Source organism: Elaeis guineensis, chromosome 16 (assembly GCF_000442705.2).
Source record: "Elaeis guineensis isolate ETL-2024a chromosome 16, EG11, whole genome shotgun sequence".
Classification (NCBI taxonomy): Eukaryota; Viridiplantae; Streptophyta; class Magnoliopsida; order Arecales; family Arecaceae; genus Elaeis; species Elaeis guineensis.
The window spans coordinates 33,871,028-33,932,721 of record NC_026008.2 but is presented as its reverse complement, the minus strand read 5'-3'; the positions used below and the strand labels follow the sequence as shown (position 1 = coordinate 33,932,721).

At 36.6% G+C, this 61,694-nt stretch overlaps 2 protein-coding genes across 2 annotated transcripts; one reads left to right on the top strand and one right to left on the bottom strand.

Moving 5' to 3' along the window:
• Positions 1-15,081: 15,081 nt before the first annotated feature.
• LOC105059453 (formyltetrahydrofolate deformylase 1, mitochondrial) lies at positions 15,082-34,832 on the top strand. Its single transcript, XM_073250001.1, is given in 10 exon segments — positions 15,082-15,277; positions 15,280-15,425; positions 15,518-15,630; positions 19,075-19,225; positions 19,616-19,689; positions 19,770-19,929; positions 21,073-21,171; positions 21,256-21,342; positions 34,291-34,442; positions 34,617-34,832. Coding segments are annotated over 9 exon segments (1,095 nt in total). The 5' UTR covers positions 15,082-15,159; the 3' UTR covers positions 34,438-34,442; positions 34,617-34,832.
• Positions 34,833-45,047: 10,215 nt separating this feature from the next.
• Positions 45,048-46,487, bottom strand: LOC105059452 (protein EXORDIUM-like 3). Its single transcript, XM_010942745.4, has one exon. It carries the CDS (start codon positions 46,421-46,423, stop codon positions 45,338-45,340), a length of 1,086 nt encoding a protein of 361 aa, XP_010941047.1. The 5' UTR covers positions 46,424-46,487; the 3' UTR covers positions 45,048-45,337.
• Between the last annotated feature and the right edge of the window lie 15,207 nt (positions 46,488-61,694).

The following is a 61,694-nucleotide window of genomic DNA, read 5'->3' as shown; positions in this document are numbered from 1 at the left end:
ACATTCTTGAAAAGCATCGTAGAACAAGATGTCGGCCGAACTTTCATTGTCGACAAGAATGCGACAGAGTCATAATTTGCTATATTCAAGGAAACTATGACCGCATCGTTAGAGGGAATTGGACTCCCTTAGTGTCTTCTTCGGTAAAGATTATGGGCTCGTCAGTCTTTTGTCGCTTGGGGGATACAGCCGGTATGTTGGCCGTTTCCTGTCGGGATCCTCCCGAGATGGTATTGGCGGAATCCGCCGGAGGCTGATCGTCCGGCCATCCATGCTGGCGACCATAGCCGAGAATGCGGGGCCTGGAAAACCAAAGGGAGACCGGGATCCGGGATATGGTTGCGGAGGCCGTGGGTAGCTGTGCGGATGCTTCGCGAGAAGGCATCAGGCGAGGATCTCGTGGGGGAAAGAAGGAGTGGGTGCTGGAGGAGACGATCGGAGACGGCTCCGTTGAGCGCTCCTTTAAGAACAAGGGTACCGTGAAGACACAAAACCCCTTCCTCTAGCGCCAATCCTGTTGGTGCAAAAATCCGCTTGCGTCGGAGAAGCTGGAGTCGAGGGAGTCGCGGTCGCCACCGGGACCTGCAAAGGAAGTCTAAACCGAAGGTGGGGTTGCTCCGGCAAGACCCTCCGACGCTCAAGTCAGTTCTCTGCCTCAACAAGAATGGAGTGTTCGAACGGAGAATTTAGCAGAGTTTTTAGGTAAAAACAAGAGCTTATAGAATAACGTATCTGGGGTTTCCCTTTTATAGACGGAGGGGGCAACAGATTGATAGTGACGCCTGTAACCGTCTGGTAGTGGGCCGCCCAGAGTCAGGAGGAATTTATTGCGGAGGGTAATGGAGCGGGATCGTGGCTATCGCCGTGGCTCGCCACGTGGAATCAGTTACGGGGACTGGAGCGGCGTCCGCTGTCGTGACTCGTTAGGGAGTGGGGGACTCACACAGAATCCGCCGCAGGGAGTAGAGCAGAGCCACGGCCGTTAATACGGCCTGTCAGGGAGTAATGGGGCTACGCAGGGTCCGCCACAGAGAGTGGAGCAGTGGTGTCCGTTACTGTGGCTTGTCAGGGGATCCAGACTTGTTGGCCAAAGTTCGGTTGGAGTTGGTAGCGTGGCCCGGCGCCCGTAGGAGTTTGGACGAGGTCTTCTTGCAGTTGGAGGTCGTAGGCAGAATTCGACTTCCGTAGGAGTCCGGGCGGAGACTTCCTGCAATTGAAATTAAAAAGGAAGCCCGGCTCCCGTAGGAGTTCGGGCGAAGTCTTCCTTGCTGCAGAAATCGCGGACGGAGCCCGACTCCCGTAGGAGTCCGGGCGAAGTCTTTCTTGCTGCAGAAATTGTGGATGGAGCCCGGCTCCCGTAGGAGTTCGGGCGAAGTCCTCCTTGCTGTCGAAGTCATGGACGGAGCCCGGCTCCCGTAGGAGTCCGGGCGAAGTCCTCCTTGCTGCAGAAATTATGGACGGAGCCCGACTCCCGTAGGAGTCCGGGCGAAATCCTCCTTGCTGTCGAAGTCGTGGACGGAGCCCGGCTCCCGTAGGAGTCCGGGCGAAGTCCTCCTTGCTGTAGAAGTCGTGGACGGAGCCCGGCTCCCGTAGGGGCCCGGGCGGAGTCCTCCTTGCTGTAGAAGTCGCGAATGGAGCCCGGCTCCCATAGGAGTCTGGGCGGAGTCCTCCTTGCTGTAGAAGTCGTGGACGGAGCCCGGCTCCCGTAGGGGCCCGGGCGGAGTCCTCCTTGCTGTAGAAGTCACGGACGGAGCCCGGCTTCCATAGGAGTCCGGGCGGAGTCTTCCTTGTTGTAGAAGTCGCGGACGAAGCCCGGCTCCCATAGGAGTCCGGGCGGAGTCTTCCTTATTGTAGAAGTCGTGGACGGAGCCCGACTCCCGTAGGAGTTCGGGCGGAGTCTTCCTGCTGTAGAAGTCGTGGACGGAGCCCGGCTCCCGTAGGAGTCCGGGCGGAGTCTTCCTTGTTGTAGAAGTCGTGGACGGAGCCCGGGCGGAGCGACGGGAGCTCACCAACAGTTGTTGAAAGTCGGAAGAGACTCGCGAGGGTCGACCCTGCCAAGAACTTCGATCGAGGATATTTTATGCCCAACACATGTCATTGAGTATTTGAATACGTCGTTTTTGAGATTACAAAGGACTAATATTAACGCATAGCACGAAAATAAGTACGCACGTGAACATATAGGCATGCATACAGAACAAAATGGCTATAGCTACCTTATAATCTAAGGCTAATACATATACGGGGGCAGGGGTGTACTCGGATTAGATAAAAAAAAACATCGATCCAAATTTGATTTATTTATTTGGTAGGTTAAAAATTTAGATCCAATTTTGACCTATATATTAAACAAGTAATCCGATTTGATTTGTATTATCCATTTATTAAGAGTTAAGTTAAATAGATTTTTAATTGATTAAATAGAATGAATTAAATGGACCAGAAATAAATTAAACAGATTTTAAATAGGTTAAATAGATTATCTGACTTAATCCAATCTAACTATTAAATGGATTAAATAGATCAGATATAAGAAACTTAAATTTGATCTAAATATTAGATGGATTAAATAGATCTATCTATTTACAATCTAAATTTATTTAATCTAAATTTAAATATACTAATAATGGGCTGAATATAAATTGAATTGGCTGGTCGGATTATGTTCTGCCAATCTTAGATACATGCCTGTCATGCTCCAAATCCATTGTCCAAGCTGGCCCATGTGACACCATAGTGTATTTCATAGAATATGGCCCAGGTCACGTGCCTAGCTTGCAGTGCGGTTTTCAGCCGAGATATTCCAAGATAGAACAAATCTATTGCTCGCAACATCAATATTTTATTTCAAGAGCTTGATACATGATGCTGTTCAATATTTGAATCTGGCATAATATACTATTAGGATTTTTTTAGTTCATAAAATTTTTTTTTTTAAAATTTTTTTTTTTAAAAATATATTATTTTAAAATATAATTTTAATATATTTGATTGATCATCGAGAAGTACTTATTTCATAATAGTTTATATTTAGTTGAGCATCTTCTTTCTTGAGGTAACTATTTGAAATACCATTATACTCTTAATAAATATAAGGTCATATATTTTTTGCTCTCCAATTCTATATATTAATATAATATTTATATTAATATAAATATAATATTAACATAATATTAATATATATGTATTCATATAATATTAATATAATAAATTTATTAACATAGATGTTAAATAATATTAATATAAGTAATATATTAATATTAATAAAAATATCATATTAGTATAAATATTATATTATTTATAATTATTATTAGTATACTATTAATATAATATTATATTAATATTTATAAGGACAATATTAGAAGGATATTTTGGAAAGAAAAAAAAGGCCATCAATTTCTATCCTATGGAAAGTCTCCGAATCTACCTCTTCCATGGATTGGTACTTCCCATCTCATCTTTTAGAGGGTAAATAACTTATCGAAGAATCTCTATTTTATTGCATAAGTATTTTTCAGATCTATTTAGACAGAAAAATAATTTATTCATATTTTTTTATGCACTAAAAAATGATTCTGGAATCTACTATTTATGTTTTTTTGCATTACTACTTGCTTGGATAAGTTGCTAAATTCTATTCATATTTTTCATAATACACTTTATTATATAAATATATCCATTATATATCATTTATATTATATTATATATAATCTAATATAACATAATATATAATATAATATAAATAATATATTTTATTTTATTATAATATTATATATTATATTATTATTTAATATATTATCTTATAATAATAGATTAATTGTAGTAAAATAGTAATATATTATATTAAAAAATTAATATGATGTATTATATCATAATATGATATAGCAATATAGTATTATATTATCTCAATAATTTATTATTCTAATATTATAATAACTTAATATGTGTACTGTAATATACTATACTATATTATATCATATAGTATATATTATAATATATTATATAATATTATCATATATTATATTATAATAATAAGTTATCTTATAATAGATTAATTATAATGAATAATATAATCACTATAGAATGCAGACTATTAGTGACGGCTATTTGCCTTCGCTAATAGTCCATCTGCCGTTGCTAATAACATCGCCGTCGTTAATTCCGTCGTACAGCTAATCTGAAAAAATCTTATCGCTAAATATCTTTATTAATGACGGCAAATACTGTCATCACTAATATAACTATTAGCGATGGCATTAGCGATATAATAACTTCGTTGTTAATTATTTTAAAATTTTAAATTAAATTTTTTAAAAAATATTAACGATGGTATTTTCATGGCTAATACCGTCACTAATAATTATTAGCGATAAAAAATATCATCACTAATACCGTCTCTAATTTTTTTAATTATTAAATTAAATAAAAAAATTTAAAAAATATTAGAGATGGCAGTATTGTCGCTAATGCTGTCGCTAATAAGTGTTAGTGATGGTATTTTTCGTCGCTAATACTGTCACTAATAATTAATTTTATTTTTAAAAAAATTAATAATTTTTTTTTTAAAATTTATTTTAATTAATTATAATAAATAATGGTTCCTAATACCTATTATAATTAAAATCCAAAGATAATATGACAACAGAAATTAAAAATTAATTATATTATATTAAAAATATAAATTATATAATTTTTTTACAATTAGTATAAAAAATATAATAAATAAAAAAAAATCAGATCCTATCCTCATCATTATCCGCATCCTCCTCCTCCCGCTCCTCTCTAATAGCTGGTGGATGAGAGTCAGATGTCCCAGCATCCTATAATGAAAAAAATAAAATAATATTAATAAGTTTCGATATACTCTTTCGATTCTCGAATAGATTATTCCTACATATTCTATTCGATGATACGGAGCTATAGACACATTTGATCCATCGATTGGATGGCTAGTTTAAAATTTAGCCCCTAGATCTTCTCAAACTCAAACTTAAATATATAAAGCTGCTAAATATGAAAACTTAAAACAAGTAAAAAGACTTTGTAATATAATTACCTAATGTGATGGCTGGACGACAAGCCCAGCCGATCACGTAGCTACGAGTCCTGGAGAAACTTCACGACCGTATTGCAGATGGCATCCAAGAGGCTCTGAGGTCGCTGGCTTAGAAGCCTCTGTATGATCTTCTCCATGCGTGCATCACTCTAGGTCTGGGACGTCGAGGCCTATGAGGACATCGAAAAATATCGAGCCGGTGGAGGATCGAAGCTGTGGCCGAATCCTATAATTTGGCTCCTACTCACCCCTCCGATGGCGCTGAGCTGTCGCTCAAGATCAAGGAGGGATTGAAAAGATGAGTTATCACCATACCTCTCAACAACGTACTTCAACACATCTGTACAATTTAGAAATATATTAGTTCTAATATAAAAATTAGATCTTATAACAACTTAATTAGTAAATAAGATTTGAAGTTCTTACTGCGATCTATCATGACATAGAATCTAAATAGTCACCAATCCTCATAGACTGGTGTGTGGCTTTTCACAATTGTAGCTAGTTTGGTGGACGATCTAACTATCATGTCTATAATAAATAAATAATAAAATTAAATTAATTAAAGCATGTATATAAGAGTTTTTATAGCTCTAGTGAAGAGTTTTGGTATAAATTTTTTATTAGTCTATCGGTCACAACATGTGTGCCGATTGAGCTATCCGTGTGCCTGATTGGATCCTACTGGGCGACTCGATTCTATTGGGCTCTCTACTACCTACTGAAATACTCTTCGCTGCTCCACTGATCGTAGAGGATATGTCATATGTCCGTTCACATCCCGTGATCCGTGAAGGACCTCTAGTCCGATGGTAATTAGGAATCGATGGGTTGGATGATGGACTGTCTGAGGCTGTAGAGGTTATCTCGGAATCTCTATGTAGCCACCTCCTCGAAGGTTCGATGGTCAGCCTCCTCATCTTGGAAAGTCTTGAATCGTTAGTACTCCTGCAAGATAGAAGCAATTGTATATTAATATGTAATTAAAATACCAACGTACCAAAAATTAAAAATTAAACTAGTTTTGACTTACCAGAAACATCTTCCAGACTACATCACGAGCTCCCGATGGCCAACTCGAGAACTCATTCACTGGTCCTGGCATCAATTGGTGTATGATCTTGATAATGACACGAGATGTAGAAGGCTTTCTGAATGTGCTGCAAAATTGATTTTGAAGAATAAATATTACCTCTAAAATTATTAAATTTTAAACATATTAATTGAACATGTAGTACTTACAAGTGGTGCAGAATATAGATGATCTCTCTATCCTCTGATCGAGTTGGAGATGCCGCATGTCGGATGGATTCTCGACTACAACACTATATCTGAGTACCGACGATCGCTACTGCATGCGACTGTGGGGTCACTGGTGACCCTCTATTCTCCAAATTTAAGCGCTAAACATCTAATACAAAGAATATTATATTAATTAACTAATAACAAAATAACATAAATAAAAATATATAAATTACGTGTTAGAACTTACCACTCGATGAGAGAGGTGCAGAACAATGCGAGCTGGCTGCGTGATCGCTCTCTCCGCGAGAACTCTGTCCTCGACTGATGTGGCTCCGACCTCTGAAAGACATTATGTATGCTCTCTGAAAATAAAAATAAATAGATTCATCAAATTAATTATACAATTATTGATGGCAATGCAAAATTTAAAATGATGCAAGACAAGTAACTAAAATGATCCAAGAATTATATACTTAGCACTGCTCATTGACCTCTTTAGATGTTTGGTATCCTTCAGAATCTTCTTCCAATTCTTCCTCTTCTTCTTCCTCTTCTTCCACTTCTTCTTCTTTTTCCTCTTCTTCTCCTTCTTAGGGAAGATTGTCCTTTAAAATAATCTCAGTTGGATCTATCTCTTCATGTTGGCCATCTTCACGTAGAAGAATTCTTGGAGCATCTAATTTCACATCATCGAATGATTGATGAACTCCTACTGTCTCATCCTCTTGAAAGCATTCTGATAATTGGGATTCTTCTTCTTCAAGCGCATAATGAACGACTCGAAATTTAATTTTATATACAGTCCATCAATCTTTTCTTTCTCTTTTTCTTAATAGAAAAGGAGTATAATACACTTGAGCAGCTTGTGCAGCTAGCTAGTACAAATGGCTCGTTGATATATGCTTTTGATCCATGTTTGATTTTAATAAGCCCATGCTATGGATTAACCTTCATACCATTATCAGTATCGAACTATTGGTACTTAAATAAAATGATACTATTACCTCCAATGTCGCTCATCTTAATCACTTCTTCGAGGATTCTACAGTAGTCATTCTTTGCCTTATCTTCTCACCAACTACCTATATACATACCACTGTTCATTGTGCTTTTATAATTTTTAGATTGCTGAGTGTGAAATTTGAAACCATTTATGTTACAGTCATTATAGCATGTCACGTATTTTTTAGGCTCATAACCTAATGGTCTCAGCTTCGTTGGTATGGACTTGCTCTTTTGAATGACCTGCATATTATACAAAAATAAATTAAAAAAATTAAAATATATAAAATGGCAATAGATGCTTATCAATTAACGGAACTAATATTTAAAGTTTTTCGAGCACTGTGTTGATATTTCTTCATCACTTATGCTTGGATTTTCTCCTTTCAGCATCTCATCATATTGCCATAAGTATACTGAAATAAGTGATTAAAAAGTTGAGATTGTGATAGATACTTACAAAACATATGGGTCGACCTCCGTGCAGTTTAGCAAAATATATGTCTCTTTATCAAAGTTCAATATTGAAGAAAATTCGATGAACCTTGTGCCCAAATTTTCGAGTGGGATAGACAAATATTGAGATCTCTTGCTCTAATCCCTCAGTACCACCATCATCATTTCGGCCCACTTGAGTCAGTTTAGTCTGTACACTGGGATTAAAGTAGTGTCCGTTAAAATTTGAAATCTCTTCTATTATATAAACCTCCACAATAGAACCTTCGACTCGGACTTTATTTTTTACTTTTTTCTTGAGCCTGTGCATGTATCTTTCAAAAGGATACATCTACCTGTACTGCACTGAACCCTCCATCCTAGCTTCATATGCCAGATGAATCATGAGATGCTCTATGGAGTCAAAGAAACTGAGAAAAAATATCTTCTCCAACTTGCATATGGTCTTTATACTATTAGCCTCAAGACTGGAGATGTGATCGGTGGATAGTTTGATAGCATAAGTATTTTTGAATAGAAGGTTAAGCTCGGTCAAAGAACTCCATATAGAGTTGGAAAGAAGATCACGCCAAGCCAATGGGAGTAATCATTGCATAAATACATAGTAGTCATGGCTCTTTAGCCCATAAAATCTGCAATCTTTGACATTGATGCACTGAGTTAGATTACTTGCATAACCATCTGAAAATTTAAGGCTCTTACATCATTCACAAATATCCTTCGGTTGCTCTCTTGTTAAGGTATAACATGCTTTCAGCTTCAAAAATTTTTTAGATGACACTTCAACCAGCTCTAATAGAGGATGCTTGCATATATTCTTCATATCTGCTTGAGCCTTAGGATTATCTTTCGTCTTGCCCTTAACATCCATAACAGTGTAGAAAATATTATCGAATATATTCTTCTCGATATACATGACGTCAAGATTATGATGGATCAAATTGATGGACCAATAGGATAATTACCAGAAGATGTTTCGCTTCACTCAGTTATGAGTTGTATCGAACCCCCGAGGCCTCTGCTTGTCAAATTCAATGCCAAATGGGACTTTGTCTAATTGGGATACCCTCTGAAACACTTCCATACCACTGAGATACTAGGGTGCATGGTCTTTCTCTATCTTATTCCTCTTGAAACTATCTCGCTGTTTTCAAAAAAAATGATGCTCGGGGAGGAATTGATGATGACAATCGAACTAGTAGGGCTTACGACCATGCTCAAGCTGAAATGATTTTACATTCTCCATGCAATAGGGATATGCTAGCTTCCCATGAGTGCTCCATCCTGACAGTATCCCATAAGTAGAAAAATCGCTAATGGTCCACATCAACACAGCCTTCGTTACAAAATTCTACTTCTTCGATACATCAAAAGTATGAATGCCATCAGACCATAATAATTTTTGCTTATCAACAAGAGGCCTTAGATATACATCAATGCTTCTACTAGGATGTCATGGTCCAGAAATAACTAATGTAAGAAAGATGTTATGTTCTTTTATGCATATCCCAGATGACAGTTGTATGGAATGATAAAGACTAACCAATATGAATAAGGGACTGCTGCATGACTGAACGGTGTAAAACCATCCGTAGATAGATCCAACTGGACATTGCATGATTCTTGAGCAAATAAAGGGTGGCAAGCATCAAATTGCTTCCACACCTCACCGTCCGACGAATGACACATCATATCAAAGTGCTTGCGTGGTCCTTCTTTGTGCCATCTCATCTAGCCGGCAGTACCCTTGGACAAGTGGAGCCTTTGAAGTCTAGGAATGAGGGGAAGATATCGAAAAATCTTGTATGATATATTTTTCTGATTTCTACCTTCTTACCTCGGCTTAAATTAGCTTATACTGCATACGCCGCATGAGCTCTTCTGTTGGTTCTCCTTATAAAAAAGTATACAACTATTATAGCATGCATCTATCTTTTCATATTCCATGTCCAAGCCTTTCATCATTTTCTTCAAAGCATAGAAGCTCCCAACAAGCTTCTCATTTTTCGGTAGCATTTTCTTTATTATTACTACCATCCTATCATAATAATTAACTATCATATTAAACTTGACTTTCAAGTTCAATAACTCTAACACAGCTGATAGTATAGTATATGTTTCACATCCCAACCATAGTGGTTCATTAGCATCTTTCAGCATACGGTAGAAATCATCGCTGCCAGTTTCTGGATTGTCCTCCACATCCTAGTTAAATTTAAAACTAACCGCATCCATAACTATGTCCACCATTCTATTTGTGTTCATGTCCTGCTCGATTCTAACCTTTGCAACTTTTTCTTATATCTCTCCATACAGGTATCAATGCTTATAGTTGGGCATAAATCCACTCTTACACAAATGAATAGTAATTGTATCTCTATCAAATATTTTTCTATTGCCATATTTGTTACAAAGGCAACGACCCCATTCTTGATGTAAGAGTGCCGCATTCCCAAAAATAAAAATTACAGAAGTACTCTACACCCTCTCTGTATTCAGCAGAAATCTCTCTGTCGACTATTCGATGGTCCATCCAACTACGGTCCATAGCAGACTATCTAAGAATTCTATATATACATAAATACAAGATAATTATTAAATATTATTTTATCATTCAAAATGGCTTATATAGAAAATGTATCCTATCATCAACTAATAGATAAAGATAGGTCCTATTTCATTCAAAAAATATATTAATTCTATAGGTCTATTATAGTAATCAAATGATATGCAATAAGGATCAAAATAAATTTTGATAGTATTTTTTTTAGTTCTTCCGTGTAGAGAGAATAAAAAAAAATACTGTCTGAAATTTCTTTCGAACCTTCAGCATACCATTTGATTATTATAATGACCTATAGAATTGTTTACATTTTTCAAACTGTTCATAGTGGGCAATCAATTGATGAATATATATAATTTTTCCATCTGTACAAAAATAAATAAACATACAGATATATTAAAATATATATATCAATCAACTGAGGAGTCTATCGCTCCATGCAATATAAATTTTATTAAAATTAACATATAATTAATGCTGTTCGACACCTTCCATCGGTCTGAGAGCACTGAGCATGCAAGGGCTAGATGTCTTAGATGCCAGTTGTGATCTGAGGCTCAGACACATAGATCATGTCCAGACCCCGTATTTGCAATGCTGCTCGATACTTTCTCTCGATCTGAGCACTCTGCATGTCCAGACCCAAGTCCCATGCATCTAATTAATTAATTAATTAATTAATTATCTAATTAATTAATTAAATCAATATTTAATTAACTTTTTGTGAACTAATGTCGTCACTAATAGTAGACTATATTAGCCATCGCTAATGCCGTCGCTGATACTCAAGTGCTGATGTGGGGACGGATCGCGGGGCAGGGGAGGCAGGGTAGGATCGAGGTGGGTGGCTTGGGGCCGCAGCTTAGGGGTGCGGGGTCGGGGCAAGGCCGTGGGGGGTTGCGGGGCTGTGGCGGGGTTGCGTGGGGCGGTGGGGCAGGGGCGGGGCGGCGGGGTAGGATCGCGTGGCAGGGGCGGCGGGGTAGTTATCGAGGTGGCTGGTTTGGGGCCGTAGGGCAGGGGCAGGGGCCGTGGGGGGCTACGGGGCTGTGGCGAGGTTGCGAGGGGTGGCGGGGCTGGGGTAGGGCCATGGGGGGTAGTGGGACCGGGGCGGGGTGGTGGGGCCGTGGGTTGGGGGCGATAAGGCAGGGGCCGTGGGGCCGGCAAGGTCGGCTTAGGGTCGGGCTGGCACGAGGATGGGGCCGGTAGGGTCACAATAGCCGTGGGACACCAGAGAGGGGGGTTGGGGTAGTGAGGATGTCGAAGAGGGGCGTTGGGGGGCGGGAACGGGAGAGAATGAGCGGGGAGGAAGAAATATTTTGATTTTATAAAAGATCATTAACGACGGCAAACTTGCCGTTACTAATACCATCGATGTCGGTATTAGCGACGAAAATTTTCATCTCTAAAAATAAAAAATCATCGCTAATATTTTTATCATATTTTTAAAATAATTTTTTCAAAATTATAGGCAACGGTATGACTTCCGTCACTGATACCGTCGCTAATACCATCGCTAATAACTTAGCTATCGCTAACGCTGTCGCTAACGCTGTCGCTAATAATACTTTTTATTAGCGACAGGATCAGCCATCGTTAACAAAATTTTTCATCCCTAATACTTGTATTAGCGATGGCAATATTGCTGTCGCTAAAAGCTATCGCTAATAACCTCTCCACACTTCACAAACATCTGAATATGGTATAGTTTTGAAATTTAAAATCTATCTTCATCATTCATTATTTAAATAATTATCATTAGAATATCATCACAAAAAACTACTTCGATCCGACAGCCCTAGCTATATCGATCAATAAAATTCTATTTCGATAGTCATGAACGATCGCATGATGATCTGATAGATAGAGACCATCAATGGATCTGAAAATTTATAACGATAATTTTGATGATATTTATAGCATACTATCAAAATTTTATTTCAATCGGACATTCTTATCACAATCAATTCAGTATGAAATAGTTTCGATCGTTAAATAAAAAATGAGTTATCAAAAGGCCAAATGGTGCCCTATTAAGATAATTTTTTAGATAAATGATCTTTGTTACTATTTTAATCATTTGTATGGTGATGATCGTAAAATCTCAACCATACATATATGAACCATCTACGTTAAGCAGATCTTACAAAAGCATAAGTATAATTACTTAAGAATTTTAAGAATGAGTATCAAGAGATATATAGTTTGGATCCTTCATATATGTGCATTTTGAATTTTACAATTACCATCGTACAAATGATCAAAATAGTAGCAAAAATTATTTATCTAAAAAATTATCTTATAATCGGATGTTGTTTGGCCTTTTGATCACTCATTTTTTATTTAACAGTTCAAATTATTTTATGCTAAATTGACAATGATAATGATGTTCAATTGAAATAAAATTTTGATAGTATACTACAAATATTATCGAAATTATTGTTGCAAGTTTTTGGACTTATCGATTGTTTCTATCTATCAGATCATCATGCGATCATTTATGACTGTCGAAATTAGATTTTATTGATCGACGTAGCTGGGGTTATCAGATCGAGATGATTTTCTGTGACGATACTCTAACGATAATTATTTAGATAATAAATATTCAAGATGAATTTTAAATTTTAAAATTATATCATATTCAAAAAAAAAAGAAAAAAATATATTGTGCATTGAGCACTGCCATCACTAATATTCTTCCTGCCGTCGCTAATAATTTTAATAATAATTTTTTTTTAATTTTTTATGATGACGAATACCATTGCTAATAGTGCCATAGCTAATGATTATTAGAGACAGCAGTTGATGTCGCTAATACTCTTTTTCTCGTTGCTAATAATTTTAACAAATAATTTTTTTTATTTTTTACAATGGCGAATGTAATCGCTAATGATTATTAGAGATAGCAATTATCGTCGCTAATACTTTTTTCACTATCTTTAATAATTTTAATAAATAATTTTTTTTATAGTGATTGTTGTCTCTAATAGTGCCATCCCTGATACGCTAATACTATTTACGCCATCAATAAAACCAATATTAGCGATGGTGAAAATGTCGTCTCTAATAGTCATCGATAAAATAATTATTAGTGATGCAATCATTGCCGTCGGTAATACCATTGTTAATAGACATATCTATTTGCGATAGTAAAAATACTGTTACTAATGGCCATCGCTCATACCTTAAATTTTTGCAGTGAATATTATATTAGAATAATAGTATTATATTTTATATTATATATTAATAATATATTATATTATCATAATAAAATAATATATTATAAGGTAACCTCCCATAATGCCATGTATTTAGGTTTGGTTTATTTATTTATTTATTTATTTTCCCTGTAGTTTCCTTCCAAGTCGCTTCAGTGTGTTGCATGGGTGGTGATGGAGCTCCTTCGATCGATGGGTGTGGGAGAAGAGGAGTACGAGCCCTGGTTGGTCGATCAATTTCTGAAGCTTTTTTTTTTTTCATTTGGTCTTTTCTTTCTTCGAATCTCTTCCGAGTTGTTTCATTTCTTTCCTAATTTCTTTGAAAGCTTCGAGCAGTTGGAGCATATGTATTCCAAATCCTCTTTTCATCCTCATGTTAAGTGGCAGCGAAGAATTCATGCTAAACATTAATCACATGGGTGGAGAGGAGGATTACCTCTCCAGTTCGCATAATTAGGTCACCTATCGAGACAGTTCAAATTAATTTTAAATTTATAAAATAAGATTCAAAAAAAATATAAAGATATATTTATTAATATGGATATAAATATCATATTAATTATAATATGATATTAATATAAATATCATATTAATAGTAATAAAAATACTATATTAGTATATATATTAATATAATATTAAAATATAATAAATATTAATTTCAGTCTGAAAAATATTTTTGTCCTCAACTTTCAGCCTAAAATCAGTGCTCCGATCTTAGATATCTGACCTCGAAGATAGACATTTCATCACTGGGTTAGACCTGATAATCAAGTTTATTTCTATATTTTTATTTTTTATTTTAATTTTTTTCATATTTTTTTTATTTTCATTGATTTTTTCTATATTTTCTTTGTTTGTCCTATAATTTTGTGTTGGGTATTTTCTTTCTATTTTTTCATTCTAAATATCATACCTACTGTGTTTCAAACATCATAAATTATTAATTTTTAGATAATTTTATTATTTCAATTCGTTTTGATCTAAATTATTACTTTGAATATTTTGATTTATTTTTTTATTTTTAATTAAATTATAAATTAAATTATTATATTTATAATTTATTTTATATTAAAATTTATTATTATGATGGTTATTTTTTTTATATTTATAAAATTAATAGGTCGGAACATGATCCGGCCACTTAGTTATCTTTTAAAAGAGGAAACTTTTTATATTCTCTTTCTTTTTAAAACTTCAACCAACATTTTTCTTCACTTTTTAAAGATTATCAACTTTTCTCCTCTACTTTCTGCGAACCAGACAAATCCTAAATGGTTCAATAACCTAACACGGGCTGAGAAGTGAGAACAAGAAAATAGCAGAAGAATTAAAACACATTCAAACACAATTTTCATGATCTAACAACAGTGATATTTTAAATTTCCATGTGTCATGGACCGGGAAAAAACATAACACGCGAACGCCGGCGCCCAAAAAAAAGGAACAGTGGCAATGGATATATATTATAAGGAGGAAAAGAATACGCTTCCCGCGCGCTCTCCCCCTTGCAACCACCCACCGGCCACCGGAGGCTGTCGTCACTCTCCATGCGAGCACAAGCATCCAATAAATAGTGGTGGGCATTTGAGGGCTTTGCCACCAAAGGGAGTTGGGATGAGATAATGACAGTGATGGTAGAGCCCGACAAGCCCCCTTCGCTACCTCACGTCCTCCCCCCCTCCACCCCCCTCCCTCTCTCTCTCTCTCACGGACACAAGAAAAAAAGAATAGAGCCAGACCTTACCCCATGACTCTCCTCCGACGACCCACCACCTACTCCTCCTCCTCCTCCATCCTCCAAATCACCGGAGCCTTCTTCCGGGCCTTCCATTCCTCCACCACCGCCGTTGCCGGCGGCAGTCATGGAATTCATGTCTTTCAATGCCCTGTAAGTATGATTTCCCAATCCACTGCCGCTGGTTCGGTCTTTCTTGCCGACAATTTCTGAGTGTGTTTGGGATGGGTGGTGGTGGTGGCCAGGATACGGTGGGCATCGTCGCCAAGCTCTCGGAGTGCATCGCCTCGCATGGTGGGAACATCCACAGCGTCGATGTCTTCGTTCCCGAAAACAAGCGCGCCTTCTACTCCCGAAGGTTGGATATCTTTGCTTCCTTCATTCTTCCATATGATTTAATTCTCTCCACAACTAATGCATCCACTCAAAAATTCTGTTGATTGTAACCAATAATGCAACATGTATCTGATTTATTGCTTGTCTAGCACATCTCTCTTTATTTTAAAGATTGGGTAACTGGGGAAATTTGTCCAGATGAGTACATTAATTCTAAATTATAAATCCACTTGTTTGTATTGTGCCATGTCATCCCTCGAATTCATTCATATAAGGGATGCCATATCTTGTAGGGATTATTTGTCCTTGGCACCTCAAAATCACCACGTTCAAAGTGGTTGGAATGATTCTAAGAAACCTTGAAGCCAATATAAGAGAGGAAGAAAGGAGTGAGAAGGAACAGGGGCAGAGGAAAAGCGGAAAAAAATTTCTGACGGTGTTTTTGGTGAAAGCGGTAGAGAATATACGAAGATGGAAAGAAACATATACAATTAGACAAGCAAAGAGGGTGGTTAGTGTTTGTGAGATAAGAGAGGGGAAAAATAACCTGTATTCAGTGATAGCTTTTTTCTTATTCTTCCATCTTAGCTGCAACCAATAAGTAAATGCACAAAAGAAAAAAAAACATTGAACTAGATAGTGGAAAAGTACTGAACTAGATGGTCGATTCTTCAAGGACCCACTAAATCATAATAATATAACTACTCAAAGTAATTCTTCAACAACTCAACAGGATGACTCTTGGTTGGCCTTGCAAAGTCTCTTAACCCCTTGCATTTAGGAAGGTGTGCAAATTGATGTGGTACCACTGAACACATAAGGATACTCCACCATTCGATACATATGTCAGAATAGCTAAAGTAAGATGTCATGTTGATTCTACCTTGGTGGGAAAGAACTAGACTGTTGTGTGGATGTCCAGCTTGCACTAGAAAAATCATTGTTCATGCATTGTTGGTTGACCTCATTGATTGATTACCAATCAGAGAATGTGCAAGTATGCCGTTGCACCAAGTAATGTCAATAATCACCTTACTTGATCTTCATTGTATGTATACTCACGATTTCTTCAATTTTTGTGCTGGAGTCTTTGCAAATTTAAGTAGTTGGATCGCCATTTGTTGTAGATGATTGTGAATCATGTGGTTCTTCTGGATAAGATGTTAAGGTAATGTCAAAGTTGGGAGAAGTAACTAGGTTGGCCTGTAAGTGCTTGGAACCTTGAATTCTCTGCATGTTATGGGGCATGTTATTTCTTTATACCTTGAATTCCCTATGTTCATACATGCAGAAATGATTATAAGAAGGAAAAAAATCCTACAAAAATAGAGGGAGAAAAAGGAGGGGTAAAGAGGAGAGGAGGGACTGTGGGGAGAGAGTTCAGCTTGTAGCAAAGAAAGAAATATGGCGAAAAGTAGAGTGTTAAAAGAAAAAAGGAACCAGAATTAGAGAAGGGGAAAGGGGTTGCCTAGATGTTGAGGAGAAAAGAAAGGTGGGTGGGCGGGGGTGGTGGTGGGGACAGTTGAAAGCTGGGAAAGAAAGCTTACTTGTAGACAAGTATTTTATGGACCAAGATTTGTGGTACCAGTTTGTACCAATTGTATTATATTAGTACTGAATCGATAATACAGTACGAGGGGTATATCGACACTTGGTATGCTGAATTGGCCCTTATATTGAGTGTACTGACACTGTAATAAGATGGTACTACTATGGGGTTTAGTATCGACAATCTAATACCAGACTATAAGCTTTAGTTAAGCTTCTTAACAAATTCAACAAGAGAAAGATCGGGCTTGGTCAGTCTACAAATTGAGACATAGAGGATATTAAATCCATATTCTTCTACAAGTATAAAAATTTTGAAAGCAAAAATTATATCAAATTGAACACAATAAGATGTGTCAATTCTTTGCTTTCATATATGATCTTAAGAGGGAGGATCTTATAAAGACTCTCCAACATAAAAAAACCAAATAGTCAACTACTTTATTGAGACTTGCTCCTCTAAGAAAAACGATGTTGATGCTTATTAGTTCTTTATGATTATCATTCATCAATTCTAAGGATGATTTTCATCCTATTGTGTGACAGATGCAATTGTTTAGTCACATAAAAATGATAGAGTCCCTAGCCCAAATGGCCTACTAGCTTGTATATTTCAAATTAATAATAATAAAAAAAAAACCTTTACAAAGCATTTTGCAACTTCTTGGCTTGTAGATTTTGTGGCAAAAACCTGCAACCCCACTTATATTTTCCTGGGAATCAATGTTTATACACTGACAGGCCTACGTAAATTTCATTTTCTTTCTAAAAGAAAAACATGTTGATTTTGAGACATGATGCCTAGAATCTTTTTTTGACAGTAAGGAGCCTTTAGAGCCATGGAAGTTCAAAAGGAGATCATGATTCTGCAGGAAACTATACGTGTGGAGAACAATCAGAATCTCCAAGAGTAGGTTGGAATTTCGGTTTTATTATCCAGCCTTAAGAATGTGCTTTACTGGCCTCTGTTTTAGATTGCTATTCCAGTATTAAAAATCATATAAGCCCCTTCCAATAGTAGATCCTTAACTTTGATTGATGCAGTTAGGAGCCAAGAAAATTAGAGCGCCTAATGATGAAGGTTGGAACAAAAGCCTGGAGGATTATTATTCATTGGGGAGCATCATAGCTACCACACAGGCACATACTACTATGTGATGATGATTACCTACTGATGATATGCAGTTTGATTTGAACACTGTCTTAACAGTAAGGACATGGATCTGAAGTAATAGGTAACTGTCATCAAGCCAAGGCAACTATCCCTCTAACGGTGGGTGAAAATACCTAAGGACTATCTATGTCCCAACAAATTGGACTGGGAAGTCCTCAATTCAGCTGAGGAGGCACATAATTACTGATCCTAAAGAGATGACGGGAGCTGGTGTCAGATGTTTACCTCTCGTTGGGCAAGCTGCTGATCTGATTCTTAACCCTAACAGCTTCTGGTGTCTGATGACTAGGGCAAAATTTGCTGAACTATTTGTAACAACAGTAAATTTTAAATATCAAAAGAAAAGTAGGGCCATTAGTGAGTGATTAATATACTTGATAATTATATCTGCCTTAACATGGTGACATATTTGCTGGGAGTTGGTGTCTGATGATTGCCTCTGATTTGCAAGCTACTGATCTGATTCTTAACCCTAACGCTCTTGGAGTCTTATGGCTAAAGCAAAATATGCTGAACTACTTATGATAACAGTAAATTTTAAATATCAAAAGAAAAGTAGGGCCACTAGTGGGTGGTTCATATACTTGATATGCGCCTTATCATGGCAAAGTATTTAGCTTGAGGGTCATGGCCTCGTGGCTGGATGCTCATGACATTCATAGGTGGCTGGATTTGAACTGCATCTTAAACATATTTTGCTTGGTTAAAGTAAATCTAAGACTTCCTACTGATGCAACTTGGCAGTGAATTCATATTTGATCCTGCACGTTGGCCGAGGGTTGTGATGGACAATGACTTCTCGAATTTGTCAAAGTTTTTCAATGCTAAAATATCTATTGTACGAGTTCCAGATCTAGACCCAAAACATAAGATTGCAGTTCTTGCTTCCAAGCAGGTGTGATTTTTTTCTATTTTTGATTCTTCTAGAAGCAATTTTCTTTCTAGTTTTGAGTATATGACTGAAAAATTAACTTGTGGTCTAATTTTTCTCGACCAGATAAAATTGTAGTAGTATCATATTCAAGGTAAATACTGAACAGAAATCTTGAGAGCATTATATAACTATTTCTTGCTTATTTGTTTTGCTATGCATCAATAATTAAGAATTTAATAGGACTATAGTTTAAATTTTAACAGACTCTCTTCCTAAAAAGTGGTTCAGACCTTCTATGGAGCCTTCTGTACATGGAGCTATGCTGCATGTTTGACCTCATTTTGATTGGAAAAAACTGGAGGATGATGAGAATGGTGATGATGTCTGATGGCTTGTAAATGACTGTTGTAGGAACATTGTTTGGCGGACTTACTACATGAATGGCAGGATGGTAGACTGCCAGTGGATATCAAATGTGTCATAAGGTGAAATATATTGTTGAATTCCTTTTTCATGATACATCTGTTCTGTAATTAATTTTCAAATCCATAATGCATTGTAGCAGCAATCATGAGAGAGCTCCCAATACTCATGTTATTCGGTTTCTTGAAAGACACGGGATTCCTTATCATTGCTTGCCCACTTCTCCAGGAAATAAAAGAGAAAATGAGATCTTGGACTTGGTTAAAGATACTGATTTTCTTGTACTCGCTAGATATATGCAGGTAATTTAGATATGAGCTCACCTATTTTTTAATTTTTCAGAATTTGCTGTTGAAAAGTCCTCAGGATATTGCTTATGCTTTAACTTTTAGATTTTGAGGCTAAATTTATATGATTTTTTTTTCTTTTTCATGTGAGACTAACTGTAAGTATAAGATTCTTATGGTCTTCAAAAGTCTGAAGAGTGGGGATAAGGAGAAAGAAATAGAGATTTAATGCCCTCAAATGTGCAGGAGCTGATTTCACTGGTATTAGCCCAGCTTGCATATATTTTAGGAAAATGAAGTGTTAAGACTCCAACTTCACTAGATGATTCCACCGACATATTTTTCCATGTACATTTCATGTCTCTATGTAATGTACCCAATGAAGATCATAGTCAAGCATCCAAGCACCCCTTAGTTTAGAACGAATTGTGCTATGCATAATAAAAAGTTAAGAAACTAATGGTTACAAATTAATACAAATGATCCAATCAGGGAGAAAGAAGAAATTCCTTCAACCTGCTTAACTTAGACGTCCTAAAAGATCAAAAAGAAAGAGAAAATTATGAAAGTCGGGTTCTAGGTCCCCCTTTCATTAGTTTAATGACAAAAAACTGTTTACTATCTTTGTGTATACTAGTGAGGTCAATCCTTGCAAAATCTGAGATGGATACTCTTCTAGTTGGAAGAGATCACAGCTTTTCCAAAATAGTCATGACTAGTGGAAATAATTATGAAAAGCTATTTCATCTAATTCTTCCTAGATTATGAGCTATGATCGGTCAATACCTATCCTAAACAGGTAATTTACTTTGATCAGCCAATTTGGAGGTCCAAATGTTGCTGTATGGTCTGATTGTCGTGTCATCAAAACCTCTAGGCTCGGCTTTGTAGATCTCAAACATCATCCAATTTCCAAAAGAAAGCACTTCAATTGAATGTCATGCTGGAAATATATGGTCTCCGGAAGTTTGATATGAAACGCAGCTTCTAATGTGACGGATCTTGCTCCCAGCGAATCAAATGATCCTTCTGGATCAACAAATCTTTGTTATTCATCAAAACATTTCTTGAAGCATCCTTTTGTTTGTTGTAGCTATACTAGAATACCTGTTGTCTCATGAAGTCAAAAACTGTTTGTGTGATATAAGAATATGGCAGATATTGTCTGGTAGATTTTTGGATAGCTATGGGAAGGATATAATCAACATTCATCATGGTCTTCTTCCATCTTTCAAGGGTGGGAATCCTTCCAAACAGGTATTCAATTTATGGCTTTCTTGTTTAGTTGCTTGCATCATCTGTAATTGTATGTCTCATTTATGGCTATTTCATGATTATCAGGCTTATGATGCTGGGGTGAAATTGATTGGTGCAACGAGTCATTTTATAACTGAAGAACTTGATGCAGGTCCAATTATTGAACAAATGGTGAAGTCCTTTTGCATAATAATAAGTCATACTACTTCATTCTCTTTAACTAATTTTTAACCTTATCTAATTGTACTATATTGCAAGTTTTTTGAAAGAAATGTTGCGATATTAGTACAGCTGCATTTTGAAACACTTCCCTTTGCATGCTAAGCATATTGATCTCAGTTATTAAGCATCCATCTCAGCTTTCAGCCTGCCAGCTAATTTGCCTCCCAATGGAGTTGCCAGGTCTAAACATATCACAAGCATTATGCATTTAGCCTGGTGGTTTATTTTTTAACCTTAGTTAAACAAGCTTTAGTCTTTTTGTTGCACCTCTTTTCTATTGAGTGAAGGTTCTGTGTTTGAACCTTAGAAGGTCTTTGCACAAGTTGTTTGGCAGTAATTCTTCCATCATTTAGATGAGATAATTGATGGCACTACCACCATGATCACACACCAAGAGTCTTGTTGGGGGGTCTTGAAGGTGGTGATGGAGCCTTAGTTGGATAAGGTCTTGAAAAGTCATCAATCTGGAGGTAGAATGCTGTGTGATTCTATGGCAATAGCTATTTTAATAAGATACACATCAATTGGCCATTTTGGATGGAAGATATTCCATTAAAAGCCAAGACTATGTTAACTTTCCAATATATGTTTAATTTGTTTGTTAACATATGACAAGTTGCTCCACCCACATCAGTTAAAGTCAAAAGATAGAATATTTATAATGTTTTTGCTCACCAGCAACTAGATCTATTTCAGTATCAACACTTTTTTTTTTTGTCTAGATGGTAAGATTTTATTTGGCAGATTAATTACAGGATTTTAGCTTGGTTCTAAAATGGATCAAAGTAGTACCAACTGAGACATGATACTCAATCTGCTTGGTCCCTCTTACGATATCTAAATTTGAAAAAAAAAAAATGAAGAAAAGTTAAACATGGGTTGGAAATTGTAATCAAGAAATAGCCTAACTTCAAAATACTCTTTGTCCTAATGCAACTCATTATTGCTCTACTTCATGCTTTACCCATGATCATTATTTAGCATCTAGGAATCTCTGTGATGGTAAGATCAAGTGTAAGTCTAACTTTTAAATCTAAGATATTAAGTGCAAGTTTGAAAATTTAGTCAATAGATATCCTGAAACCAAACATATTCTTTGTAACAAAGCTATGCATTATTACTGTTTGTCACCTTAACTATAATCTTATAAATTGCTAACAATCAAGTTCAAACTTTTTCTTGATTTCATTTTCTAAATTACCTTTTTGTACCAGCTGAATCGTGAGTATGATATGGTGGAGTAAAGCCAAGATCTTATAGTGGAAAAAATAGATAGAGAATGAGTAAACTTGTTTATATTGTTGAAATGATTTGAGAATTTGTTTATATGGTTATTAATTCCTCAATAGAGAAAAATGATGAGACCTCGCTTTTGACTAAAAAGTGGAAAAACATTCATAATCATTAATTAAGTCTTTCGGCCTAAATCCTTATGCCAAGATGGATAATCCTTAGAAGTCAATGGTTACAAGTAAAATGTCAATTCTAGGTTAGTGCAGAGACCAATTCCTTTTAGCAGGAGTCGGATAGTGAGGTATCACTCGCTTCATTCTCATTGGCTATTTTAAGTTCCTCAGCTTGAAGAGGTCCAATATAACATAGGCTTATTGAGTGCATGTGCTCTTTGGTGCTATAATGGTAGGTGACTCCTAAAATCTCATCACCTGGGCCAAGTATACCTCCTTTGGTACTTGCAATTTTATACCATAAGATTGGATATGCTACCAATAGTAGAGTGATTTTCTTTCTCCTATCCTAATGATTGCCCATGTTATGCCCCCGACCCAGAATATAAATTAAAATAAAATTCGGGGGACGTGAACAGCCGCCGCATACCTATAAGTACTGTCTCTATAGACATGCAAGACTTCCAACCTAACAAAATTTCAATATAATATCCAAAATAGCATATTCCAGGCAGTGGTAATAACAGAACAACTAACCATTTTCTTTCTCAATTTTAACTTTAACTTTATAGTAATCCATTTCAATTCTACACAACATCATTAAGCACAACTGTCCCAAAAATAAACATCTTTATAAACCAGCTTCGTCTCTATACATAAATCCCAAAACGCCAAAGTTTGATCCCCAAAAATAGTCTTTGAATCTGAAAACCACAGGTAAAAGTTTATGAGCTTTACAGCTTAGTAAGTAACAAATACACCTATAAAATAGATCTAAATTATAATGATATATAATTCAAATATATCATAAGAATGCAATATCAATCTGATTAAGATCAAAATTATGAAATTAAAGATATCCGAGATACAGTCTCACGTCAGCTTTGCTATAATATGAAAATTAGTAAATAGTACAAAAGTTCAATATATATATATCCAGTTTCATAATGCTATACTTAAGCATGGGTACCCACTTTTTTTTGTCTTTAGTCTTTACGGTGGTACTATGATACCCCCCATAACAAAGGATCTCAGAAGGGTCCACACTTATGCCCCATGGTGGACATCTCAAATCCATGCTTATGCCCCGTAGTAGGCATCTCAAGTCTATGTTTACGCCTCGTGGTAGGCATCTCAAGGTGGGTATCTCAAGTCCACGCTTACATCCCGTGGTGCGTATCTCAAGTCTGGACATTATATACGGTAGGTTGAGAGTTAGATGATACATATATCAATAACTATATATAAGTCAAAAAATTTTTCTTTTTTCGATACATCTTTTATATGGCTTCAATATAACTTGATACAGTTATGATACATGTATTCCAACGAGCTATAATCATAATTTGTCAAGCCTGATTTGATCATAGTATGCAAAGTCATTCAGTTCAACTCATCATCTCAATTCATTAATCAATGTTTCATAGTATATATATACTTCAGACATAATTAAAACAGAAATCAATTAAAGTGACTCACATCATGTCAAGTAAGTGATACATAGTAATTTCATGCACAATTGGATTTGATTGCATATACAATAGTCGGTACCATTTTAGATGAATAAAATGATTGTCACTTGATTCAGATGGATCATGATAAAACGTAAGTATCACTTATCATAATTTGTATCATGTCATAGAGATGATATATGACACTATCATGCATAATCAGATCTGAATGTCTCTATAATAATTGGTATTATTTTAACTGAATATGATAATGCTCATTTGATTCAGGTCGATCATAACAACATATCCGGGATATTTACAATAATTCGAATTGTATCAAAAGATGACATAATGATCTACTTAATTTGGATCAATTAATCATAAAATATAACTGTTACTTACCTCAAGATGCCAACAACCAAATAATTAACCACTCTATCACAATTTCTGGGTACTTGATAATCCATGATTATAACTAAGTTAACAACACATAACAACATTTTGAATTACTTTATAATAACATTCTCAACCTTTTTAAAGCTTCTAATCCTCAGAATTGCTCCATTTTAGGGAAAAGAAAGAAAGAGAAAAAGAGAGGATACAACAACCTCTCCTTCATCTTTTTCTTTCATAGTAGCCCACTTTCATTAATTATTTACCCTACCTAGACTTATCCAAAATTTCTCAAATGTCATTCTCAAGTTGACTCATAAGTCAAGATCCTCCTATTAAAATTTCAGCTTAAATTATCTAGCCAATAGAAAGATAAAATTCACGGATTACAACAAAGCAGAACTAATCCGCCCACAAAACAAGACATCCCTTTTTCCAAAATTTCTCTATTACAATACTTTTTAATTTCTGTTTTCGTTATCCAACTACTCATTCCATCATCTACTAACTAATTTATAATAGGAATCAACTACATACTACATCTACTCATTAACTTCTAATTGAAAGTAGTCCAAACAAATACAAAGGATGGTCAATCTTACCTGCTAACGAGCTGACCCACAGCAGCACAAGAAGAAGAAGAGAAGGGAAGGGAAGGAAGAAGAGGGAAGAAGAGAGAGATTTTCCATCCTTTTTTTTTTCTTTGCTATTTCTTTTTTCTTTTTTTGCTTTTCCTCTTTTCCCACCTACTCACGCATATATCCATGCAGACACACACGGAAAGAGGGAGGAAGGGATAGAGGGTCTCTCCTCTAGTCTTCTTCTCCTTTGTCCACCCAAACAACACACACGCACGCAGCAGGGAAGAGAAGGAAGCGAGCAAGAGAGAGAGAGCATGCGAGAGAAAGGGAGAGCAAGAGGAAGGGTGCACGGGAGGGAGAGAGCATGCGCGAGAGGGAGAGACGAGAGAGTGAGAAAGAGATAGAATGCGCGAGAGAGTGCGGGAGAAAGAAGGGGAGGGTTCCACAGTCTTCCATCTCCTTCTTTTCTTTTTTCTTCCTCCGATGGGGAGCATGTGGATGCCCCCACAAGAATCCATAGGTCCACATGGCACGAGAAAGAAAGGGCCTCTCAGGCCGGATCTCACATTCCTCTTCTCTTAAATAAGTTTCATTCTCGAAATTTGTATGTTCATATTGGAAACATATCTTCAATTTATCATTGTTAAATCCATATTACTGATCACAAGCTCTATCGACAAATTCTTTTAACATTGTTCACATATTAGTCTATGGCTAAAATCTTAATGATAAGGATATTTTTAAGATCTCTAATCTTCAAGTTTATTATAATCCATACAAATTTTCGAATATACATATAGATAATTGGTTTTATCAATGTTCACATCAATACTTAAAGAATAAGAATTATTAAAGACTCGAGAATTAATATCGAGAATCATTGAAGATTTATATAGAGTCTTGCTGTTACCTAGCCTCAAGCATTTTTCAAATTTCTTGCAATTAGGATGCTAGACAGCAATCACTTTAATTGTCAACCTTGATATTCTTAATTCTTTTAGCACTTATGCCACTATAGTTTTTCTCCCTTAGCTATCCTAATTTCAATTCTAATGCTTCGTTCCAATCTCAGATTTTCTAAAGCCTACTGATTCTTTCCTTCCTTTTTCTTTAACAACTTGTATCAACATTTATTTTACTGAATTAGAACACCTCCCTCTATTGACATGCTTGCAACCTTGACTAGAATCATATCTTCTATTTTCATAACACTACTAAAATCAACATATACTTAACCCCTTCCAGAAATAAAGATTTGGTTCTTATTCATTACATACTTCCTTCATAATCCACTAATTATTACTTTTCAAATTCCTAAACAAGTAATAATATTAGATCTAATCAACTTTTAAGTTTTGTCACCATATATCTTAACGCTAGACCTTCAGTCCTTTTACTTGTATTACTAGTTGTAATCAAAGTTTTAAACACTTATTATTCAATCTATATACCTTTAAAGGAAATTCTTGTAAGATGATTTCATTCTTTTATAACTACCTGCATATTTATACTATGACTTGTGCAAAGAATTGTATATATAGTAGAATTTAACTTAAGTTGTATATACAGTAGAATTTAACTTAAGCTTAGTATGTCATTTCTAGTTCATTCCAAATCTTAGATTCCTTTCTAAGTCCCTTAAGAACATTTAATCAACTACCAATAATATAATTAAAATACATCAAGATATTTAGCTAATTCTAAAAATTTTCTAACAATATAATACTACAGAATCCTCCAATATAAAGCAGAATTTGAATAAATTCAGACAGGGATATCAAGTATAGCAAAAATTCATCTTGTGTAGTAGTAAATCATACCTTTCTTTACTCTTTCCTCTTTCCTCCCTATATCAATTCTCTCCAGATGATGATTCCGAATTAGGAGGGAGCCTTTGTCTCAGTCTGTTTACCTGATGTTGAAGAGCAGAACATTCATTGATATGTCTTTGATTTGTATCTTTCAGTCTATTGTAATCCCATCTCAACTGCTATAGTTCCATGCTTATACCAATATGCTTAACTCTTACCCTTTGAAAAGAATATTTATAATATTTTTTATCTAAAAAGTTAATGTCTCGTACTTTGAAGTGGAATCGATGCTTTAGGGTTTTAAAAGCATATGTTGCTGCCTGCTCTACAGATTTTAATTGCTTCACACCAAAAGGATCTATAATTTTTATTGCTTCCTGAGGTTGATCTCCCCTACTAACCATGATATCAATAAAGGATTTAACAAACCATCCTTCATTCATTTCTACCCCATATATTGGATCTGGTAGTCTTAAGTTCCTTGTTACCTCAGTTAATATTATCTTCAGGGATATATCAATTATCTCCATTATCTATAATTAATATCACAAAATTAATCGTTTATATGAAATAATTCTTATCAAAATGAAATCTACTAAATAATAATCATACAATTGACTATTTTTTTTTAAGATTGTTTTTATATAATCACACACAAAAAAATCTTCATCGGACCCGTGAGTTACCAAACGCCACTTACTATCTTATTCTAGTCCATTCCAATTTCTGAATACCTAAGTTGCACATATTCGGATTACTACAGATATTTGAATTCATCTGATCCTTTTTATTGCAACCCTAAATAATACTCTCAGGTATCTAAATCCTGCTGTGCTCTTTAATTTTAGTTCTCTATTCGTCAAGATTGTAGTACCTAAGTCTTTTTTCCCTCTCATAAATGTTATCCAAATTCTAGTCGATCAACCTTAACATTCTATATAATAAGAAATAACAATACTCATATTTTATTTTTCAAGAAAATTATTAACCACATAAATGTACACTCCTGGCTCATGTTGCTAGGCAAAATGTCAATGATTCATAACTTTCAAAATTACTTAAATGATAATTAACAGACCACCTATAATAAGATGATAAACTCTGATAAGAAGAAAACTTCTCAATGCTACAAGTATTACTATTACACTGCCAACATTCGTAACACTACTAATATCATCTTCAATACATTATTAAAATATCATCAAAAATTTATTTCAAAATTTCAAATAGATCAAAATACAAGATCCACAACTATGCCTAGAATGACAAAGATAAATTTTTACATCTTATTATCTAATAACTATCCCACTGACATTCAGTGCATGCCTTGATTCTAATACTTTTCAATTCATTAAACCTATACTCTGATATCACTTTAACTGTCACACCTCCGACCTAGAATATAAATTAAAGGGTAAATTACAAAAACCCCCCTTGAGGTTTGCATTTATTACATTCACACCCATTATTTTTCAAAACCTACACTTACACCTCTAAAATATAACGGTGTTATTGAAACCATTTTAAAAGTATAAAATGACTAAATTGCCATCTCTAATAAATCAATAAAAAAATTTATCTGAATCCCATTCATCGTCTTCTCCCCCTTTCTCCATTTCCATCCTTCACTGCCGTCGCCGCCGCCCTCTATTTCCATCCCTACCACCACCCTCTGCCAACTCCTCTCAGCCTCCCTCCCTTCCATGACTATCCAATTGTGGAGGAGGACATAAAGAGGGAAGAGGTGGAGAGGAAGGAGCCGCAGTAGCGGCAAGAGCCGCGGTAGTGTTGGCAGATAGGGTAGGCTAGGAGGAGGATGTATGCGAGTGACTCATGGCAGGGGTCTCCGATCTGGAAGGTGGGAAGGCCATAGCACAGACACAGAAAAAATTTCCTAGGAAAAAATAGAAGAAAAACCTAGGGAAAGCATCGAAAAAATCAACAAAAACAGAGGAAATACCAAAAAAATTAAAAGGTAAGACCTTGTCCCACATAGATTCATTTTTTTCACTTCTTTCCATTGAAGGAGAGCACCTTAGAGAGATTGGAGGGGTTTCTTAGATTTTGGTTAGGTTTTTTTCTCAAGCGGATTTTTGGCAAGTTGTGGTGATGTGAGCGACAGAGGGCAGCAATAAGGACGTTAAAGATAGTGGCACCAAGTGGGGCCTTACGATGGCCGACGAAGGTGGCGAGGGGGTGGCGAAGGGGGTTCTGCTCTTTGTTCTCGATGATCGGGATGTTCAAATGGATGAAGAAGGTGTAAAGGGGGTTCTGGTATGCGACACCGGTGGAGCTAGGATGGTCCTTGCTAACATTGATGCTAATAGCGAGGAGCTCGTCGCCGACGCCCACCTCCTTCCCACCTTTCGAGTCGGCAAAAAGGCCGACGACGCCATCACAGCATTTATGTTATCCGAGATGAGTCTGACAGTGAGCATCATGTTCGAGGGGATGAAGGTAGGGGTGTAGCCGTCGCTGGTGGTGGCAGCATTCTCGTCGCAGGGGTTGAACGCTGTGATACCAGAGATCCTACAAACGGATGGACCGATGCAGTGGGGCCCATGGGGCTGTCGGTGGAGTCACGGTGGGTGGATTTCAGCATCATTTTCGGGACCTCCATGTTATGTTCCCATGTCAGCGGCCTTGCCTTCCCTACCGCCATCCACTCTGCCCTTGTGACCACCATATACTCCACCTACCTCGATGACGATGGCTTCCTCGATGTTGCCATCAGCAAGGCTACCACCCCCTTCAATTACGGTGCCGGCTAGGGTTATTCATTCGGTTTTAATTGACCAGATCCGATCCGAAAATCGAATAACAGAAAAAATAAAAATCAAAAATCGATCCAAATAAGAGAGGAACCGAACCAAAATTGAATCGAGAATTTTGGTTCGATTCGGTTCGATTATTTGATTTTTTTATAAATTTTTTATTTTTAATTATCCATTTTTGATACAATATATTCAAATAATTATTGTGGATTCATTATTAGTTTGTTACATTATATTTAATTAAATTCAGGATCTATTGAATTTATTGATTGGTAATTTCTTACATTAAAAATCAACAATTGATAAATAATGATACATTGATAATTGATAAATGATAAATCAATAATAAACAAAATGTAACATATCAAAAACTACATTTATAATACAAACAAGCAATCAAGTATTACAGCAAATTATAATAATAGATCAAATCTAAATATCCAATCATTCATCTATGTAACTAACAAGTTCTCAACATAGTAAACGATATAAATTTAAATTATGACTTCGATTTTTAGTTCGATTTTTGGATTTTTCAATTTTTAACCGAATCGAAAATTGAAATTCTTGAAAATAAAAATCGAAAACCGAATCGAACTATATTTGGTTCGATTTATTGGTTTGGTTCGGACCGATTTTTGATCTAAAACCGAATTATGAACAGCCCTAGCATCGACCATCTCGACCCCCCACGCACCATGGAGCCCTCTACTGTCAAGCTCCTCAAGGATTTTTCTTTGATGGTTTGGATGATGACGAGACTCCACCTCCCCCGATCTTGCCTGCCCCACCAAGCATGGCAACTCGTTGTCCACGGACATCTCCGATCGGGATTATTTTTTATCTTTTATTTGAGGTTATTTTGATCATTTCAAAAAATTATATTAACTTAATAGATGGGTCCAAGTTAACATTAACGGATTGTCTAACGGCATGGGCTAGATTGTAGGGTTGACTAAAACTTTAGGGATGTAACTGTAGATTTTAGAAACTACTGGATATACCCGTAATTTCGATCTCTTCTCAGGCAGATTTTTGTAATTTACCCTAAATTAAAATACAATTTGGAGGATGTGAACAGCCACCGCATACCTATAAAGTACTATCCCTATAGGCATGCAAGGCTTTCAACCTGACAAAATTTCAACATAATATCCAAAATAGCATATTCTAGGCAGTGATAATAACAAAACAACTAATTATTTTCTATCTCAATTTAAATTTTAACTTTACAATAATCCATATCAGTTTTACACAATATTATTAAGCACAACTGTTCCAAAAATAAACATCGTAAAGATCGGCCTCACTTCTATACACAAATCCCAAAATGCTAAGGTCTGATCCCCAAAAATAGTTCCTGAATCTGAAAATCACAAGTGAAAGTTTATGAGCTTCAAGGCTTAGTAAGTAACAGATACACCTATAAAATAGATCTAAATTATAATGATATGTAATTCAAATATATCATAAGAATGTAATATCAATCTGATCAAGATCAAAGTTATGAAATTAAAGATATCCGAGATACAGTCTCATGTTAGCTCTGCTATAATATGAAAATCAGTAAATAGTGCAAAAGTTCAATACATATATATATATCCAGTTTCATAATGTTATATTTAAGCATGGGTACCCACTTCTTTTTGTGCTTAGCTTTTACTGTAGTGCGATGATATCCTCTGTAGCAAGAGATCTCAGAAGGATCCATGCTTATGCCCCATGGTGGGCATCTCAAATCCCCGCTTATACCCCATGGTAGGCATCTTAAGTCCATGCTTACGCCCCGTGGTAGGTATCTCGAGTCCACGCTTACGCTCCATGGTGGGCATCTCAAGTTCGGACATTATACACAGTAGACTGAGAGTCAGATGATACATATATCAATAACTATATATAGATAAAAAATTTCTTCTTTTTTCGATACATCTTTTATATGGCTTCAATATAACTTGACACAGCTATAATACATGGATTCCAATAGGTTATAATCATAATTTGTGAAGCCTAATCTGATCATAGCATGTAAAGTCATTCAGTTTAACTCATTCGTCTCAATTCATTAATCAATGTTTTATAGTATATATACACTCCAGGCATAATTAAATTGAAAATTAATTAAAGTGACTCACATCATGTCAAGGAGGTGATACATAATAATTTCATGCATAATCGGATCGATTGCATATATAATAGTCTGTACCATTCCAGATGAATAAAATAATTGTCACTTGATTTAGATGGATCATGATAAAACGTAAGTATCATTATCATAATTTGTATCATGTCCTAGAGGTGATATATAACAATGTCGTGCATAATCAGATCTGAATGTTTATATAATAATTGGTATTATTTTAACTGAATATGATAATGGTCATTTGATTCAGGTCAATCATGACAACATGTCAGGGATACTTACAATAATTCGAATTGTATCAAGAGATGACATAAAGATTCACTTAATTCGGATCAATTAATCATAAAATGTAACTGTTACTTACCTCAAGATGTCAACAGTCAAACAATTAACCATTCTATCATAATTTCTGGGTACCTGATAATCCACGATCATACTAACTTAACAACACATAACAATGTTTTGAATTATTTTCTAACAACATTCTTAACCTTCTTAAAGCTTCTAATCCTTAGAATTGCTCTATTTTGGGGAAAAGAAAGAAAGAGAAGAGAGAGAATACAACAATCTCTTTTTCATCCTTTTCTTTCATAGTAGCCCACCTCCACTAATTATTTATCCTACCTAGATTTATCCAAAATTTCTCAAATATTGTCCTCAAGATGACTCATAAGTCAACATCCTCCTATTACAATTTCAGCTTAAATTACCTAGCCAATGGGAAGATAAAATTCACGGATTACAACAAAGCAGAACCAATCCGCCCACAAAACAAGATATCTGTTTTTTCCAAAATTTCTCTGTTATAATACTTTTTAATTTTGTTTTCATTATCCAACTACTCATCCTATCATCTACTAACTAATTTATAATAAGAATCAACTACATACTATATCTACTCATTAACTTCTAATTGAAAGCAGCCCAAACAAATACAAAGGATGGTTAATCTTATCTGCTAATGAGCTGACCCACAGCAACCACAAGAAGAAGATGAGAAGGGAAGGGAAGGAAGAAGAGGGAAGGAGAGAGAGGAAAAGAGAGATAGAGAGAGATTTTCCACCCCTTTTTTTTCTTTCTTTGCTATTTCTTTTTCCTTTCTTTGCTTTTCCTCTTTTCCCACCACTCACACATACATCCACGCACACACATGGAAAGAGGAAGAGACAGAGGGTCTCTCCTCTAGTCTTCTTCTCCTTCTTTCTTTCTTCTTTGTCCACCCAAACAACATGCGTGCACACAGCAAGGAAGAGGGGGAAGTGAGCGAGAGAGAGAGTGGGGGAGAGAGCACGTGAGAGAGAGGGAGAGTGGGGGAGAGAGAGAGTGGGAGAGAGGGAGCATGGGAGGGAGAAAGCGTGCGCGAGAGGGAGAGAAGAGAGAGAAAGAGATAGAACATGGGAGAGAGAGTGCGGGAGAAAGAAGGGGAGGGTTCCACGGTCTTTTGTTTCCTTTTCTTTTTTTTTTCCTTCGATGGGAGCACATGGATGCCCCCATGAGAAGCCACAGGTCCACATGGCTAGGGAGGGAAAAGGCCTCTTGGGTCGGGCCTCACAGCCCATGAGTTAGTTATCCTCTAGTAGCCAGTAGCGATAATGTACAACTATGTACCTGCTATTTGCCAATCATATCTTTTTGTTATCGGGTGAGGCTAGATCCTTATTATTCAGAATTTTTTAATTATTGCTCAGCCCTCTGAATAAAGAGAGAAAAATCAACATACTAGAAAAAAACAGTCATGTAAAGGAGCTTACTTCAAAAGTTTTGACTTTTAGAAATTTTGCTGCAATTTCAATTTTATGTATCGTGTCTGTATCATATTTTAGTCAATGATGGTTAATACCATCAAATAATTCATAATAAGATTCACTATCTCGATACTGGACTCCATACCATTATCATCCTATTATAGTATCGGTATATAATTTGGTGCGGTACGAGACAGCATATTGAGTGTCAATATGGTGCAAGACAGCATACTGGTTTGGTACCAATAATGTATGGTACACCCCATTTCAGGTGGTACAGAGCAGTACGGCAAACCATGATTTATAATCATGAAGACTCTTAATATGATAATGATAGCTTGTTTATAATCAAACATATGCCTACGAATCTACTCTTTTAAATTTTGCACATGGTTAGTGTGATACTCATATTCTTGGCAATAATTTAAATTCAGCAAACTCAAAATGTCTAAATGATTCGACCATTTGTGTATATGATTCTATTTGTGCAATCATGCATGGTTAATGCCCATCTGTATTCATTATCTTACTGATTAACAGAATGCTAACCATCACATGCCTGTTGTATTTTTCAATGGTTATTATATGCATGACAGGTTGAGAGAGTTTCTCATAGAGATAATCTACAAAGTTTTGTACAGAAGTCAGAGAATCTAGAAAAGCAATGTCTGGGAAAGGCAATAAAATCATATTGTGAACTTCGGGTCCTGCCATATGAGTTGAGGAAGACCGTCGTGTTCTGACAAAGGTTTGGTTTTACGATGTTGCATTGCATATTAGTTGCCTTCTTCATTTGATGAGTTATTGGGAATAAATTCTTTATCTCTATGACTATCATTTTTTTTTCTTCCATTGTCTACTTTCTGATCTTTAATGTATGTGCTTGTTCTGAGAATTACACTGACCCGATCTGTTTGTTCAGTGGCTATTGTAGCTGATTGCCTCAACTTTATCTACAACTTTCTTTAGTGGTCTTATATTAAAAGCAATGAGAGGTTTGTAAGTTTTAATGGAAGAGGTGTAAAAATGGTGCATTACATAGGCATACGCCATCAGTACAGACATGATATTGTCTGATATTGCTTGATACTATGAATGATATTGGCTAATACCATACATCCATATCATTGTTCTTGTAGCTTTCTTGAGTGATATACTTGATCCTCACTGCCAGTATTATTGTCTGATGAAGGCTTTATTGATTTAAAAGTAATAATCCTTTTTCTTTTATTAGCGAATTTATCTCAGCTTTTCCTCTATAGTGAAGATGGAGGTATTAGTACCATTTCCGTAGAAAGAAAAAATGTGATGAACAGTATATGCATTACTAATTATATATCTAAGCATATTTGAATAACCCTTCCATGGCAATAATTCAAATATTATCTGAACCAATTTTGACATGCATACATGTTTTTTTGTGTTATGCTAATTTCTTTGCTCACCTGTGTACATATCTTCTTCTCATTGATAGATCCATGTTCATATTTTACCACACCATGTGTAGGTTCTGTTAGATTTCTCAGGCATCCCCCATTCTTGACTCGACGTACCTTTGATTTGGTATGCTCTTCCAAGCCCGAACCTTAGTTTCATGATTTGAGCTTTGGCAAATCCCTGGTAATAGTCTGGGTTAATCAAGTTTTGTTTCAGCCTATAGCAATGTCAGATAATCCACTTTGGGTTAATCAAGTTTTGTTTCAGCCATACAGCAATCTAAGATAATCCACTCTCTTTGATTGCCATAACAATCTCTTATTTTTTCACTTCTACATTTACATATTTGATATGAGGTCCAATTCAAACTCTTGTTCTTCTGCAACTCATGCTTGTTACGTATGAGAATTCTTTTTGCAAGCCCCGCATAGCTTCTCATAACTCATACAGAGCAGGGGAAGTCTTGCTATTAAGGCTCACAAATGGCCCCACTTCAAGTTTGACAGTATTTTAGCAATGCAAGCCCAGCTCAAACCATCAAAAAACTTGAACTTATCTGTCTAAAATATGTGCTAGGTTGAATGGGCATGAGCTATCCAAGCCTAACATGTACCTTAGGTATCAAGATTGGTTGGTTGTTCTTTGGATTGTAACTAATATGTGCAGTAATTACACGATACTTCCTAGGACAATGAATCATTGGGAGGTCCTTTTGTTGCTATTTTGGGGACAACTGAACACAAATGTGAGGGAGGTACACTGTGGAGTTGTCAGATGAGTATTAATAGAAGATAGGAGGAAAGGACATTGTAGGTCTTTTGTTTCATGCTATACAAGTGTCATAAGCAACTATTCTAGCAATTATGCTTAATAACTAGCTTTAAAGCTTGAGACATGTATTCCATCTGTTACTATTGCGGTATGGTGCTTTGCTACTTGTTAGGGTCTTGCAGGGTCGTACTCACTTGTGATCCAACATGCATGTTTCAGAGTCTGACAAGCATTCACCATTTCTTACTGAGGGTAAATTTTAGGTAGAATCCAAGGTATATGACTTCAGATGTAACTACTGCTGTGGTGCTGCTCATGGCTGCACTAAGACCTAGTAAATCAAGAGTACCATATCAGCAGAGCTGCTTCGCTAGACAAATTTTAGTATCCAAGAATTATTCCCCATTCATGAGGGTCACCTTCGTTGTTAGTAGAGTAAATAAAGCGGCATATTCCTAAGATAGCATGTGGAAAACATACTCTCTTGTCGAAGCTTTTTTTTTTTTTTTTATAAACATTTATAGATGCAGGCTTAGATTTTGCAATTTTAACAATTCATAAATGCTAAGGGACTTGATTGGCTTGTAGCATCATTTTTTTCCTTGGTAAATAATTCTCATAGGCGATTTTGGCATACACAATAAGGCTCGGAGATAATTTTGGACTAGTAATCTTCTGAGTACTGCTCATTTCCCACAACCTTGACAAAGGCAAGACCGGATAAGTATGTCTTGGAGTGTTAATTTAGGTCAACAAGCAGGAACCCAATCTGAAACCAAGTGAAACATAGGTTTTAGGCATGAAAAATAAATTCATTAACTATAGGTTTGGATTTGGGTTTAGATAGATCTATACCTGAAAACCTGAAATCTGACTTGAATTATTCAAAAAAAAAAAAAAAATCAAGTAGAGGTTAGTGAAATTATGGCTTATCTTCTTCCACTAAATTCGCATCCATATCACTTATGGTAAGCCTTTTAGAATATAATTGTTATAATTTAATATTTACACTGAGTTTGATTATTGTAGGATCTTTTTCTTTCTTCATATCTTCAGATTTTATGGATGTTTAGGTAACAAAAGTACTGGTTGAATAAATGCTCTCTTTACAAAGAAATTTTTATTTTTCGTATCATTAAATTTTTCGTGTTTCATATTTTACAAGATAGCATTTTGGATTCATTAAATAATTTAAAAAATAATTCAAAAAGTATAGCAAAATAGTTTGTTAAATACTGGATTTTTACCTGAAACCTTAGCCCAACATTTTTTTTTTTGACTCCATATTAAATATGGGTATGGAGTTTTAATTGGATATGGGTTCGGGGTTGTATCTAACAAATATATTATGGGTTTAGGGATGGATATGACCAACCTTGGTCAAATTTGACCCGACCTAAACCTAACCGTTGGACACCCCTAAGAACAACCACGAAAAGACTCTTACCAGTTTGCTAGCTGGCATCTTCAAAAACTTATATTATGAAACTCTCACCAGCCAATCCTTGTATCTTTATTATTTACTTTCTACCAAACTTTTTGGGTATATATGTCCTTCTCATCTTTTACATTGATGCACATAGCCCATATAAATTTAATAATTTAGGCTGAAACAATTATTTTGCAGCTTACAGGCATTCCCTGTCCTTAAGTATACCTTTTTGTAGCATTTTATAAACTTCATTTTAATTGGCCACGGAGAAATTATATATGGAATCGCCCATTGTTAGTGGTATGTATAATATTAATGATACAAGAGGAATATCTAGGTAGACATAACCTGTTAGGGGTTGTCTCATGTATTCTGCAATGACTTTTTCTTTTTCAATTTCTGTGTATAAGTTTCAATTTGCGGTTATCTTAATCGAAAGATTTGGATATTACAAAAAAAATTGACCATCAAAAGAAGCAGATAATTGTTACAAAGCATCTAAGAATGTGCACGATATTAAGAGGTAAGAGTACTTGATATTTGCTGTCATTTCTCTAAGATAATTTACAAACAGCTAAACTTTATATATATAGTTGATAAATGCACCTGTTTCTTTTTCTCAAAGTAAAAAACAAAAAGAGATTATTTTCATTAACAAGGAGAATGCATTAAAAGTGGTGATGGTTCCATAGTCTCATGCACAAAAACTCTGCCCGCTCCTTTGGCCATTTTGAGCTAAGCACAATATAAATAGATAGATACGTAGTACAAGTTTAAAACTTCGAGAAATTCTGAGAGTTGGTAAGCGTGTGCATACCAAACAAACTTTCAGAAAGAAAAAGTATGGGACCAAAAACACTAAATAATTCATGACTATGGTCACCCTATCAGTCCCATGGTCAGCTTTCTCTTCTTGACAGAGATGATTCCCTTTTGACCATGGTTCTTGAACATCTCATTCCCTAATACCTAATTAACATATTTTTATAACTTTTTGTTATGAATTTTTATTACAAATATGATACTTTGATAAATGATTCAAAAAATATTTCCTCCTCAGAAGGACAAAGAAAGTGGTCTAATATTTATGAAATAATTTAGGTTCCATTGTGAGTGGTCCCAACAGTAGTGAGCTATAAAGACACTGCCAGTGTTATTCTGTGTGGAATGGTGCCATTCCCCACGGAGCTAAGGTTCTGTCGATCCCCACAGTACCTTCTTTGAAGAAGGAAGGTACCTCCAAGGCTAATAACACACCACCCCACCTTTGCTTCCTTTCTACTCCCAGTAGCAGTCCAGACCCAAGTTGGTGGGGTCCTTCCAGCTAGGATTGTCATACGTCTATCTCTAGGTGAATCTTAGGCAGCGGTGCTCTTTGTCACCTAGTCCGTGGTTGGTGTTGGAAATAATTCAATGAAGAAAACATGTGGAGAATTTGCGAAAAATGCTTGAAGAATTCATAAATTATCAATTAATATGAAGATAATGGACATTAAAATTTAAGGTTACGAGTGGATGCGTATCCAATTATGTTTTTTATCATAGTAAAAATAAGATTGCATAAGTAGAGAATAGATAATACTTAAAACACTATCAACAATATACGATTGAATTCACTTTTAGTCCATAAGTGCTTTATGAAGGAGTCATGAATGAATCATAAAGTTCATGAATAATCTCAACTAAGTCTTTGGATTGGATGCAGTCATTGGAGAAATGTTTACCTGAGAATATTGCAATAATTGAGAGGTTATTATTGTAGCTAGTGTGGATATCTTGGATATCCAGCCTCATGAATTGGTTATCCTTTTTTCAGAAACTTGGCTAACTCGGATCTCTAATGATCAAAGTGGATTGGCAGCTAGGACAGGAAACCTCATAAATTAGCTGAACAATGAAATGAAGTATAAATTTGAATAATAAAATAATATATTACAAAAATAAAAAAATATATTAAAATGGTGATAATGTCATCATTCTAATTTCAACCTTGGACCTTCCCAAGATCAAGTCCTTGGAAGAAGGGTGCCACATATAAAAATAAATATATAATACAGATATAAAATACTTGATAGCGATCGACTTGGGGAATTTGATTGATTCCGATCAATGACCATGTAGCAAGCTATCCAAATACCAATCCAAAAAGGAATTCAGTTATTCTAATCCCCGATTGAGCAGCTTTTTGAGTATTTTTATTGAAGAAAAGAAATGTTGTGTGGAGCACCTAATGGTTACGGTAGGAAAGGGTAGAAATTACCCTCTTCTTCTTGGGAAGATTCATTCTTCCTTTCAAATCAGCTCCATATCTGAGGAGATGATGAGGCACCAAGTCAGGTTCATAGTATCCGGTGCTCTTGTGGTGGTGCAAAGCATCCATATTTTTCTTATATTAAAGCTTCGGGATGGTGGGGAGATGTTTTTAAATTTTTATCTCCCCCCCCCCCTCTCCCCAACCAAAAAAAAAAAACAATTCTAACTTTGTTGCTTTCTGACTGTCCTTGGGCTTCTATGACAGTGGGCCACATTGCTGCCGTCTCCTTTCGCTTTCCCATTCTTTGAACTGCCGAGTGGGAGCCTTCTTTGAGGCGATTACCTTTGAACGAGGGCAGCAAACAGTGGTGGCTCCTCTCTTTTTGTTTCCTTCCTTATTATCTAATTATCCTCTCTTTTAATTGGTCTATTCTCTCCATCACGAGGGACTCATCTATCTAGCCGTTCTTTGAAACTCTCCTATAAACCGAAGTTTCTCAACCCAAAAAATTCTTTGTGCACCACCGGTGGTATAAAAAATCTAACATAGAGCATACCATTTTGTTCGATTGATGTATATAGTTATCACTTTCCAATACGCATTTAATGTCTATATATCATTTTTTTTATTTAAAAATTTTATATAATAAAAATATTTTTATCGTTTAGTTATAACACTCCTTCAAAAAAATTATGATATCCTTTTAAAATAATTATGACATTCAATACTAAATAAAAAATTAAAAATATTAACTTCTTCTATCAATATTTTCTATCATCCGTGGTTTGAATTATAACTCCTAAAATGTCATAATACATTATGGAGGAAAAAAGATGATGAACATATGCAGAAATAAAATTATGATATTTTTTTTAAAAATTATGACATCATTCAAAAAAATTATGATATTCCGGTACTAAACAAAAAATCGAAGACAAATGTCATAATTTTTTTGAAAGGATATGTGTCATAATTTTTTGAAAGGGTATTATAATTTTTGTAAAGAGGTGTCATAATATATTATAATTTTTTCTAAAGAATAAGGGTGTCACAATTTTTTGAAGAGATGTCATAATTTTTATGAAAGGGTGTCATAATATATCGTGATTTTTTCCAAAAGATAAGGGTGCCATAATTTTTTTGAAGGAGTATCATAATTTTTGTGAAGAGATGCTATAATCAAAGGATAAGGATATTTCGTCATACAAAATTTTTAAATAAAAAAGATGATCTACAGATATTAAATATATATTAAAAAGCAATGATTATATGGATCAATCAGACAAGAAGGTATGCTCCACGTTAGATTTTCTATACCACCTGCGATGCATAAAGAATTTGTCTTCCCAACCCTCTTTCTCTTGGCTCCCCAAAAGTAAGGCTTAAGCTATCATCTCTTTTCTTGAGATCCGACTATAACGTAGAACTCCAAGTGTTTTTCATTTTTTTTTTTTTAAGATTAGATTTATTGAACCAATCTAGTAAAAATATGTTCATATGAATCAAAAAAAATATATATATATACAAAAAATCAGAAGAAAATTTCAATGCAGCATTGCAGAAATATATTTTTATATAATTAATCATATACGTTGTCATCCAATTAATTGTACAGTTTGTCTCTCTATAAATATGTATCATCTTATAAAATATAGTATTGAATTAGTCATTTAATCACTTTCAAGTATAATATGGGTCACTTTTAAATGCATCACTATGGTCATCAATCCTTCTCAAACAGCTGAAGTTTTTCTTCTCTCTCTTCTTCTTCTTTTCTTCTTTTCTTTTTTTTTTTTTTTTTTTTTTTTTTTTTTTTGCCTCCCTCTTTTTGATCCCCTCGCTTTTCTCGGGTGGCCTTTTCTTTGGCCAGGTGCTCGTTGGCTTCTGCTACCAAAAATGGCTACTGGAGGACACGTTATCTGTTTCACCACGCTGTGGCCGTGCGTGATATCATGTTTTTAGGGAACTTAGAATGATGGTTTCGCTGCAGTCGGGCGTGTGTCAGACCGTGAATCACGCATCCCCAATTTCTGGTAGTGGGTGACACATGCCCGATTCACAGCATTCTTTTGCTGGCTTTAAACTAAAGCTGTATGATAAGATGGTCTGATCAAGGAAAGTTTATGCCCCACATTACTGGATTTACTTTGCAGCTCAATGAAGGTGTGTCTTGTGATGGTCATGGTAATCACTAGAGATCCCTTTTAACGCAACAATTGAGGCTTTTCTCCACAATTTTGATGGTGATTCCTGGATGAGGAAATTCCTTACAAATATCAACACTGTTTCTGTACATATCACAAGAAATATCATAGGTGAGGCTCCTACATTTCCCCTACCTGCTTTTTGTCCTGCCTTCTGTCACCCTAATAAACGCTTACTTCCTTTTTATCAAAATCACATGCATCACACATGCCAAATAGCATGCATCAAAAGAGGGGTAGGGAACGGTGGTACTGCTCTTTTTTTTGAAACTTGTGTTTGAATGCTGGTTAAAAGATGGATGAGGGAAATGAATTGGCAAGATTTTTCCCAAAAGTTCGCCTGGGTGCGGCTGTGCGAGATCGTTAATATTTGTGCAGTCTTTAGGGCACTTGGTCGAACGGATGGTGGGGGTGGTCATGGGGTGTCTGATTGGCTTGTGATAGCGGACAAAGACAAAGGGGTGAGCGGCAGCGGCCATTCCTCATCGAAGTCGGTCAGTGGGGAGAGCTCTTGGGCTCAAGTAACTTCAATAATTCTGTTATTGCAAGTCTCAAAATCTGAGATGGAGGGATCGAAAGAAACAATACTGGAGGGGCCGTAGCAATCCGATCTGACAAGTCTTTAAAGAACCTGTAAAATAAGTCAAGAAACTGAATGAAAATCCTCCGATTCTTGATCCTCCGATGCTAAAATCAGTTCGAGTCTTAAGAACAGGATGCGGAAAAAATAGAAAAGAGAACATGAGGATTAGTGAGGAACTAGAAAGTTTGGACTGGATGGAAACTAGAGTTCTCGTTGGAGAACTGGCAAGTTCCCACCGAGAGTCTCACTCTAATATGAGCCTAGAGTCTGAAAATCAAAATTTACCTGGAGGAGATTAATGAGGTCGTTAGAGAGTTTGTTAGATCGTTGGAGGCCAGCTCTAAGTGAGTTAGAGCATAGTTGTATATATTAGCCGGAAATGAGATCATACTTAGCTGTATGTGCCAGCTGGAGATGAGTTGTAGCATGGCTGTATGTGAGATCGTGACTATCTATGGTTTAGTTGTAAAGATTGTGGCGGGCTTTCGCAGAATGATTGCTACCGCTAATGTAATAGCTTACATCGATAAAAGACCGATGTGAGATCAAGTATTATATAAGATCGAACATCTCGGATATATGAAATATTTTGTTCTAGATCGGTATTTATATGAGTTGAAATAAATTAGATCGGTATTCATATGAGCTGATTATAATATTTCACCAGAAGTCAATTCAGGTAGATCAGGTCGGTGTTTATATAAGCTAAAATAAGTCAGATCAGCATTCAGCCTCCAATTCAAATCGGCATTCAACTTTCAATTTAGGTCGGCTTTATATGAATTCAGCCTCCAATTTAGGTCGGCTTTCTTATGAACTCAGTATTTGGTTTAGGTCGGCTTTATGGCCTCCAATTCAGATCGGCTTTTATATGAGCTCAATCTCTGGTGCAGGTCGGCTTTATAGGAACTCAGTCTCCAATTTAGGTCGGTTTTTTTATGAACTCAGCTTCTGGTTGAGGTCGGCTTTGTGATGGGCTCAACCTGTTGAGGTCGGCTTTAGGTTAAGCTCAGCTTCCTGACATTCTCAGTTCTATTGAGGTCGGCTCTTATTGAGGTCGGTTTTACAGTGACCTCGATCTCAAGTTGAGATCGTTTTTGTGGTGATTTAGGCTTTAAATTAAAGTCGGCTCTATGATGAGGTGAGATAGGATAACCTCCGCAATAAATCCAAAACTCACTTTTCCATCTTCCCTTTCTACGTTTTTCATGGCTCTATCTTAGCAATTATGGGAGCACCAAGCAAACAAGGAATACGTTCATTCACTTGTTAGCTGGGTTCAGTGCAAAACCAGACAATGCGCATGTGCCACCATAGGAAGCACCGCATCCATAGATGGTATCTATTACAAGATAGATAGCCGTCAAACAATATATAATGCATGTTGCATGCATTTATGTGCGGCCGTCCATCTTTCGACATCATCTATGGGTGCACCGCATCTTATGGTGCCGTATATGCACCACAGAGGTCCGTGTTTGATTGGGGGGCGAAAAACAATAATTAAAATTAGATGGTTAGCTACTCAAATATCCAAATGCAACCTCTGCTGAGTAATATGAGCTCATGCTGATGCTCCAAGGCAACAAGTGATATAACCCATTGGCAAATGCATTGAGAGTTGATCCATGGTGTATCAATATATTGCACTCCTACAGTAAAATAAAGTACTGATCATAAACAGTCCTATTTGCCTTAGAGTGAAGCCAACCTGATACCGCGTAAAGATCACTTCCCGATCATCACAAGGATGGTCTGCCAATTTTCTTCCGATCAGTGGTTGTGGTGCCCCATCCACTACTGAGCTCTCAACAACTGCGTTGAGCACAAGCACCTCCCTTTCCGCTAACCATCTTGGGCCAAAACTTCTCCAAATGAAGTGAGGATTTACAAATGTGCAGCTAAATTTTGGCTCAGCTAAAACAATTGCTCAAGAGGTAGAATGGATATTATCCATATTCGAATTCGTTTTCATATTCGAATCAATTCGAATATGAATAAAAATTTAAAAATTAATTAATATTCATATCTATATCTTAAAAAAAATAAATATAGATATAAATAAATAACTGTCTGTTCCGTATTCAAAAATTCAAATATATATATAATTATATATAATTATATATAATATTTATTAATTTTTTTAAAAAAAAATATAACTATATAAATATATTATTAACTTGATTTATCATTCATTTAATAATATCTTTAATCTTTTAATCATAAAATTTAGTTATCTAAATAATATATATAATTATATTTATATTTTTAATATTTAAATTATATTTATATCCTTTTAAAATAAATATGAATATAAATTTTTATATCTGAATAATATTCATATTTATATTTATATTTATTAAATAAAATAAATATTAGATATAAATATTATGATGTCCAATTCGATTTCAGCCCTACCTTCCAGCCCTACCTTCCAATCTAAATTTACAAACAGCCAGATGAACGTAGCTTTCAGATCCATGAAATGAAATGAAACTCCCTTAAATATATCTTCTTACCTCCAATGAAGCTATAATACCAAATACGTCAAAAACAAACAAAGAAAAATTACAAGAGACTTCTCTCTACATATGCCCTCAAATTTGAAATTCCAAAAATTATCCACCAACATAACATCAAGACAACACGGCAAAACAACGAAACAGAGTATGTGAAGCAAAACCCGGACCACTGCAACAACCACAGAGCAAGATACATAGCAGCTAAAGCAAAAGCCAGAGCAAATCCCATCCTAACTACACCCTTTGTACAACAAAACAAGCTCACATCCATATACACAAAAATATCAAATTACTCCTCCCCTCTCCTTTCCTCTTATTAACATTGTACTTACTACTAACTCAAAAGAGAAGACCATATTAAAACTTAATTAAACTATAATTAGATAAATAAAACAAACACCATGGTACTCTTTTTGCTTAATCCAATAATACTGTTCCTCTCATTGGTCGAGAGCGTTGGGGCCGGAACAGTAGTTGAGGATAGGGTTCCAGATCCACTGCACTAAGAACTTGCGGCCGCCGACGCCGTTGACGTTGTACGCGGCGCCGCTGCGGCCGTCCACCAGGAGCTGGCCGGTGTACGCCCCGCCGCCGCCGGTGCCGTAGATCCCCTCGCAGAGGTCGGCGATCTCCGTCGGGAAGCTGGGGTCCCCGCCGGCGTACCAGGCATTCACCAGCGGGTTCGACGCCATCTCCGCCAGCTCGTGCGCCACCACACTCACCATCCCGTCCACCCCCACGTCCCCATTCGGCGGCCGCCCCGCCGAGCGAGCCCCCGGGATGTAGTCCGGCACGGCGAAGGGGTAGGCGCAGATCCCCGGGCATCTGGCGGCGGAGTTGCCGGCCCAGGCGTAGGGGAGGGTGTAGCCGACGATGGAGGGGAAGGTGAAGTAGTGGAAGCCGCAGACCTGGCCGCAGAAGTCCTGGACGGCGACGTCGGAGGAGGTGAGGAGGAGGTACAGGCCGCCGCGGGGGTTGACGGGGAGAGGGCGGGTACGGGCGGTGACGGCGGCGCGGATGACGGACTGGATGGAGAGGCGGGTGAGGGATTTCCCGTGGGAGTAGCGGCGGTCGTTCTTCTCGGCACCCAGGAGGACGTTGCGGGAGACGTTGGCGCCGGTCTGGTCGGTGTAGAGACGGACGGTGCGCCACCAGGCGGAGACGGAGGGGGAGGGGACGGCGGCGGGGTCGGAGGGGGAGATGGAGCGGAGGAAGGCGCGGAGGATGTGCTTCTGGGCGGGGGTCCAGGCGCCGTACCAGATAGGGTGGACGGTGATGTTGGCAGTGAGGACGGGGCCCATGTGGTAGCGGAGGTGGACGAACTCCGACGAGCCCTCGTACTTCTTGGAAGCACCGAGGTCCATCGCGACGCCACCGTCTTTTCCGGTGGCGATGATGGTGGTGTTGAGGACGGTTTGCGGCCACGGCCGCCACGCCACCACAACCGCGGCCGGCGTGAGGAAGAGAACGAGGAGGAGCAGGAACAGAGAGGTCATCGGTGGCTCCCCAGCACGTGCGGGGCGCATGCTTCTGGGTAGTGGTGAAGTAGTGATACAATGGAGGAAGCGGTGGCAGAATGGTTTTAAGTTGGGCTTGGCTTATATAGTGGGAGCTATAGGAAGCTTTGGTACTTGGATTTTTTTTTTTTGGATATAATTTATAAAGGAAAAATCTATACATCTATTATATATTTATTTTTTAGAAAAAAAAAAAAGGGAGGGGAAGCGCGCCATGGCAATGAGAGGGAGGGAAGGTGATATAGGCGGTAATGGATGACAGATGGGATGTTTAATGTCTAGCTGTCAGGAAGGGGCCCACAGGACCGGAAGGGATTGGAGGAATTATTCATCACAGAAAAAGAATGGGGTCCATTAGATGCCACTGATAAGTTGCCACGTCGCCAGTTTGGGCTTGTTTATAAGTGGAGTGGGGTCCAATGGGGATGGAGATCTTTTGTGGACGGTGGTGATCATCTGGGACAGGGTTGACGGCGGGCTCGCGTTTGGAGTGATCGTATCGCGCGGATGGGCGGGAGAACGCAAAGCGACAGAACTGTGGGACCCGCCGTCCGGCGTCCGGGAGAAACGGTGTGTCGGGAAAGCGATCACCTCTCCGGTGAGAATAGACGAGCGAGTTTGTGAGTTGAGCTGTTTACATATATATATATATATATATATATAATTAGTAAGGGCACCCATGAAAAGCGAGTATGAACACGGTTAAGAAAAAAAAAAAAAAATCAAAAGAAAGAATGTTTCGAAGTGTTTGCAGTATCCCAGCTATCCCAATCTACGTAACTCCTTTGATATGCTCAATCGCAAATGGAATCATTCAATCAGCCGCATTATTGATAAAAATAGTATCCAACAAGATGCCAAATATAATTGAGGAGAGGGTGGATGGCTTCAACTCTCAGTTGTTCATGCAACCAACCAATGATCACTATCGAATCTTCCTCCATTACCAATCTCTTCACATGCAATCGCAATCTTGCAAAGAATATATCACTCCTGACCATTCGCAACTTTGCTATAAAAATGATACCGTCAAAAAGATGACTCTCACTGATAGCCGCAAATCCAAAATCAAGATCATGAATCATAAATCCTGTACTACCTTTGGATCTTTCACACTGCTAGCAAAGTGTTAGGATCTTTGTTACGGCCTACCGTAGGGGGGGAGGGGGGGGGGGGGGTCCTCGATCACAAAGGGATTACTAGAGACGGACTAACAAGTGACTTCAAGGGTTGGCAATTTTTTTTAACAAAAAAAAAAAAAACACTAAGTATCTGTTTAGGTTTTTTTATTTATAAAATTAAACTAAAAATTTTATAAAATTCATAAATCAGATGATCTATTTAAGTATGGCGTTGCTACTCACAATTCTGTCAGCCCAAATTTTGTGAGAAAAAATATCTTCATGAATATAAATATTCAAGCAAGCGCTCAGAGATTTCTTTTTGTGGAACATTCTACTCCCACCACGCCCTCAGCCGCTGCTACATGTTCTGTGGAAGAAATTGGACGTGCATAATATGACTCAGACTATAAATCTAGGCTTAATACTTCAAAAATAGATTATAATAAAGTTCCACCACGTTTATACCTGATCCAGTGCAGTTAATTAAGTGGACCCTTTCAACCAAGCCTCTCAAACAGTCAAACCTACCACAGTACAGTCTTTGATTTCTGAGTTCCTTGCCAACGGTGGAATGTAAAATGTATCCATATGCAATGTGGGATACCCTTAAGACCTCTGAGTGGTGGGAGGGAAAGACTGCAGAGGCTATATCTTGAGATGGAGTGGGATGGGAATTCATGTCCTTAAACCATGTTTTATATATCATATCAATAAAAGAGGTTAAAATATATCACCACAATTGATTTATCATGCAAGTTCCAATATATGTCTCTACCATAAATTATAATTTAATTCAATCGCCGACTAGATTAGAAAGTTTTGGTTTTGAATCATGCATAAGAATGATAATTTATGATCCGCTCCATGGATAATTCACTTTAAATATGTTTGAATTTGACATAAATAAATTTGAGTCATAAATCGATTAATTCATATAGATTTATTTATTAAATAGGTTGGATACAAATTTAGACTTTTAATCTGTTTAATTCATTTTGATTCATTTAATAATTGAATCAAGTTATAATTCGATCTATTTAATCGATCTAATTTAAAATCCATCTAATTTATTTTTGATATGTTTAATCCGACTCATTTAATCTATTTAATCTGATTTAATTTATTTAATAAATCAATTATTTAGATTGGATAGAATTATCTATTTAATAAATTGATTGTATTTAAATCTGAATTTTAGATCTATTTAATAAATTTATTGAATTTGGATCGAAAATTATTCAACATATTGGATTTGGATCGGATTGCCATCTCCAGTGATTGGCCAAGGGATACGTACATGCATGCCCCCCTTCAGTCTATTCAATCACGAGCTAGCTGTTGCACAGTACACAAATGTTTGGTCTTAAACGCAACCCCATCCAGTCCCGAGCTAACTGTTGCACGGTACACAGATGTTTGGTGTCTGAGAACTACAGGAAAACAAGAATGGATTGGACTCCTCCCACAGGAAAATATGGATGGCTTATCAAAGGTTTTAAGGTGTAGCATGTGAACTACGAGACTTCTCAAATGCACCCGTGATCCCAGAGTATTTGTTGAATCCAGAACCCGAGCCATCGTTCACATGCAAAAAGCCACATTAAACAATGGGAAGGGAGGGAGGGCTGAGTATGGTTTTGCCCCAACAACAATGGTGGTTAATTGAATTGAGATATCCTCTACTTAGTGGCAGTGAAACCCTTTGCATTTGGCTCAAATCAATTTACTAATCAAAATTCAGGGCATGTTTGGTTTGCTATTGGAATAGAAGTATCGTAGTCGAAATCAGAACTGAAATGGATTGAAATAAAAATTGAAATAGCCACATCACTCAATATGTTCGATTCATAGCTAGTATTAGAATCTCAATAAAATTTGAATATTAAAGAAGAGATGAAATGAATTTTAAGGGATCGAAATATTTTCATTCTCTTCTTAGATCGAAATAGAAATAACACTCCTCCGACCAAATAATTGGAATAGGAGCCATTCATTTTTATTCTCATTTCAAGTGCAATTTTTTCTAACCAAAAATGCATTTAGTCTCATAAACGATAGATTGTTTCAATTACTTTATACACAACTATAAACTGGGGCTTTTCTAGTGTAACACTTACATAGCTAACAATTAGAGGTTCCATGTCGATTTTTGATTGGTTCACCACAAAAATTTGGATCTAAGCAATTATAACATTATTGTGTTGATTTGGGCATCTAGATGGCACTCAAGCATCCTTGATATGTTCCAAACAATGTCGTACCATTATATATTCCGTCAATATTATGGCAGATGAAAACAAATTCTATCTTTGGTCCCCCATTGAGGATAGCTGGATGTATCATTGAAGCTCCATAATGGTATCTCCATCTACTAAAAGAAGACAAGAGGTGCAAAAAGTACACCATAAGTATAATACTACATTGCCTAGACAAGCTCATAGGCTTATGATGATGTAGGTAGCTAAGTGAAGTACCTGTAGCGTTACTTATTGAAGGTTGCTAGATGTAAACGTTTCACTTAAAGAAAAGCCAAGTTGTACTTTTATGTCAAACTTCGTAAAATTATCATTAGGCTAGCATTTTGATACTGCTTATAAAGTAGATATGGTCAGGCATAATAATTTGATGCAAAGATTTTTTTTTTTTTTTTTTGACACAAACAATATAATAGTTCTTATCTCTTCAGACACTGCTTTAATTCCCTTCTAATGTTAAAGCTTATCTAGCTTACAAGGAATGAAACTAGTTCCAATGGAAATTTAACCCACATTTCCAACCTTCAACAACTCAATGGAAGGGTCTTCATATCTTATGCCTGCCCACTGGGACTCTCTTCCATCCCCTTGGGAGCATCAAAAATACAGCCAGGCAACTCATGGAATTCACCATCTCTTTTTTTTTTTTTTTTTGCCCCCCTTCTCCCTCTCTCTTCTTTGTAGATATTTCATACGATCATATCCAATAAATTGTCTGATGGGTTTTTCCTGTTATGTCCAGGATCTGATGCTACAAGATGCAGCAGAAAAAAAAAATAATAAAATAAAAAACACAATATAAATATATGGATCGGCCTCGAGCCTATCTCCACGGAGCGTGCAAGCTTCACTATGAGAGAATAAAATAAAATCAATACAAGAGAAACTCACCACTCAACCCTTATACAAGAGTCTTTTAAGAAAAAATTTCAAAACTCTCACAAAAGCTCTCTGAAACTTTAGTTAAAGCCTTTTCACCCCTTCAGGACATCACCAGCTTCCCAACGTAACTGATGGCTGGTCAATCGGAGTTATATAAACTCCAGAAATTCTAAAATACTGTTACACTAGGAAACAGAGTCCCAATCAAGTCTAGAATCATCCGTGGTCGTCCAATCGTGATCGGCTCGCATTAAAGCCATCCGATTACGTAAAATAGGGCCACTGATCACCTGATCAAGCTCGAAATCACTCTCAGCCATCCGATCGCAATCGACTATGATCTGAGCCGTCGGATCGTGCAATCCAACCCCTAAATCGCGCGTGGACCGCATGTTCGGTCCACGCGGTTCCCATGGACCGCTAGCGCCCTACGATCCACGGTGGATCGCGCGTGCTGGGCCTGGGTGCCCCACACGTGCTAGGCTAGCCTGCGCACTGGGCCGCATGCACCTGCATGCGCGCATCTTCGTCGGGCTCAACGGTGCCACCGCCAGCCGCCGCCACCTCGTGCACCGTGCCATCCTTCTTTCGCACGTATCTTCTCCGTTTGGACTCCAATTGGACTGTTCTTGGACTCGTTGGACTTCATTTTTCATCCGAGACCTCGTTGTGGGTTCAATATGGACCGAATCTTGAGGCATCAAATCTTAACAATCTCCATCTCGACTCGATATTCGATCTCCACATGTCTTTGAGAGCCTGTGATCCATCTCACCCCACGTCCTGGGGCATGCTTGGTGTCTCATGGATGGGCAAACATGAGAATCGAGCAGGCCGCTCGATCCCACCTCCATCATGGGTTGTGTCCACTCTGACCAAAGATCTGCTCGAGGAAGTCTCCTACGGTAATAGGAATCTCACCTTGCGATGTCGCCTCTCGTCCTCCCGAGTCTCCTGTCTAGTGCCCGATCTACCTCCACCTAAAGCTCCACTTCGCTCTGGGTTCCTTCTGGCTCCTGAAGCTCCATCTCGCACTGGGCTCCCCGTCAGATAGTAATATCCTCTCGTCCACTTTTTTTTCTTTAAAATAATTCTATCGCCGTGCAACATCTTCAGGATTCCTCCACCAGCTACCATCCTGTAGCTTCTCGAATTCAATTTGCTCAGTAAGATAAGATTCTATCTGAAATCGAGAATATAGCGGACCTCCTATAATCTCCTCACTGCACCATCATGTGTCCTCCAGCTGATCGTCCCGATGCCTCTGATCGCATAACTCGATCCATCCGGCAGATAAACGTGCCCTCATTACTTTTCAGAAAGTCAAACTACTTCTCTCTGTAACATACATGATAGGTGCATACAGAATCTAAAATCTACTGCTGGAAAGAACTAGATACCTTATTAAATATCTCCAAGGCATCACCCTCTGAGTCGCTACTGGCCGTCGCTGTAGTAGTCCTCGTCCGATCCCTAAGTTGAGGGCAATCTCTAATTAAATACCCCAACTCGTCACATGGGTAATATCTGGTCTTGCTTAAGTCTCTCATCCTAGACCTGGACTGCCCTCGTCGTGATCTCCTATCGCTCTATCTGCCGCCTTCTGCTCCTCCAGAAACCACCAAACCTGAGCTCGAAGCTGGATTCTCCCTCCTGAGAACTTCGTTCTGGAGAATCACCGCGATAACCTCATCTATCTTGATGGTGCTCTTCCCCACTAGAAGAACAATCATCAAGGACTCATACGAAGGGGGCATCGATGCTAGTAAGACCAACATCCTGATTTTCTTCTCAACTTTCTCGCCAACATTGAGGAGATTAATGAGGATCTTCTGAAAGTGGCTGAGATGCTCTTGTACGCTCTATCCCTCAATCATCCACAGCTGGTAAAACTGTCTCCAGAGGAAGACGATATTGATGAGAGATTTCACCATATACAACTTCTCGAGCTTCGACCACAGCATCGTCGGAGAAGTCTCGCCAAATACATAGATCACCACCTCATCTGCTAGGTACAAATAGATTGTACTCACCGCCTGCATCTGGAGCCACCTCCAATTTTGCACCTCCATGGTGGTCGGCTTCTCGTCGTACAAGAGAGTATTGATCAACTCTTGCTGGATGAGCACGTCTTTCACCCTTGCCTGCCATAAAGAGAAATTGCTCTTTCCATCAAACATATTGATCTCCATCTTGATTGTGCTTGTCTTCTCCATCTTTTATCTCGATCACCACCGCTGCAACCTACGCTTTGGCATCAACTTGCTCTGATACCAATTGTTGCACCCAGGATCTGGTACCACAAGGTGCAGCAGGAAGAAAGAAGAAACAAAATAAAAAATACAATATAAATATGTGGATAGGCCTCAAGCCTACTTCTATGGAACGTGCAAGCTTCACTACGAGAGAATAAAATAAAATCAATACAAGAGAAACTCACCACTCAATCTTTGTACAAGAGTCTCTCAAGAAAAAATTTCAGAACCCTCACAAAAGCTCTCTAAAACCTCTGTTAAAACCTTTCTACACCTCCAGGACGTCATTATCTTCCCAACGTAACTAACGGCTCATCAATCGGAGTTATATAGACTCCAGAAACTCCAAAACACTGTTACACTAGGAAATAGAATCTCAATCAAGCCTAAAATCATCCGTGGCCGTTCGATCGTGATCGGCTCTTATCAGAGCCGTCTGATCGTGCAAAACAGGGCCACTGATCACCTGATCAAGTTCGAAATCGCTCTCAGCTATCCGATCATGATCGGCTGCGATCTGAAACATCAGATCGTGCAATCCAGCCCCTGAACCGCGTGTGGACCCCGTGTTCGGTCCACACGATTCCCATAGACCGCCAGCGCCCCACGGTCCACGATGGACCGCATGCGCATTGGGCCACGCATGTCTTCGTCGGGCTTAGCGGCACCACCACCGACCTCCGCAGCCGGCCGTCACCGCCTAATGCACCATGCCATCCTTTTTTCGTGTGTATCTTCTCCATTTAGACTTCGATTGAGCTCTTTTTAGGCTCGTTGGACTCCATTTTTCATCCTGGACCTTGCTGTAGACTCAATATGAATCGAATATCGAAACATCAAATCTCAACATTTTCATCATTTTATTGAAAAAGTATTGACAAATTCTCTATGCACCACGGACGTTGTAGAGCCGCGTGCACCGCCCGTGATGATTAGCTCATGCATGGGACCAAAAGAAAAAAAAATTTATTTTCGCATGCTATGCTTCGGCTTCGTGCATGAGCCAATCACTATAGATGGTACGTGCATTCTACACTGCTGTGTACAAAAAAATTTCTCAAAAATATTAGGTTATTTTAAAAGTCCTGTAGCTTTGCCCATGCTAACTAGAGCAGGTGTTAGACCACATCCTTTTCAAGTTAGGTTGTATCTTACTGAGAGAATGATCGGGTCAGAAATTGTATATTTATATACATAATTAGAATGAATTACCTATAATTTTGACAATAGCAAAGATTTTGTCATTTTACAAGACATTTTTTTTTTTTTTGCCGGCTATCGTCAGCACAGGGTTTATAGTGCATTTTTCTTTCCAAAATTTTTATTTTATTTTATCATTTAATCCATAGAGTTCATCAACTCCATCATGGAGAAGTTCTCCCAAATCCATGAGTAATTGCATATATTTGTAGATTGTTAAGTGAAGATTTTAATGTCTTAGCACAGGTCCACTACATTGATGTTGAAGTATAGCAAACAGACATGTAGAGAGAGTAGCAATATTGGAGTAAGAATATGCTTTAAAAATTAAAGCAACATGAAATATATGCACTACGAGTTCATTGAAGCATTTAAATGCAATGTTAGCCTGAAGCACATTTAGAGATAACTAATATGATGTAAATACACTATTTAATTGAGACAAGATGGCACCAATAAAGAAGGGGCATATTGAAACTTATCAGTACATGTGAAAGCCAAGAAATAGGTGTTCTACAAGAAAAAAAAAAAAAAGGGTCAAGAAAGCTATGTTCTCACGTTGGATAGTAGGGGTCTTGAAGAAAAGCTAATGTGGTTCTTGAGACTCTCGAGGGAAAGGTTGCAAAAAGGGGCCAGCCTTCAGCATGAGCAAGCTTACGGATGACAAGTGGTAGGTTGGTGATGTGAAATTGGATATGTCACGTCAACTTGATATCCATGTGATGCTCATGGAGTGTGGTAAAAAGCATCAGCAAGGCAACTACCACACCACCCAGCTATGGGAGAGAGAAGGATGGCACTGCTAAGGGTAAGAAACTGCATGCAAGCCATTATCATGCTACTTATGGATTTGTAGGATTGGCAAAGCTCTAATGCAATCGAATCATGAAGGTGTTTAGTTTATTTATTCACCAAGACAATTGATGTTTGTTGTCAAGTCTACATTATTTGGGTTGGATTTTGGATCATAGTTTGCTTGGCCCAAATGATAATAGTGTTTCTGATTAGGGACTCTGAGCGACTGAGCCGGACCATAATTAAGATGCCCTTTAAATCCTATTCAGTGGTTCCCATAGGGTTGCATCCATCTCCCACTTCTACAACTATAAGTCAATTAATTTAAAGTGTGTTTGATTGGTGATTGGAATTGAAATGGATTGAAATAGGAATCAGAATAGCCATATCCTCTGATGTTTGGTTCATACCTAGAATTTGAATATTAAGAAAGAAAATGGATTGGGTTTGGGAGGATTAACATATTTCTATTTTCTTGGAATCGAAATGGGAATCAGATTTTTTTGACCAAATGCTGGAACGAGTATCATTTATTGTCATTTCAATTTCCAAATCTAACTCCCTCCAAACCAAACATGTTCTTAACAAAGTTCATGACAAACATATCTAAAGAATGAAGTGAGAAGATCTTTAAATGATAGAGGTTTAGATCTCTCTACGAAAAAAAAAAAAAAATAGGGGTATCGATGGAGGCTAACGATCCGCTAGCCCGATCTTAAATAGATTCGAAATATAAAATTTAGGTCTAAAACTAACTTGGGTTTGAAAATTGTACTCAAAGTCTTCTTAGATTGAGTTCTGATTCAGATATATTCATACTTAAAAACCCGGGTTCTCTACTGTGCACCGTATGATGCGGTACACAGTGCATCGTCCATCGTGTGATGGACAGCCGCATGCAGATGCACACCCATTGTGTGCAGTCGTCCATCGCATGATGGACAGGACGTGTTGTGCATCATATTGTGTGGTGTACAACAGAAGATCCGTATTGTAAAAACCTCAAACTTAACGTACACAAAAAAAATATATGCATACAAACACCCACACAGAAGTGAGATCAAAGGAAAAGACTGCTTGATGAGCAAAGAACATTGAAGCCGCAACAGAAAGAAAGTTGGGTATTGAAATATCGTGCCATGGAGTAATGGATCGCTGAACAAAGACATGTGCAGCGGTACCAAGGCATGTGGAGGTATCATACAAAATTTCCTCGTTCAGAGGAAATGTGGAAGGCACCCAGCCTTGGAGGACATTTTCCTTGTGGAGCAGCATCATGGCCCACCATCACCTGTAACTCTACCGTCCGGTATCAAGCACCCAGTCCTAATGTTTGTGATGAGAAGGCAAAACTGGCAGACCCTACATCTCAGTTTTCTTGGGACAATAAACATCTAGAACATAGTTTTAATTTTGTGGTTGTTGGAGAGGCATGATGGTAGCTATAACACTTTGCGGTAGACATACCTGACTAAATTCTTCAATAGGCCGGATATGAAACAAAGTTTTTCGAGCTAGAGGCCTGACAGGTTTGGGTCTTGATTTTTACTAAACCCAGCCCAGCTCATGTCTAATTGACAGGCCAGTGGGTGCCGGCCCGCAAAGCACCCCTACATAGTTGGAGTAATTATTTGTGCACGACATCTGACGTAGAAGACATACATCATTCCATTTGATTGGACCACGTAGCCATCACTTTTTAACATACATTTAATATCTAAGATCTATGACGAAAATACCTCTCTTCTATTGAAAAAATTATGATATCCCTTGGCAATATTATAAAATCCTGTAGTCAAATTATGATTTTCATATTATGATTGTTTTATTGTATCCCATGCAGTGCACAAAGACTTGGAGGAGATATTGCCCCGCTACTGGCCTCCTCGTTGTAATCCACCGTTATCGACTCAACCCATTTCCTCTTAAATCCCATCTTAGAAGAAAGTACCGATAATGTCGAATTTGAATAGGCCGGACCCTAAACCCAACTAAAAATGATTATATGTTAGGCTTGAGGTCCGGCCCATGATCAGAAGACAGGTAGCTTGGAGTGATGTGGGCGCAAGGATAGGGGCAGATTTGTGCTCAGTCACGAAGTAAATTAATAAATCAATGCTCCATTTGCAGACTCCAGCTTTAAACAAGCTCACACGCATAGCTTAATTACATTCTATCCAAGATAAGTTGGTACAAATTATTTTCTTATCTCTAAACACTAAAATTATGTTTTAATCTCTCTCTATCTCTCTTTAAACATAAAAAGCTCAAATCATGTATTCTAACTGTTGCGGTCAAGGACTCATGACTCGACACATGAGGTATTATCTTCTCTGACCAATGGATCTTATAGTTTTGTCTTTCGAAAGGTGAAGAATGATCTATTCCTAAATAAAATAAGCACGTCGCTGTTGCAGCTAAGGATTCATGACTTAACACGTGAAGTATTGTCCGCTCTAACTTATAGACCTCACAGTTTTACTTTTCAAAAAATATCTCATGTAGGAAGGACGATCCCTTTCAAAATAAATTAGTCTTTTTGATTCACAACTAATATAAGACTAATGATGACCTCCCTTCTACATCATAATACTAGCAATTTAAGATTCTAGGATGGAAGTTAATCTCTATATCCCGCTTACAAATAAGCTTTGACATGGTATTCTGAAAATGGCTGGATCGCATGTGAAGCACCCTTGACACCCACCTACCCCCAGCTTATTTCTTCATGCCATATGGGATTTCACAAACTGAATGGGGATGAATGGCACTGCTTGATATTTACTTTACAATATTCTCAATTTGGCACCAGAATCTGTCCCTGTATCTCTTATAGCCAAAGAAACCTTTTCATGTTCCATCCACAAAGTAGCAACATTTGTACCACACCTTCTTTGATGTGTTCCATGTTTATGCCCCATGTGCAAGGTCCATCTTCTTTAATGAAAGAAAATAATGGGCTATGTTTAATGAAGTTAGTGTATGCCTGGTCCAAAAAGGTTGGTCTGTGAAATAAAAATGGATAACTTCCAATCCGATCATTTAATTGAAGAAAATTTCATTTATATTCTAATTTCAGAGGAGGATGGAAGCTCTAATTCCTCAAAATCTAATCCATACTCTTTTCTACTATTCAAATTTTATTTTGATTCTGATTTAAATTTTAGTAATGAATCAAATATATTGAATGATATGGTCATTTCAATTCATTCTAATTTTAATTATAATTTTGATCATGAACCAAACATGCGCTTAATATATCCATCACACAACAAAATACTTATGATAGCCTGGTGCAATGAACCTATAATTTGGTGAAGTGATTAGGCTTAATCTAATCATTCTAAAAACACAATACATAGTCCTTTAATTACCTTCAATAGAATTTTGATAGGTCTAATAAATGATGTTGATATTGAAAAGATAGTTTGGCTTGAAATATGCTTCAACTCAGAATCAATTATGATCTACCCCCAATAAATAAGTGGGAAACAAATCCAACCAACCGGACCTAATCTAAATTTTCCATCAGTTATTAAAAAAATAGAATTGTCAACTGGACCCGACCCAATCAAATTTACAAGAATGATTTGGGCTGAACCTAGCAGCCAGATTCTGGTTCAAATTACTCCAACATCTTTCTATCAATCCTGTGAGCACCTAGGAGGTCTTGGGATAGAAGTCATAACAGTTAGAAAATGTTGCCTGGATGTGGCAACCCAAGTGAAAGCAATATGTGCACTAATCCTAGTTTAAAAATGAAAGTGAAGTGTAAGCAATATAATTCAGTAGTAATAATCAATAAAAAGAAAGCCAAGGGTGGAGAGGTAATTGCCTTTTAACCAAAGAGTTATTCATTCTTATAGGCTCTGCACGCCCATATCAATCCCATTCAGGGATGTGAGTAGCCATGTATCAATGATTTTGGGATTATGCATAAGCTATCCATAGTGGTGCAATTACTCATCCACCAAGCTATGCCATTGCAAACAAGGGAAGAATAGTCTGGGAATAGGCTGTTACCCTATTAGGGTCTGGATTGGCCATATTAATGAGGCTATCCCTGGCGTGGCATGTTGGTCACAGTGCACCAATTTTTAAACATCTGTCGAATATTTTAGCTAAGCTAATTCTGAAACAAATCACCCAATTTCTATTGATTAACATGTAAATGTTTGAATGATAGTCCGAGAGCTATAACATTGTAAATTTTGGTTCATTCACAAGTAGTATATCTTATCTTCTAATCTCTCTCTCTCTCTCTTTCTTTTTTTCTTCTTTTTTTAACTTTTGGGAAGTTCCCATCCTCGTTATTATTTCATTGCCTTAATGAAGGGGTGGCAATGTTGTCACCTATTCGTTAAAAAAAACAAAATCTTCCAATATGGTGAAAAGAACAATTGGAATCCCTTAGTTGTCATCTCGAAGTGATCTTAATGGTGTGGTTAGCCCACTTGCACACCGGTGAACTAATCCTTTAGACACTTCTGGAGACCAGAAAAATCTATTTTCTGGAGTCAGGGAGATGCCACTGGTGCACTAGCATATTGTAATAAACCTCTCATGTATTTAGGAAGATGCCAACCGGCTAGAACATCTATATATTACATTAAGAGTCTGTTCTTTTATAGATAAAAAATTTATTTAAAAAATTATATTTTTTAGATAAATATTTTTTATATAATATTTAGATAGAAAAATAACTTACTCATGTTCTTTTGTAAATCAAAAAATGACTCTAAAATCTGTTACCCACATTCTTTTGTATTACTATTTTTCTGGATAAGTTGCTATGGTCTATCTATATTTTTCATAATATCCTTTATTATATAATATAATATAATATAATATTATTATATTATAGTATATTAATATATAATATATTATCTAAATATTATATTATATTATTATAAAATATTATATAAATATATTATAGTATAATATATTATAATATATATTATATTATAATATTACATTATAATATTATAATATTATTTTATTATTATATATTATAATATATTATAAGAATATATTATATTATATTATATTAATATCATTTATTAGTATAATATAATATATATTAGATAATATTATTATATATAATAATATTGTATAATATATTATAAAATATTAATATATAATATATTATATTATTAGATTGTTATATATTATTATATTATTATAATTTATTATAGTATATTATAGTATATGATATGATATTATATTAATATATTACTATATATAATGATATATTATATTATTATGATATTATATTATTATAATATATTATATAAATATGATATTATATTATAAGGTTAAGGGTTTATTAGGAATGAATTAAAAAGATTACTTTTTCGATTGATGGAAAAATGATTTAGTCATCCTTAGGTGGGTAAGATTTTTCTTCATTTCATAGATAAATGCTATCCATAGAAAAGTAACTTACCCACCTTGAAAAGTGTGAGAATATGGATAAGTTGATTAATGAAAAATTTGATCAACTTTCTCATGATATTTATCTATAAAAAAATAGGTCTTAAAAGGGAAGCCAGTACTTTTCTAATGTAACAAGATTGCACATCCAGCATCTCACATGTTATTCAATCTATCTACCACGTGTCAGCCATACAATGGCTCATCTATTTGTATTTAAAACTTGAGAATAAAAAAATCTATTAAATCCACATGTTGGGTGATAGAAACCACTTGTTGGGTTCTGTCATTCAATTCATCTACTACGTCTAATCCATCCAATGGCTCATATTTTGCATTTAAGATGCTAGACATTTAAGAACAAAAATAATAGAAAAACTCATAAGATTCACATGCTTGAAATCTACTTGCTGGTTGACAAAACTCACTTACTAGATGACAAAGATTGATTTAAGAGGAGAGGCTGGATCTTTTGATGATTCTTCTTGAATCATGAATCTAGATTGTTGGATAATAGATGGTTGGAGAGAACAATCGATGGATTTGGTGACATGAGAGAATAGTGATTTGGATGGAAAGTCACAGGGGATCACGGAGGAAGATGATAGAGGGGACTGGTAAGATTATTAGAGCCTGATCTTATATTATTTTGATCAGGTTATCAGGTTAGTATTGGGGAAAAATTGAACAGATCAGTCTCTAATGGTATACTTTCACATGCTAATTGAAAGAAGTAAGAGTATAACTTGAGCATTTAACTTGGTCAAAATAACAAAAAACAAGCCTAACTTAATAACAAAAAACTAGAGTTGCGAACACATGTGCAAGGATTAGAATTTTTAGATAATTTTTTATTTTTAAAATAATATATATTAATTTATATTTTAATTCATAATTTTTTTGATGATAGAAAGTTTAGTTCTAACTAAATTTGGAGACATGAAAAAAAAATAAATTCATAAAACTTTATTCTGATAGATATTTTTTATGAATTTTGTAGAGTGCAGAGTGTAGAGTATTTTCTCTTTGGTTTATTTAATAGGTAAAGAAATAGATTGATAGATAGATATTAGTGCAGTTTTATTTTCTATTTTTAACAAATTAAGATCATGTATAGATCTATTAGGCCTCCATGTGTTACTATTCCTAGCCAAAAAGTATCCCTGCGCCCCTTTGAAACCAACCTGATTTGACTTGATGTTTGCTGTATGAAAACAAAACTCCCAAGAAGGGGTAGGTAGTGCCGACCACCGACCCAACTAACTCGATTCTTACGGAATATTCCTGTACAATTATTTAAATAAAGCCTTTTATTTCTCATGATGAAAATTCAATA

Bases quoted from the DNA above. Each gene is read 5' to 3' on its own strand.
- LOC105059452 (XM_010942745.4), bottom strand. From the start codon at position 46,423: ATGCGCCCCGCACGTGCTGGGGAGCCACCGATGACCTCTCTGTTCCTG.